The following is a 72,089-nucleotide window of genomic DNA, read 5'->3' as shown; positions in this document are numbered from 1 at the left end:
AGCAGGCTGCAGAAGACACCAGGCAAGCATATAGTCTTAGAGAAATTAGGTGTGATTCTTAGCTAAAAGGCAATCATAAGGAGACCACTGGGTGGGGTTTAGTAGCCTCCTGACACAAACTGCATCCTGCTTATCAACCAAGGATATCCCTCAGCAAGGCAATGACAGGCCAGGAAAACTCCAAGACCCTTCGCTGATGATTTATTAGCTTCCCTGGCCAGTGTGTCAGCAGGTCGCGCCATCAATGGGGTCTGACTCTGTGCTCAGCGAGATTGTCTCAGTCAGTTTGGCAGCTTGTATCTAGGGTGAGAAAAAAACATCAGCCAGGAAAGTGCACGAGTGTTGATATTGGGTGCAACTGGATTGGGCTCTGAGGAGAAGGGGAAGAGGCTATTCAGTCCCTTGAATGTGTCCTGCCATTCAATCGGAGCATTATCTGTATTGTACCGCGCCTCCATTTGCCTGCCTTTGCCCCATAACCGTTGTTAGACTGGCATTGAGAATCGGCTGAATGTTATAGAAACCCAATGTTCATTTCTACTGATTTCAATGAAATGGAAAACCAAGTGGATTCTCCAATGTGCGGTCAATCTACCTACGCCGGCTTCAGATCACGGTGTAACCCCATAGCTCTTTTAAACGTGTGAAAAGATATCCAGTTTTCGGGGGCATCTTTTAATCATGATTTCCAGCAAATGCTGATTTTCCAAGTTTCATTATGTTGTGGGCCAGCATGAGTGTTATCGATAAAGGCATAAAAAGACTTCTGTCACTTTAACTTGTAAGCGCCACCAGGTAAACTATGGATGGGGGAGAGGCGGGAGGGGGGGGGATTGTCCTCTGAGGGGAGATTGAGGAGACTGAGCCTCTAGCCTGTATTCTCTAGAGTTTAGAAGAACGAGTGGTGACCTCACAAAATTCTTACAGGGCTCAACAGCGTAGATGCAGGAAGGATGTTTCCCCTGGTTGCGGGGGTCTAGAACCAGAGGGCACAGTCTTAGAGTAAGAGGAAGGCCATTTAGGACCTGGATAAGGAGGGTTTTTTTCAGTCAGAGGGTGGTGAATCTTTGGAATTTTGTACCCCAGAGGGCTGTGGAGGCTCAGTCATTGAGTATGTTCAAGACAGAGGTCACTAGATTTCTAGATACCAATGACAGCAAGGGATATGGGGATAGTGCAGGAAGATGGTATTGAGATAGAAGATCAGCCATGATCTAGTTAAGTGGTGGAGCAGGCTCAAGGGGCCAAGTGGCCTACTCCTGCTCTTATGTTATTATATACATGTTGATCCTGCTTTGCTTCAAATTTTTAAACGATAATTCATTCTCAGGTCTTGCTGGCAAGGCTGGTATATATTGCCCATCCCTAGATGCCCCAAGGTGGGGCTGGTTCTCAAGATTCTCAATCTCAAGATGTTCCATAGCGCTTCACAGCCAACAAAGAACTGTTGAAGCACAATCACTATTGTAATGTCAGAAACGCCGCAGCCAATTTGAGCACAGCAAGCTCCACCAAACAGCAATGCGATCAGGACCAGATAATCTATTTAATCAAGGCACCAGGGATACCGTCCTTTGAAATAGTACCAGAGGATCTTTTACATTTACCTGAGAGCGGGGCCTCGAGTTAACATCTCACTCCACACCTCTGACAATGCAGCACTCCCTCAGAACAGCACCAGAGTATCAGTGTAGGGTTTTGTGCACAAGGGCTGGAGCGGGACTTGAACCAGCAGTCTTCCGCCTAAGAGGCAAAAGCACTGCCACGGCTGACACTAGAAAATCCTGTAAGCATACGTGAAGGAAAGCACCTAAGTTTTGTTTTTAAAACCAGTGTGATTGTTCAGTTTCGAGTGGGAAGTAAAAATGCCAGGTTGTGCACAAAGGGCTGGATGTGGGTTTGTGCCTTTATTGATCGAGCTTTCCAATTCCCTCAGGCTGGATCAGAGCATTTGATCGAAGTCATCAATCTAGCAGAACTGCTGGAAATCATTTACAACAAAAGAGAGTCAGAGCCGGACAGATGAGGCTTGGGGGCCTGGGCTTCCCTTAACAAATTTACTTAAGCTGCAAATAATAAGGCTGGAGGTGGTGCATTGCATTTATTGATTGAAGAGCGGGCTGGATTCTCATCAATCGCCCATCACCAAAGCAATAAATCACCCGTCCTCTGAACTGTTCGAGAGCAAGAGACAATCACTGCCAGGAATTATTCCCAGTTTGAGTGTAATTAAGATCCCCCCGCTAACTTTAAGCATTTGGGAAATGATGTAAATCACATCAATGCGGCTCCCAATGTTCCCAAGTAAATCAAAGTGAGAAAGAGAGAAACAACATTTCTGGGTTAATTGTTCATCGTTAGACAAACAGAGTTAATGTTAACAGTAACGTCCACCTAAAGTGAGAGTGAACTTCAAACCGTTTCTCCTGATTTCCACTGATCTGAGTACTTTCTAAATTAAAATATTAGTATGTGTCGTTATGGATAATATACATCTTTGGTCCAAAGTTATCTTTAAAAACCAGCACTGATGTCTTGGGGAGGTTTATTGGGAAACCCTTTCTCATTTTGGTTCAGCCTTAATGGCGGGGGGAGGGGGCGGTATTTTCATCCAAGAAACAGGCGGAATGTAAAATCAGGCATCAGTGGTTTGGCTTGTTGTCCTTTACTTGTGCTACCTTCTGGCTGGATGAGGTTTTCTCTTACTCTGAGTAACTTGGAGATAGTCAGTATTTAGTTTTCCTTGAAACTATTTATTTACAGCTATCTACATCCAAGACCTCATGGGAAGTACAATATTCTCTGGACAACAAGGCCTGAATGTTTAGCTCGGTGGGCCCGGGATTGGCTGGGAAACGGATCACCGACTGCAATTGGCCCCCGACCACGATTTCATGCTGGCTGGCCAATTAACCACCAGCCAGCATGAAGCGCGCGCTGAAAATCTCAGCACTGCTGGGGTGGGGGCGGGAGAAGAGTGGGCGATGACGTCAACATGGGTGCGGGCAAGCGCGGAGAGAAAGCTCCCTGAAGGCAGAGAGCTGCAGACATGAAAATGTTCTGATGAAGTTTTAAAAAGCAGAAAAAAAGTTTCCGAACATCACAGTCAGACACCTGAAAAGGTAGATGATAAAAATGCTGCCGCAGGTTTTTATTTTAATTTTATTTCATAACGGAAACCCCATCCTGCCTTTGGATGAGGTTTCATGAAAAATGTAAAGGCCGCCTGGCCGATTTGCCCGTCCGCCAACAGTGCGTACCAACTACAAGATACACTGCAGAAACTCACCTAGGTTCCATAGGCAGTTCCTTCCAAACCCACGACCACTACCATCTAGAAGGACAAGGGCAGCAGACACACGAGATACATTACCACCTGGAAGTTCCTCTCCAAGCCACCCACCATCCTGACTTGGAAATATATTGCTGTTCCTTCACTGTTGCTGGGTCAAAATCCTGGAATCCCCTCCCCGATCGCACTGTGGGTGTTCAAGAAGGCAGCACACCGCCACCTTCTCAAGTGTAATTAGGGATGGTCAGTAGAGGACACCCTGGACCAGGAGGGATCCTCACAGGAGGATACGGATGATGTTTGCGAGAAGGATCCACAGCCCAGCCTGCTGCACCAACTGAAGGGCCAAAGGATTTCAGCGTCAGGGAGACTCAATGAGACATTGCCCATGAGCTGAATCATCTACCCAACCGGGGATTCGGATTGTGGCACACTACAACCTTCTCTGTTTGGCCCAGAATGCCAAGGCCATCAGCAATTGGCAGCTTGGCGATGGAGCATCTTAAGGCTGAGGACAACAAGCAGCATTAGGCTCTTTGAGCTGGACAAGTCCATCTGGCCACAAATTCCCTCAGTGCATTGAAATACTCATATTCAGTGATTTACATTTAATAAGTTTGAGTTTAACACTTGTAAAAACTTACACCTGTGAGGCCCAACTACATCAGTACCCTCATTCGTTGCCACTTGTGGGGGAGGTAGACTGCTGACCCTTGCTTCCCCATGGCCTGGGATGACCTTGCCGGCCATCCTCTAGCTGCCTCAGGCTATCATTGTGGCAACTTGAGGCGGTGGTGTCACTGGGAGAGAGAGATTGATGAGCCACTGCCCAATGAGAGGAGCCTCCAGATGTGAAAGGCAGCTGCCCCTTCCAAGGGAGGAAGCGCACTTGTACCTCTCTACTAACCTGAGATGGACGAGGGTCTGATGGAGATCTCAGGTGCCTCGTTCCCCTCTTGCCTTGCCACTGCTCCCCTGGGTTCAGAGACAAGGTGATGATATCCAGGTCTGTGCACATTCCCAGCATCTACTGACTGGCCTGCTGGATCTGGCACTCCATGAGAGTTGCCAATCTCTCTCTTGTGGAGGACATTGCGGTGTTTATGGCCTGAATGGTCTCCTCCACTGTCTGAACCAGGGTGTGGATACCCTCTGGAAGCTCCGTCAGATCTTCACATACCTCATGCTGTACTTCAAGCATCTGCCATATTACTGATGACCTCTGAATACCATCATTGGACTGGGACTCAGCCTGGACCTGGCCTCCCACAGTCCCCCGACTGTCAGTGGCCTCGGCTGTCACAGTCTCCGACAGCTAGTCAGGTACGTGTGTGGTGTTCATATCAGGATGTTTTTTTAAGTCATATTACAGGGTATCGCTAGGCAAGCATTTATTGCCCATCCCTAATTACACTTGAGAAGGTGGCGGTGTGCTGTCTTCTTGAACATCCACAGTGCGGTTAGGGAGGGGATTCCAGGATTTTGACCCAGCAACAGTGAAAGAACAGCAATATATTTCCAAGTCAGGATGGTGGGTGGCTTGGAGAGGAACTTCCAGGTGGTAATGTATCCCGTGTATCTGCTGCCATTGTCCTTCGAGATGGCAGTGGTCGTGGGTTTGGAAGGAACTGCCTATGGAACCTAGGTGAGTTTCTGCAGTGTATCTTGTAGTTGGTACGCACTGCTGCCACTGTTCGTCAGTGGTGGAGGGAGTGAATGTTTGTGGAAGGGGGTGCCAATCACGCTGCTGCTTTGTCCTGGATGGTGTCAAGCTTCTTGAGTGTTATGGGAGCTGCACTCATCCAAGCAAGTGGAGAGTATTCCACCAGACTCCTGACTTGTGCCTTGTAGATGGTGGACAGACTTTGGGGAGTCAGGAGGTGAGTTACTCACTGCAGGATTCCTAGCCTCTGACCTACTCTTGTAGCCACAGTATTTACATGGCTAGTCCATTTCAATTTCTGGTCAATGGTAACCCCCAGGATGTTGATCGTGGGGGATTCAGTGATGGTAATGCCATTGAATGTCAAGGGGCGATGTTTAGAGTGGATTTGACGGAAAAAAAATTTCGCCCAGAGGGTGATTGGAATCTGAACACACTGCCTGACGGGGTGGTAGAGGCAGGAACCCTCACAACATTTAAGAAGTATTCAGATGAGCATTTGAAATGCCATAGCGATCAGGGCTATGGGCAAAGTGCTGGAAAATGGGATTAGAATAGATAGGTGCTTGGTGGCCGGCACAGACACAGAGGGCCAAAGGGCCTGTTTCTATGCTGTATAACTCTATGACTCTTTGACCAGATTCTCTCTTGTAGGAGATGGTCATTGCTTGGCACTTGTGTGGTGTGAATGTTAGTTGCCACTTGGCAGCCCAAGCCTGGATATTGTCCATGTCTTGCTGAATTTTGACGTGGACTGCTTCAGTATCTGAGGAGTCAAAAATGGTGCTGAACATTGTGCAATCATCAGTGACCCTGTTCCGATTGACAAGGTGAGAGCATCTGAAATTGTTGGTGGTGCAGGGCGATGATGGGAGAGCTTGAGGTCTGCTCCACTTCCTCAGAGGAAGTGCTCGGGACCAGCCATGATGCCTAATCCTTAGCCTCTCCCAGGTGCCACAGCTTCCCACCCCTGCAGCCAGCACAACTAAAAGGGTAGATACTCAGTGACTGGGGCATCTGCCGAAGAGAGTGATGATGAACCCAGTGAGCAATCTGTGGTTTGCAGTTGAGGAGTTAACACTGGTCACACAGCCATCAGGGTCTGCTCAAGGTGAGATTTAGATGCCTGGACTGATCAGGTCTCCCCCTCCCCCGCCAGGAGCTGGTAGCTGCTGGGGCGGGTGACTGACTTATTGGAGAAAACAGAAAGGTTCGTACAGGGCGGCACTGTAAACGCAGGCTCCCATGTTGATCATCCACATCCCCATCCATCTGTATGAGCCCACAATGAGCGAGACGTTTGTCACTCACCCTGATAGAGTGGGGAAGGTCATTGACCTTCTTGAGGTACTGCAGCTAGATTCTTCAGATGATTCCATGACTGCCAATCTCGTCTGCCATTCCATCCTCCTTCTATCCCTGTTAGGGGTGGTGGGGGGCAGTCGGAAACTTCCACCTTGCCCGAGCAACCTGGAGGAGAACATGTCGTCGCAGAACCGTGGGGCCACCCAGATCTCACCTCTGCCATTGGCAACAAGCGGGTTGCCATGGCCTCCAGAGTTGCGCAAGGTGGGTAGGGGACTGGGGCATGTCTGGTGAGGATCCCCAGGTGGACTGGGGTGGCTCAGGCTGTGGTGTTCTGTGGCTGGAGAGGATGGCAGGAGGGTCTGGCAGTGTCTAAGAGGATGTGCATACTGCAATCACATACATCCTAGCTTTTTTTTCTTAATCAGTCGTAATCAGGTTCCTTGGAGCTGGAACCTGACCCTCCAACTGCTGCAGGCATTGGGAGTGTCGGCGGCCACTTTAACTGGCTGCTGCCAGCTCCTTCCAGGTTACGGCCCACCCCCAACCACAGCCAGACCCAGGGGCCCCAATCTGACCAGCTGCTAATTGGCACTTTAGGAAGGATATGATGGCATTAGAGAGGGTCCAGAAAAGATTCACGAGAATGGTTCCAGGGATGAGGAACATTAGTTACGTAGATAGATTGGAGAAGTTGGGACTGTTCTCCTTGGAAAGGAGATTTGATAAAGGTGTTCAAAATCATGAGGAATCTGGACACAGTAGGTAGGGAGAAACTGTTCCCATTGGCGGAAAGGTTGGGAACCAGAGGATACTGATTTAAGGTGATTGGCAAAAGAAGCTATGGTGACATGAGGAAAATTTTGTATACGCTGCCAATGGTTAGGATCAGGAATGCATTGCCTGGGAGTGAGGTGGAGGCAGGTTCAACTGTGGCTTTCAAAAGGGAATTGGATAAGAACCTGAAGAGAAAGAAAATCAGGGCTACAGGGAAAGGGCGGTGGAGTGGGACTGAGTTGCTCTTGCAGAGAGCCAGCACAGACACAATGGGCTGAATGGCCTGCTTTGGTGCTGTAACCATGATACGTTAATTGGTTTGCTGAACTGCACTCAGAATATTACAGGCCTGGGCTTAATGGATTGTTGGGGTTGGGAATAGAGGACAGTCAGGCAGGGGAGGGCGTTGGGGGTGGGGAACCAGGCAGCAACAATGCACCCCCCAATCCCCCCACCTGTTAAATGGTACACTCCTTCATGATCCTTCCTCCTGGATGATTTGAAGGACTGTGGAGGAAAGAGCAGGGGGCAGTGGGACTAATTGGATAGCTCTTTCAAAGGGGCTAGTACAGCATGATGGGCAGAATGGTCTCCTCCTCTGCCATATCATTCCCTGATCCTTCCTGTCAGGCTCATTAAGAGGACAATCAGTCCCACCATTTGTTGCCTTTCAGCACACAGTGAGACATGTTGAATTGCAGAAGCCCCACCATAGCACTGAACTAAAAGCAGGCCTGGGTTGTTTTCCTTCTTTTCCCTTTCCAACGGAATACAAGATCCTCATTGGAAATAAAAAGACTGGAACACAGGAACACTCAGCAGGTCAGGCCTGTGGAGAAAGAAACAGAGTTAATGTTTCAGGCCGATGACCTTTCATCAGCTCCTTGTCAGAAGCCATTTCAGTGGAAATCTGGTTTTTATCATTCACCCAGCATTGCTTGGCCACTTTTCCAACAGTTTATTCACCCATTTGATTTGACGAGTAAACAATAAGCATTACAACAACAACTTGCATTTATATAGCTCCTTTAAGCAAAAAGGCGCTTCTCGCGAACAGTTATCAAACTGAGCTACCTAAAGAGATATTGGGACAGATGACCAAAAGCTTGGTCAACAAGGAAGGTTTTAAGGAGAATATTCAAGAAGGAAAGAGTATGAACTTATTAAATGTTCATTCACTAATATCATCAATGGGAATTCACAGGGTTTTTAAAAAATTCTTTCATCATGATGGTGGGCATCACTCATCCTTAATTGCTCCTGAACAAAGTGGCTTCCTAGGCCATTTCAGAGGGTTGTTAAAAGTCAACCACATTGCTGTGGGTCCAGAGTCACATGCAGGCCAGACCAGGTAAGGATGGCAGATTTCCTTCCCTAAAGGACATTATTGAACCAGATGGGTTTTTATGACAATCAATGATAATTTCTTGGCACCATTACTAAGACTTTATATTTCAGATTTATTAAACATAATTTAAATTCCACTACAGACCATGGTGGGACTTGAAGCCATGTCCCCAAAGCATCAACCTTAGTCTCTGGATTACTAGTCCAGTGACATAACCACTACACCACCATCACCCCTTACAGGAGATGGGTATGCTGTGTTGCACTGCACACAGCCATAGAGGGAGTCATCCATCCCAAAAGACAGTTAAAGAGAGCGCTGAGGGAAAATCCAGGGCCTGTCGGCTGCAAAATAGATGCCCAAGAGATAGGCCTTTGGGTGCATATGGGGCACTTAATGGGATGGAGCAAGGTTGTGTGAAACAGTACTTGCAGGTAGGTTGGGCAAACAGGACAAGAGGTCACAGATGAAGAGCAAGTTTAGACAGACCAGGAAGTATTCCTTCCAGTGGGAGATGGTGGCATATTCGATTGTTGTAAAAACCCATCTGGTTCACCAATGTGCTTTAGGAAAGGAAATCTCCCATCCTTACCTGGTCTGCCCTACATGTGGCAATGTGGCTGACTCTTAACTGCGCTCTGAAATGGATTAGCAAGCCACTTAGTTCAAGGGCAATTAGGGACGGGCAATAAATGCTGGCCTTGCCAGTGATGCCAAACCCCATCCCATGAAAGACTCAAAAGAAAATATTACACAGAGCGTGGTCAATAGCTGGAACATAATGCAGGTCAGGGCACTGGACTGCTATACCAAACAACTGGACCGTGTCGAGGGAAGAGAGGATGATTGGGATTCTGACGATTCTGAAGAGGTGAATTGCGCCGTGCAGTTATCCTCAGTTTTCCGTTTCTTACCAGATGATGTGAGTTGAGAAAATGTACGTCTGACTCCGTCCTATAACAGGGTCAGATTTCACTCTTGCATGAAGATAAGGGCTTCGGATGACATGTTGGGCCTGTTGTAAATTAGGCTACAAAGCCTCTGTTTATTTTAACAGAGGGAACAGCGCCGCTGAATTTGTGATGAGACAAGACACTGAAGAGGAAAATCTGGATTATATCGCTCACTTGAAGTATTAATTCATTCCTGATGCTTTAAACATCAAGGGTATTGAAAGAGATCGCATATCTGCTATTCTTAGATTGATGACTTTACCTCAGGTTTGAGTGTTAATGATGAGGATTTAAATTTCTCCTTGTAGAAGCCCATATGTGCACAGCATGCTCACAGATCAAGATTGACATCACTGCCCTTTAACAGCACGGTTTTTGAAATCCCTCCCGGCAGTCTATGTGATTTCCTTCTCCATCATTAAGGACCTCTGAGGCTACTTTTGTGTTGAGAAAATTGGGTCATATGTTGTATTCAACAGCTTATTGGTGAAGCACAGGGACCTTTACCATTGGAAGAATGATTTCTTCAGATTTGCAGTTTTGGACAGGATATTTTCCAGCCAGAGATGACGTTAACATTAATAGTTAACTAGAGATGTCACTACAAATATAGACAGCGAGTGTATAATCTGTACAAAAAAAACGTGCACTGCTGGTCACGCCCAGGAATTAATTTAAGGCACATGACTTACAGCATAACTTGAATATAAATTATTGAGAACAAAATTTTAAATATTTTTCCTGCTACTATGCCTGTGAAGATTATTGTACCATTTTCCATTCTCTACTATAAATCATACTTAAGCACCTTTGAAGATATAAGTCTGTTCATGGTCACATCAAATTGACTCCCATATTATACTACTGGAGCCAGCAACTTGTGATCATGACACCAGTCCTTTATGTTAATCACAGGATCACAGAATTGTTACAGCATAGGAGGTGGCCATTTGGCCCATCGTGTCTGCACTGACTCTCCGAATGAGAGAGCAATTCATCTATTGCCATTCCCCCGCAACCCTGCACATTCTTCCTTTTCAGATACAGCCAAATTCTCTTCTGAATTCTTTGATCGCACCTGCCTCCACCATGTTCTCAGGCAGTGTATTCCAAACCCTAACCACTTGCCGCATGAAATTTTTTTCTCATGTCATTTCGCTTCTTTTGCCAATTACTTTAAATCTGTGCCCTCTCGTTCTCCATCCTTTCACCAGTGGGAACAGTTTCTCCCTGTCTACTCTGTCCAGACCCCTGATGATTTTGAATACATCTATCAAATCTCCTCTCCGCCTTCTCTTCTCCAAGGAAAACAATCTCAACTTCTCCAATCTATCTTCTTAGCTGAAGTTCCTCATCCCTGGAACCATTCGCATGAATCTTCTCTACATTCTCTCCAATGCCTTCATATCTTACCTGAAGTGTGACGTCCAGAACTGGGCGCAATAGTCCAGCTGTGGCCGAATTAGTGTCTTAACAAGCTCAACATAACCTCTTTATGGGCTGCTGCTGCATACTCTTCAACTCCTTGCCCTCACCCACCTTCCAGACATGCCTTGACGTGCCCTGTTGCAGCCTGACAGCAGAGGTCCCCAGTGCAGGGCTCTCTACCCGGGGGACCTCCCCCTTACAATCGGGGACCTGGGGTGGAGGATGTTGCACACAGCAGTCCCATACAACCGTAGGTTGGTCGGTTCATGGACTCCCAAGACACCTGCGTTTGTTGCAGCCTTGTGGAGTTAGTGGACCACACATAAAGGTTGTAGTCATTTGCACCCCCTTTTTACTTACTTTAAAAACTCATTACTTGTTGGTTGCACTTCAGCCCCACGCTCCTGATATTTGGGCATCCGCTGTGGAGGGTGGGGGGGCAGGGAGGGGGGAGGACTTTCTCGTAAGCATGCTCCTGGGCCTGGCCAAGCTGCCATTAACAGGTCCTGGCAGCAAGCGGTCGAGGGGGTCGCCCAGCCCAAATGTTTGTCCCTCTTTCACGACTACGTTCGCGGCCGGATGTCCCTGGGAAGGGAGCACGCGGTGCCCACCGGCACACTGGAGGTCTTCCATGATCTGTGGGCAGCGCGGGGGCTGGGGTGCATTGCTGACCCCCTAAATCACATTTTCATTTCATGTTTGTATGTTTCATTTGTGATTTTGTCTTTTTTATCACAGCTTCCCTCTAAAAGGGTGTCCCTTTATTGTTAATTTGTCCCTCAGTTAATTTGTTTTATTTGTTCTTTTGTTATTAATTTTTGTTATAATTCAAGAGTGTAACCTCCTTGCTCTTGTACTCTATGCCCCTATTAATGAAGCCTATCATACTGTATGCTTTATTAACTGCTATCTCAAGCTGTCCTGCCACCTTCAATGACTTATGCGCAAATACACCCAGATCCCTCTGATCCTGCATCCCCTTTAGAAGTGTATCCTTTGTTTTATATTGTCCCTCTGTGTTCTTCCTATCAAAATGAATTACTTCACATTTCCCGCATTGAACTTCATCTGCCACTTGTTTGCCCATTTCAGCAACTTGTCAATGTTGTTTTGAAGTTCAACACTACCCTCCTCACAGTTTACCATGCTTCCAAGTTTCATATCATCCACAAATTTTGAAATTGTGCCCTGTGCACAAGGTCTAGGTCAGTAATATATATCAGGAAGAGCAAGTGTCTCACCACTGGCCCCTGGGGAACTCCACTACAAACCTTCCTCCAGCCTGAAAAATATCCATTAACCACGTCAGCTGGTGGAATTTAAATTCAATTAATAAAATCTGGAATTGAAAGCTAGTCTCAGTAATGGCGACCATGAAACTATCACTGATTGTTGTAAAAACCCATCTGGTTCACTAATGTCTTTTAGGGAAAAAAATCTGCCATCCTTACCCAATCTGGCCTATATGTGACTCCAGACCCACAGCAATGTGGTTGACTCTTAACTGCCCTCTGAAATGGCCTAGCAAGTCACTTAGTTCAAAGGCAATTGGGGATGGGTGACAAATGCTGGCCTTGCCAGCGATGCCCACTTTCCACGAAAGAATAAAGGAAAAAAGAGAGCAGATTATTCCTTTAGCAGTAAACAGACTATGGGATGGAATTCTTTTTAACATTTCATTTGAGAAATTAAGGGCTGAAGAACATTGTGACACATTTTTGGAACTCCTAAAGTTAACTTTGAAGAAGTTAGAGCAATTTGAAAGATTGCACCATGTGCATATCATCATCTGGGACACAATGAGTCAGCACGGCACATAGATGACAAAAATAGCACTGAAGGCATATTTGGCGACAATGGGGGATTTCAACCATAGGGACTCTTGTCAATATGAACTAAGGCTGCACATTTGGTTGAAAGTGAATAAAATAGGAGATGATGATAAACAGGGCTAATTTTTACACCCCCACCCTGCCCCAGCTGCTGGGCGTGTTTATGGCAGGGGTGCGTGTAAAATATATCAGGTGGCTAACCCGCTGCCTGCAGGCCCACCCACCTCCAAGCCATTCCCCATCATATGGTGGGTTGGTAACGCATCTGCCAGCCCACCAGGCCTTAAGCCTACTGAGATGTTTAACAGCCCAATTAAGTGGCAATTAAGGCCCTAATTCTGCCTTTGCTACTATAAGATGGTTGGCGATGGAAAAGGGATGTAAGTGGGCAGGCCGATCTTTCATCAACTCTGGTGAAAAAGTGGCAAGGAGGGTAACCTCATTTGGGTGTGCTCTGTGTGCATCAGGGCCGCTCTCCCCCTCCACCAACATGGTACCCTTCCCTTTGTTCCTCCCCACCCTGACCTTCAAAATCTGACACCCACACCCCTCCCTAGGATGCCCGATCCCTCACTGCCCAAAACTCTCGGACTTATCTGAGTCCAGTATCCATCCTGTCTTCTTCATGGAACTACTTACAGTCTCAGCAGCACCCACTACCAATTTCTGGTGCCGCCGGGACTGCAAACTGTTGGAAAATCAGATTAGCTAGCAGCTCTCAAGGGTAGGACTTCCTTCCACTGAGGGGCAGAAGTCTACACAGCTTATTAAGGCTGCCCGCAGCACATTATTACTCCAGGGCAGCCTTTGAGAAAGTCAGGGGGTAGCGATCAATACACCCTGCAAAATTCACCCTAGTAAATGTTTTCCTCATCATGATGGGACCAGATGCTTTTGAGGCACTGCCTAACCAATGTTACCCACAAGACCCCAGTACTATGGACCATTCTGAAATTAATGAGATTTTGGGTTCATATTATGGCACAACTAAGAATGAGATTTCACTAAGAGTTTCATTCTCACAAAGGAAGCAGTTGCCAAGGGAGACTGTTGCAGATTACATTCTCGAATTAAAGAAACTCTCTCATCACTGTGGGTATGGTACGAAGTTGGGTATCGACTTTGAAGACACGCTCGTAGGAGGCCTAAAGAACAATAAAATCCAGGCATTTATGTTTTGGTAGTGGTTACAGTGACAACAAAACTGTAACTCAACCTGTTAAATTTCAGGTATTGTTGATATTGGTTTAGTCATATTTCATTCTGGGAAATTATGTATGTGTACCATATTAGATAAGTTTTTTTTTTAAGTGGGGAGGGAATGTAATATATTGTAATAGCTGAGCATTTTGTTATATTACCCTCTGTGTTTGCATGGTTCAATAACGGTTGCCTGCAGTTGAGCATGTGTTAACCATACTCAATGCAATACACAACACAAATTATTCCTTTAACAGAAGACTATTCTATTTACATAATAACACAAGAAATAAGAGCAGGAATAGACTTTTGGTCTATGTCAAGCCTGCTCCACCATTCAATACAATTATGGCTGATCCTGGGCTTCAACTGCACTTTCCTGCCCACTCCTTATATTCCTTGCTTCCTAGAGAGACCAAAAAGCTGACTATCTCAGCCTTAAGTATATTCAAGGATGGAGCAACCACAATACTCTGGGTAGAGAATTCCAAAGATTCACAACACTCTGAGTGAAGGCATTTCTCCTCATCTCAGTCTTAAATGATCAACCCCTTATCCTGACACTGTGCACCCTTGTTCTAGACTCCCCAGCCAACGGAAATAATGTCTCAGTATCCACCCTGTGAAGCCCCTTCATAATATTGAATGTTTCAATGATAACCCCCTTCATCCCAGGAATCAACCTAGTAAGCCTTTGCTGTATTGCCCCTTATGCAAGTATATCTTTCCTTAAATATGGACAGCAAAATTGTAGTTTTCTACCAGAGCCCTATACAACTGTAGCAAGAATTCTTTATCCTTGTACTCCATTCCCTTTGTAATAAAGGCCAACATGGCATTTGCTTTCCTAATTGCTTGTTGTACCTGCATGCTATCTTTTTCTGTTCCTTGTACACACACTCAAGTCTCTCTGAACAGCAACATTTTCAAGTTTCACGTTTTTAAAATATTCTGCTTAACTATTCTTAGGACCAAAGTGAATAATCTCATACTTCCCTATATTATACTCTATCTGCCACCTTGTTGTCCACTCACTTAACCTGTCCATATCTCTTTGCATCCTGTGTCCTCCTCACAGATTACATTCTCACCTAGCTTTGTATTGTCAGAAAACTTAAGATACATTTCTTTCTGTCTCCTGGTCTAAGTCATTAATATAGATTGTAAATAGCTGAGGCCCCAGCACTGATCCCTGCTAGTCAGTCTGCCAACTTGAAAATACCCATTTTATCCCTATTTTCTGCTTCCTGTCTGTTAACCAATTCTCTATCCATGCTAATATATCACCCCCAACTCCATGAGCCCTTATCTTATGTATTAACATTTTGTATAGCAACTCATTGAATGCCTTTTGGAAATCGAAGCATGCTACATCTACTGATTCCCCTTTATCGTCCCTATCAGTTATGTCCTCAAAAAACTCTAATAAATTTGTCAAACAGGGTTTCCCTTTCCTAAAACCATTTTTACTTGTTCCAATCATACTATGGTTTTTAAGTGCATCGTTAACACTTCCTTAATAATAGATTCCAGCATTTTTCCGATGACTGATGTCAGGCAAACTGAACTGTAGTTCCCTGTCTTCTCTCCCCGTACTTTCTTGAATAGCGGTGTTACATTTGCAGAAGTGCAGATTATTCCTTTGATAGGAAGTAATTTTTTCTTTTAACAGGAGTGTAGATTATTCTTAAAATGTTCTTACACAAAGAAGAATTTTAAATTTAAACTCACTTCTGTACAATCCATGCATTTCAGTCACAGCATGTTCATGAATTTGCAAGTGGGCAAGGTTTTCAAATTTTTATGTGACCTTTCCTTATGTATAAAAACTCATTAAAAAATATATTAAAAATAGAGCAGGTCTCAGTGAGGATAAATATTTGAAAAACATTCAAAAGTTTTCAATAAAACATCAAGAGAATGTTTTTTTCCTGTGGCACCTGAAAACCTCAAAGTGAAGGTACGCTTTGAACAACGCTAACTGGAGTATACTCCCAGTTGGAGTTGGAGTACTCTCCGTTGGAGTACACTCTCCGTTGGCGCACACTCTCCGTTGGCGCACACTCTCCATTGGCGCACACTCTCCGCTGGCGCACACTCTCCGTTGGAGTACACTCTCCGTTGGCGCACACTCTCCGTTGGAGTGTCAGGGACGAGTTAGTTTGAGGGGTGCAGCCTCATTCAGAATTCCATAGACTGCCACAAAGAAAATTCCGCAACTTGGACATATTGTAGTTGTGTAATGTACAAGTTTCACCTTCCTTTAAGCCACGTAATTAGTTTACAGATTATGTTGTGCCTCTGGGTGCAAAATATCCAGACCTAAATCTATAAAGGCTTGTATTTTGTATCTTTAACAGGAGTTAACATTCCCTTTGTGCTCACTTCTATATGGTGGCATACAGAGTCCCTCATCTACTTCAAGGAATACAGAAGGACAACAAGCAATGCAGAGACAGGTTTACAATGAAGTGTGTAAATGCACAGAATGTGCTGAACAAGGTTGGTGAGCTACAAGCACAAATACCATGTTAGAAAGGCTGGCTATGCTTAGATTGGATAAGTCCGGATGGCTTGCATCCTAAATGCTAAACGAAGTGAGGGTGTAAACAGTGGAAGGGTTTACAATAATCTCCCAATCTTCCTTAGATACAGACGACTGGAGTGTGACACCCCTATTCAAGAAAGGGTGTTAGGATAGTCCTAGCAACTAAAGGCCGGTTAGTTTAAGATTAATGTTGGGTAAGGTTTTAGAAACAATAATCAGGGGGAAAATCAACAGGCATGTGGAGAGGTTTGAGTAAATTAAGGAGAGATTTGTAAAAGATGGATTTTGCTTAACAATCTAATTGAATTTTTTGATGAAGTAACAGAGAAGGTTGATGAAGGGAATGCAGTGGATGTTGTCCAGATGGATTTTAAGAAAAAAACAAAAAGCTAAAAGCTACTGCAGATGCTGGAAATCCAAAACAAAAACAGAATTACCTGGAAAAACTCAGCAAGTCTGGCAGCATCGGCGGAGAAGAAATCAGTTAACGTTTCGAGCCTTCATGGCCCTTCGGCAGAACTGCAGCATAGTTTCAACAAGGGAGAAATATAAATTGGTTTAAGGTGGGTGGGGGGGGGGGAAGAGACACATTGAGGGTGTGGTGTGAGCAGATAATCAAAAGATGTCACAGACAAAAGGGTCAAAGAGGTGTTGAAGGTGGTGGTCTTTGTCTGAGAAAAGTGCTAATTAAGAATGGAAAACAGGATATTCAAAGTACAGCTCTAGTGGGGGTGGGGTGGAAAGACTAAAGGTTTTAGTTTTAGATTTAAAAATAATGGAAATAGGTGGGGAAAGAAGAATCTATATAAATTATTGAAAAAAAAGCAGGTGGGGGGGGGGGAAAAGAAACGGGGTGGGGAAAAGATTTTAAGAAAGCCTGATTGGCACTTAATTCAGTTGGACCTTCCTGAAAGTAGGTGACACAGGGCTCTTGCCAGCTCTCCAGACACTCGTCGCCCACATTAAATTCCGCCCAATGATAATGATAAAACTTGGAGATGTGGCAAACAGTGAGGATGATACCAATTGACAGCAACAGGATATAGATAGGCTAGAAGAGTTGGCAAACAAATGGCAGGTTGAATTTAATAGAGAAAAGTGTTGCAGAAAGGTAGGGAGAGGCAAAAATAAACTTAATGGCACAGTTCCAAAGAATGTGGAGGGACTCAGGGACCTGGGGGTTCATGTGCATCGATCTTTGAAGGTAGCAGGATATATTGCGAGAGTGATTAGACAAGCATAAGGGATCTTGGGCTTTTTAAATAGAGAGTAGAAAAGTAGTGAAGTTATGCTAACCTTTATAAAGCCCTAGTTAGGCCGCAACTAGAGTATTGTTTCCAGTTCAGGTCACCCACTTTAGGAAGGATGTGAGGGTCCTTGAGAGGGTGCTGAGGAGATTTACATTCTGGTTCCAGGGATGGGGGATTTTAGTTACAAGGTGAGGTTGGAGAAGCTGGGGTTGTTCTCCTTGGAGCAGAGGAGATTGAGAGGAGCTTTGGTAGAGGTGTACAGGATTATGACAGGTTTAGATACAGTTGATAAAGAAAAACTTCCCATTAGCAGATGGTACAAGGACTAGGGAACTCAGATTTAAGATTTTGGGCAAGAAATGCAGGGGGAATGTGAGGAAGAACTGTTTTATGCAGCGAGTGGACTTGGGACTCGCTGCCTACAAGGGTGGTGAAAGTGGAGATGATGAATGATTTTAAAAGAAGATGGTTGGGTGCTTGAGGGAAATAAATGACAGGGCCACAGGGATAAAGTGGGGGATGAAACTAATTGGATAGCTCTACAGGCACCCGGCGTGGATTCAACATCTGTTATGGCTGCAAGGGCTGGATTTTCATGGTCCCAATGGGACAAAATGGAGGTGGGAATGGGAAACAAAAAAGAGGCCATTGAGCATTTTTTAAATGAAATGAAGACACTAAAATCTCCACAGAAATTGAGACAATTAATTTGAATTCATTTACACATATATAGGTATGGGACTGGAGTTTAATTTTAAAGATTGAAATGGTATCAATTGAGCCAGGGGAATGAGTATCATATTTAGTATTCTGAAAAGGAAAATGAATTAAATTGAGGCAAGTTGATTAACTTTCAATTATGAGAAAGGCTTTGAACTTCAATTTAAAAAAACGATGTGAATTTAAATTAAGGAAAAGCACATAAGTGAAACAATGTATTTGAATTGCCTAAGAGATTGGGAAGAATTTAATTTCACAGAATCGCAGAATGGTACATTAGCTATGCGTCCCAACAGCACATACCTTCAGCTGTTTGCAACTCAATCACCGTTTGCTTGCAAACCTCAAAACATAGTGTTCAACATTAAACATTGTTTAGCAAATGTTGTCCAATCCTAATTGTGCTAAGAATTACGCCGAAAACCAATTTAAGATTATCAGTCGGGCTCACAGTGTGGCTCACTTACACATGCTAGAAGCCACGTATATTCACACACAGGGTCCTGTCCTTTGCGGATAGAAGGAGCATGTCCACATATTGCACCTTTTTCAGCTAAACAACGACTTGGAGGACAGCCATTCCCTGGTTCAGAGTTGACCTGCCTGGTTTGAAATTGAACAATAGCTTGGCATTTAACTGCTGCATTCTCCATCGCAATGCTTCTACCAATCAGCATCCATTTGCCAAACCAATCAGCACTCTCTTCTCATGTGGTATAAATTGTTGTTCCCTTTACTGTTGGTAATCTTGCGATCTGTCCTGATGAGTGTAAGACAAAAAGCTTAGACCTTTATGTCTCTTTTTTCCAGCAATAATTATAGAATTGATACAGCACAGGAGGAGGCCATTTGGCCCATTGTGTCCGTGCAGGCTCTCTGAAGGCACAATTCACCAAGTGCCATTCCCTCGCTTTCTCCCCATAACTCTGCACATTCTTCCTTTTCAGATAATAATCCAATTCCCTCTTAAATGTCTTGATTGAACCTCCACCAGGCACACTCTCAGGCAGTGCACTCGAGACCCTACTTTCTTCTTATATTCCTACTTTCAAGGCTTTGAAATCGAATCAAGAAAAGGGGATGAGGGGATTTTTAAAAAGGAAAGCTGCTGGACTACACAAGAAAAAAATCATTTGAACTGGAAAAAAAGATGTTTCAATAAATTCTGCACAAATCAAGTTTCCCTGATTGTAAAACTCCACATCGCTGGCAATCATGGGAACACCATCACCTGCAAATGGCCTTCCCAGTCACACACCATCCTGACTTGGAACTATATTTTCACTGCCACTGGGTCAACATCCTGGAACTTTCTTCCTAACAACACTGTGCGTGTACCTACAATACATGGACTGCAGTGGTTCAAGAAGGCAGCTCATCACCATTTTTGCAAGGGCAATAGTGTCCTCAGCCCAACCATCTTCAGCTGCTTCATCAATGATCTTCCTTCCATCATAAAGTCAGAAGTGGGGATGTTCACTGATGATTGCACAATGTTCAGCACCATTCGCGACTCCTCAGATACTGAAGCAATCTATGTCCAAATACAGCAAGACCTGGACAATATCCAGGCTTGGGCTGACAAGTGGCAAGTAACATTCGCGCCACACAAGTGTCAGGCAATGACCATCTCCAACAAGAGAGAATCCAACCACCACCGTTTGATGTTCAATGGCATTACCATCACTGAATCCCCCACAATCAACATACTGGGGGTTACCATTGACCAGAAACTGAACTGGACTAGCCATATAAAATACTGTGGCTACAAGAGCAGGTCAGAGGCTAGGAATAGTGCGATGAGTAACCCACCTCGTGACTCCCCAAAGCCTGTCCACCATCTACAAGGCACAGGTCAGGAGTGTGATGGAATACTCCCCACTTGCCTGGATGAGTGCAGCTCCAACAACACTCAAAAAGCTTGACACCATCCAGGACAAAGCAGCCCGCTTGATTGGCACCACATCCACAAACATTCACTCCCTCCACCACTGACACACAGTACACACAGCTGCTACTATCTACAAGATGCACTGCAGGAATTCACTAAGGCTCCTTCGACAGCACCTTCCAAACCCACGACCACTACCATCTAGAAGGACAAGGGCAGCAATAAATGGGAACACCACCACCTGGAAGTTCCCCTCCAAGCCACTCACCATCCTGACTTAGAAATATATTGCCGTTCCTTCAATGTCGCTGGGTCAAAATCCTGGAACTCCCTTCCTAACAGCACTGTGGGTGTACCCACACCACATGGACTGCAGCTGTTCAAGAAGGCAGTTCACCATCACCTTCTCAAGGGCAACTAGGGATGGGCAATAAATGCTGGCCCAGCCAGCGATGCTCACATCTCACGAAATAATTTTTTTTAAATCTGGGAAATAGAGAAAAGCTTCAACTTTTCTGCCAAGCATGACTCTCTCTTCACAGTTGATTGTCTGATATACTGATTGTCACGCTGACAAGCTGATTGCAAGTTCCTGTACATGGGCTCCTGTTCATCACCTATTTTATATTGCTGAGCTTTTGATCTGTCCTGGAGTTCAACGGGATTCTGGCTGTGTTTAATCATCCTTTCATTCTGCTGGTTACTGCCTCTTTCAGCTCTTTTCTGCCATCTGGTGGTTTAATTGCAAACATAAAAGGCTGATCATTCTGCACGCATTGTGAATAAGATGTGCATAATTATATAAATGTAATTCTATGTTCATGCAGTTCCATAGTTTGTATATTTGTATCAAGCCTTTTTGTGCTGTAAATCACTCATGTATAGTCTGAATCTCAATTTTAAAATTCTCATCCCTGTGTTCAAATCCCTCCATGACCAATCCTCCCTCTCTATCACTGTAACCTTTCCTGCAACCCTCCAGGAATGTTGTGTTTCTTCAATTTTGGCCTCTTAAAATGTGCATTCCTATTTTTAATTGCTCCACCATTGATGGCCGTGTCTTTAGCTGCTGAGGCCCTAAGCTCTGGAATTTCCTGTGCATGCCGCTTCTCCTCTCCACCTCACTTTCTCCCCCTTTTAAGATGCTTCTTAAAACATACCTCGTTGTCTCAGCTTCTGATCAATCTGTCCTAATATCTCCTTCTGTGGCTCAGTGTCAAATTTCATTTGATAACACTCCTGTAAAACAACTCAGTATATTTGCCTGGATGGGTGCAGCTCCAACAGCACTCAAGAAGCTCAATACCATCCAGGACAAAGCAGCCCACTTGATTGGTATGCAATCCACAAACATTCACTCCCTGCATCACCGACGCACATTGGCAGCAGAGTGTACCATCTACAAGATGCACTGCAGCTACTCACCAAGGCTCCTTCGACAACACCATCCAAACCAGTGACCTCTACCATTTAGAAGAACAAGGGTAGCAGATGCATAGGAACACCGCCATCTGCAAGTTCCCCTCCAAGAGACACATCATCCCTACTTGGAAATATATCGCCGTTCCTTCGCTGTCAGTGGGTCAAAATCCTGGAACTCCTTTCCTAACAGAACTGTGGATGTATCTACACCACATGGACTGCAGCGATTCAAGAAGGCAGCTCACCACCACCTTCTCAAGGGAAATTATGGATGGGCAACAAAAGCTGGCTTTGCCAACAATGCCCACGTCTTGTGAAAGAATAAATAAATGGTGCTATATAGATGTAAGCTGTGTTGGTGTTGTTTCTTTTTTAATTCTTTTCAGAGAGGATGTGAAATCCCTGGTTCTACCAGTTAACACATTAACAATGGGCTAAATCTATCATGGAGTGGCAATCACTGTCGGTTTGCCACTCCGTTCCTACTTACTTACCTTAGACTGGAGCTGCACATTTTTCACCTGGACCTCTGACCTGGGTCTCCTGAGAAATGTGCAGTGCAGCTGCTCCAGGGGTCCTTTCTGTGTCAGGGAAGTGAAGCTATGCCACCTTCTTAAGGGTCAGGAGGGTAGTCGGAGGTTTGGGGGTTAGTTGGGCAGTGGGGGGTAGTCAGGTGGGTGAAGGGTGTAGTCAGCGGGGTCAGAAGGGTAGTCAAGGGTGTGGGGCAGTAGGTATCGGGGCTAAGGGTGTAGTTGGGGGGGTGTCAGGAGCATAGTCGGGGGTAGGTATGGGGCAAGGGGGTAGTTGGGGGTGTCGGAGGTTAATCAGAAGGGTGTGTTGTGGGGTGAGGAGCATGGGCTCAGGAGGGGATGGGTTAATGGTCGGAGGTTGGGAGGGTGAGGGTAGTCAGGCATTAGGTGGGGGGAGGAGGATGTGGAGTTTTGTTGGGGGTTGGAGTTTAACGTGGATAAGTGTGAGGTTATCCATTTTGTTCGGAAGAATAAAAAGGCGACATTATTTAAATGGAGAGAAACTTCAGAATGCTTCAGTGCAGAGGGATCTGGGTGTCCTTGTGCATGAATCGCTGAAAGCTAGTATGTAAGTACAGCAGGTAATAAGGAAAGCAAATGGAATTTTGGCATTTAGGGAAGTGTTGTTGCAATTGTACAAGGCATTGGTGAGACCACACTCGGAGTACTGTGCACAGTTTTGGTCCCCTTACTTGAGGAAGGATGTAGTTGTATTGGAGGCGGTTCAGAGGAGGTTCACTAGATTGATTCCAAAGATGCAGGGCTCGTCTTATGAGGAGAGATTGAACAGTTTAGGCTAGAGTTTAGAAGGGTGAGAGGAGATCTAATTGAGGTATATAAGGTGCTAAAGGGGATAGACAAAGTAGACGTGGAGCAGGTGTTTCCCCTTGTGTGGCATTCTAGAACGAGAGGCCATAGTTTTAGGCTAAGGGGTGGCCGATTTAAATCAGAGATGAGGAGGAATTACTTTTCTCAAAGGGTGGTGAATCTGTGGAATTCACTACCTCAGAGTGCAGTGGATGCCGGGACGCTGAATAAATTTGAGGAGATAGACAGATTTTTAGTTAGTAACGGGGTTGAAAGGTTATGGGGAGAGGGCGGGAAATTGGGAGTTGAGGCCGAAATGAGATCAGCCACGATCGTATTGAATAGCGGGGCAGGCTCGAGGGGCTGAATGGCCTACTCCTGCTCCTAGTTCTTAGTTGGCGTGGCTATGGGGAGGAGAGGTAGTTGGGGCATTGGGTGACTAGTCGGAGGGGTCAGGCGGGGGGGGGGGGGGTGGGGGATATTAGGCCGTTGGTCAGGGGTCCAGTGTTGTCGTTACCCAGGAGTTAGAAGTGGTTTTAATCCTTCTAACTATTCCGGTAAGAGAGTCGGAACCATCAATTTAAATCGGGAGTGTGGGATGGTTCCAGATGCGGGGTAATTGCCCATCGGAAGTTTAAACTTCCCTCGCAGTTCCTAACCCCCCCCCCCCGCCCTCGCCGCTTTCCAGAAGATTCCGGGCCATTCAGATCATCCCAGCCGCCCGGAAGGCGCGTCTGCGCACGCGCAGTCCTGGACCGGAAGCCTCTGCCTCTGGGCGGTGTCGTCATTTCCTCCGTGTTGTCCGGCGACCGAGGCCTACTGAGCGTTAGCGGAGCCTGGAACTGTTCCTTCATCCATGCCACCCGGGGCTTCAGCAGCAGCAACAACAACAACAAGAGCAGGTTAGTCCCCGCTCCGAGGCGAGGCATAGCCAAATCCGTGGGCCCGTCCTGGCTCCCAGGGAGTCGAGTCCTCCCGCAAACGAGCAGTGCATACTCACTCAGTAACTGTGGGATCTTGCTGTGTGCATTGGGGGGGGGCGGGGGGGGGGGATGCTGTAGCTTTTGCCTCAGAGACCAGGGGCTGTTTCAATCCCAAATCCTTCTCTCTTTGCAGAGTAAAGTCATCGGCCCACGGTGGGGGCTGGCCAGAAGCCAGAAGCCAGGAGGATGACCACACAGGTAGAGCAATGAGTTCATCTTGGTGAAAGAAGCAAAGTGTCTTGCGTTCCACTGATTTGTACACTAACCTTTACCTTTCTGTTTCCAGTACAGTATCCTATTCAAGCAAGAGCATGGTGAGTAACTCTTAATATTCATATGAATGGACAAAAATACCCAGAGTTTTGAAGAAAATATATTTAACGTTTCAACACTATAACCATAACCTCTGTGCTAAAGGGGAGCCGAATGCTAAAAAATCAAATTCTGCACTAAACATACACTAAAAATGAAAAAAAAAACTTGCATTTATATCGCATCTTTCATGATTTATTTCCATACAATTCACACATATAATTTGCACACCATACAAATGATCGCGATCACAGCATTTAGGATAATTCAAATGCAGCAGTAGATATGGATTGTTTTTATCTGTTGGTAAGGGAGGGGAGGTTATAAACATTAGCTTGAAAGTTTAATGTTTCGAATCCAACATGACCAAACTCTCTCTCTGCAGATGCTGCTACACCTGAGTTTTTCCAGTACTTGTTGTTTTTATTTCAGACCTCCAGCATCTGTAGTATTTTGCTTATGTTTTAGCTTGAAGGTTGACTCCCCTCAAGGGTGAGAAACAGAGAGAGAGAGAGATGCAAGTCAGTCGAACCTTCACGTTATATACTGGGATACTTACTGTTAATTACCATAGATGAATTTACACATTCACAGAGAGAGAGTCCTGATTCAAACAGGAGAGCAAGAAGGGAGATTACCTTAGAGCATTTAAAAAAAATGTGAATGATATAAGAGACCAATAGTTAGATATTTACTAGTATATTGTCATTGAGAATATCTATCAAGGAGAATTTTTTCCACTTTAGACATGAACAAGAGTTTTGTTGAACAGGTTTGTATGTCCAGGGGTTTGAATTCCACACATCTGGGTTAGCATGTTTTATGGAATTATGCACAAAAGCAGTTTGTGGATTGATCAGATGTATATAAGAGGAATTTTTGATCTTGTGATATTCCAAAGTGCTTTGGAGCCAATGAAGTCCTTTGGAAGTTACTGTAGGAAAGGTTACAGTCAATTTGCATATAAGCTCCCACAAACAGAAATGTGGTGAGTATGTCATCAGTTTTAGTCATGTTGATTGAAGGATAATTACTGGCCAGGACATTGGGCTTTCCAATCAGAACACCCCTACCACCAACACACACACACACACACGCACCCCCCCCCCCTATAAGGTCATGCCTGTTGTACACAAAATCTCAATGTTAGCTTGCACAGGGACTGTATCTCAATCTGGCTGGATGTTCTGCTGTCCCTGGTGCACACCCTCCTACTCAATGTTTATTGATGACTTGCTTTTTGCTTTTGCTGATTCACACATCGCTGCTAACTCCTCAGCTTTTCATCGTCACATATCAGGCTTCTGAACTTCTCAGATGCTGCTTCTTTGGTTCAGAACTGCTTCCAGTTGGGAAGCAGCCATTTCTCATCGTCCAGGTCCAGGGAGGTTTGAACCGTTCTGCCTAGCCTTCGTGAACACAGAAACTCAAATAATCCACAGGTTAGATTGAAAGGTCTTGTGGCATAGTTTTGGACTATTGAACTGTGTTACACACTGCTGCTTTCGATACATATTAGGTTGGTTACAACAACAGTCGCTTGACAGTACAGCACTTGAATATTACTGAAAAGAGAGACCTATTGTCAAAGCTTTTTGCCTTGCACTCATCAGGACAAACACAAGAATCCCAAATTTCAGAGGATCACAACAATTTTATACTACTGGAGAAAAGTGTGCTGATTGGTTGGCAAATTGACTCTGATTGGCTAAGGTGTTGCCATGGAGAAAGCAATAGGGAACTATAGGCTCTCCCAACTCCCAGGTAATTCAAAAAATTGTGGCAGCACAAACTAATTTCTTAAAAGGTGTGCTTTTTGACCTTAATTGTTTCAAATAATCCATCAGTAAGACCTGACCGATATTAAGTTCTTATCAGCTATGTCATTGTTTTTCCAATTTTTTTTAAAGAATACTGGCACCTGGAGGAATCATCTGTCAAATATCCCAAAAAAAAGTAGATTCTGTTTTTTTTTAGAAAATGGATGTTTCCTGACTCTGCAATTCTAATAGGATTTTGTGATACTTTCAGCCATTTACTCCAACTAATAGATCAGAAAGATAAAGATTCACATTAACATGCAATAATGAGCCTCTGGTTCTTATTTCTTGAAAGCTCATGAAGACTCCATTTGGTCTGTGGCTTGGGGAAAGAGTGAGAAGGACGGCTCGGAGACTATAGTGACTGGATCACTGGATGACCTCGTTAAAGTCTGGAAATGGTGGGTGTAGAATATTTCAGCCCGTGGAACTTAAAATTTTGTTTTGGTTGCTGCAAATGCAAACTTCAGCATTCTTGGAGCAAATAGCATTGTGGTTTATTTTAAAAGAATACTGGCAGTATGGGTGTGACAAAAGTAGAATTTCTTTGTCTGGCTTGGTGCCTTTTCCTTTGATCTAGACCTGGGAACAACTGGCTGCAGCTCAGAACCTTCTACCAAACCTATGTCAGCACAGTGTTACAAACATTCATCGTTGCTGAACAGAGGAGTAAATAATTCAAATCAGAGTATTGCTGTGTGACTGGTTCAGTTTGTACATGACTGATGACTTTTTATTTTTGAATTCTCAGATATTCAAGGTTCTAGGTATCCCAGTAACTTTTATGGTTTCTGTTCCGGGGTGGTCAGTTTGAAATCCTTAGAAGGGAGAGGAATCAATTTAACATTTCCATGACAAACTTTAGAATATTATTATCTGTCATGTTGTGATATTTTGTATTGTCTAATAGGGGAGTTGGATAATAGGCTTTCTTCTGTAATTAGAAGTCAGTTTGCTTAGTTGCTTGTTTAATAAATTTGCTTGGTGCTTAAAACAAGGACTTGTGATGTTTTACCACCCCTAGGAGGTCTTAGATACTTCCAATAGTTGAAGTAAATTAACAAATGATTTTGTTTTTTCATTTCTTGGATATTTTCCTGAAAGCGAACCTAGAATTTAAGGCAAGGATAGACATTAGGATTCTTCCAAAAAAGTGAGAATTGAAATAATCTACTAAGTACAAAGATTAGATAAGATCCAAAAGTGTGTACAGCACAAATAGTTATTCTAATCTATTAATCTTACTATAAAACTTAAATATTTAGCCACTTCACAAACAGGCTGTCTAACACCAGTTTCTGTCATTTTTTTCTTAAAAATAGCCATTTGCAAAGTGCACAAATTTTAAGAAACTACAGTGTCGACAATCGTTCCCCAAATAAAACCATGGACAGAATTTTATGGACTCCCGTAGGTGGGTTTGCAGGCGGGAGGGCACTTGTAAAATTCTGTGGGTGACTTTCTTGCCACCTACCTCCCTGCCCCCAACCTTACCGTGATTTTATGGGTGGCGGGCGAGGCTTAGGGCTTGTCCCAATTGAGGGCCTTAGGGTTTATACGATACAAATTATATAGAATGCAAATATATACTATTCACTTTTTATGTTCTGTAGCAAACCTTTACATGCCTTCAGTTGATTTAAACAGTATTTTCTACGTCTATTTTAACCATGTGGAGATATCTTAAGCCACAGATGATAAAGCAATTTCCCCCTCCAACTCACTCAGCAATGCTACTTGAGCTCCGCTGGTAATATATACAAACGTTAGGCCTGTACATAACCTGATCTGTACACAATCTAATTGAATGGTGGAGCAAGCTTGAGGGGCTGAATGGCCTACCCTGGTTGCTAGCATATTTCAATTTGCAAAATTCTGTGACTAAACAGTCCCAACTCTGGATGACCTGAAGCTCTGAGTACTTGATGATTAGACCTTGTGATCTTGATGAGACATCTGCCAAGTAATACACTGCGTGTTACATGAAATAAAGCTGCTATTCTCCTAAAAGAACCTATAATCAGACTGACTAAGAATAACACCAAAACAGACTTTCTAGTAGACCTCTAGAGATATACAAGCAGCTGGTAACCTCCAGAGGAAGAAACAGGAGGAGAGCATTAGTCCCTTGAGCCTGTTCAATGAGATCGTGGCTGATCACGATCAAACTCCCAATTATCGTCTTTGCCTCAAGTCCCTTAACAATTTTGTTTAACAAAAACCCATCAATCTAAGATTTAAGATTAAAAATTGATCCAGCATCAATTGTCATTTGCAGAAGAGAACTCAATTCCACCAACCTTTGTGTGTAGAAGTTATTTCCTAATTTCACTCCTGAAACGTACAAGCTTAAGTTTTAAACCTAGTTCTAGAGGCCCCAACCAGTAGAAACAAATTCTCTCCATATACCCTATCTGTTCCCCTCATTATCTTAAACTTTGATTAATTCACCCCACCAACAGAGATTATCCTCTAATTGACTTTGTGGTTTGCCTGTTTTCCTATTTACAAATTTGAGCTTGTGCTTAAAGAGATACTGGTCACCTTTAGCAGCTGAATAACGAATTGTGCAGTGTGGGTTATTGGGCTGCTGTATACTTTGACTAGCCCTAAGCAGTATACAGGAAAACTAATATTCTTTGGTTTTGCTTGAGTTTCATGGATTTCCTTTGCTACAGGGCGGATGAGAAGCTCGAACTCCAGTGGGCTCTAGAGGGACACCAGCTAGGAGTCGTGTCAGTTGACATTAATCACACAGGCACCACTGCAGCCTCCAGTTCTCTGGATGCGCATATCCGCCTTTGGGATTTAGAGTCAGGCAAACAGATTAAGTCTTTGGATGCTGGGCCAGGTAATACATTTACAACCTATCTCAATAAATTACTGCTATTTACTTGTGTAACTAACGATGTATTAGTTGAATCGTAATGATTGAAATCAGCAAAAATAGCCTACGTATGAAACAATCTAGTGGATTTACTTGTGTAACTAACGATGCATTAGTTGAATTCTAATGATTGAAATCAGCAAAAATAGCCTACGTATGAAACAATCTAGTGGATTTGGGTATTATTGTGGATATCGTCTACAGCCACTCTTGGAATTGATTTAATACTGAAACTTGTCGGTTTATCCTATATGTCTGTACTTGACAGCACCCTCTGTAGTCATTTCAAGTCAATCCATTAGAGGTCAGCACATATCCAGTGTAAGGTCTGGGTTCGGTATGCCACCAGTGATAATACCCTGAGCAGATTACTGGATGCTATCCTGCAGAGTACTTCTGGTTTAAAGAGAAGAGAAACTTCGATTTAAAACAAATTAGTTCAAAAGCTGTTTGATGTTCTTAAATCTCAAAATGTGTGAAATTTTTCAGTGGGTGGGGGGCATAAAATGGAGGAATCAAAAGTTGTGAACCAAATAGGAAACACAGCCGATGAAACCTGATCAGTAAATGTTTAAAATCTCAATTAACATCAAACAATAGTCGTAAGAACCTACAGATTCTGTGAGGAATCAGAAATCGGTTCAGTATTCCCTGCAATAATCTGCAGAGTAAATCCCTTGTTTAAATTTGGGAGTTTTTAGCTGTAAAATTGGAGCTAATTCGCGGTTTGCCATGTAATCTTCACCTTTATACCACTGTGCAACCTGATCATGATGGGCCGGGTTAAACTCCATTGAGCCCTCAGTGAAACTTGAGAGAAATGAATGACTGGTTCTTTGTAACACTGGAGTTCAAATGTGTGAGGAAGGGGTAAGATCCATGACTGCCTTTCTATTTTTCCATGTTTGCCTTTGACTTGCTTTCTATTTTTATTTTTGGTTTTTTTTCTGCCACAGTCTGAGTTTACTGCTGTCCTGTTGCCCCCCTCCTATCTTGCTGTGCATCTCCTTGTCCCTGCCCCCTCGAACTTGTTGAAACTCTGCAGTTAGGTCTGTGGGATCGCCAAACCAAAATGTAGATTTTTCAGCTTTCTTTGCAATGAGCTTATTTTCCTTCAGAGATTTTTAATGCTGTGTGTTAACCAACTAATACTGTAGTTTTAATGAAGTCTTTTATTCTCTTTCAGTTGATGCTTGGTCAGTGGCCTTCTCTCCAGATGGCAAGTTTTTAGCAACAGGGAGCCACTTGGGAAAAGTTAATATCTTTGGCGTTGAAAGTGGAAAGAAAGAATCTTCCTTGGATACAAGAGGAAAATTCATCCTCAGTATTGCATATGTAAGTCAAACTAGAGGAGTAATTTTATTCACAGTTTTATATGTGTGCTGAGGGAGAACCGAACCTCTGGTAAAGAATGTGTTTGTGTTAGATTTAGGCCAACTAGATGTTCTCTTTGATTCAGCTTCAGTGGTTTCTCCTGTAAGTGGACCAGACATCCACTACAATCAGCAGGAGTTTACCTCCCAATGTCTAGTCATGTGATGGCATGATCAGGAGCTATTAATATTAAAAATCTGGTGTTATATGAACTGGTTGGACTCCATGACCTCACACCACACTCATGCGCACACTGTGGTAATCACCAGCCATACAACCCTCTGAAATGTCTCTGCTCCTCCTATTTAGGTATTTTGTTTCATCCATGATTTTCAGAGCTGGTCATTAATGGCTGTGTCTTGCTGCCTAGGCCTTAAATTCTGAAATGCCTCTGACTGCTCTCTGCTCCTTAAAATCGACATCTTTTCACCTGTCCTAATATCTCCTGATGTGGCTTGAAGCCAAATTTTGTTTGATAATACTGCCAGGAAACGCAGTGGGACAGTTGACCATGTTAAAGGTGCTATATAAATGCAAGTTGTTGCTTGATTTAATCGCTCGCCTGTAACCGCGTGACTTTCTCTAGTATTCTGGGAAAGAGGCTGATTAACACTTTAATGGAACGAGACCAGATAAGCATCAAACTGCTTCACTTCACAGTCAGTAAATGAGCCTAAGGAGTAACAGTTGTACTAAATCTTGCCTGCCTTCCTTAACCTGGCCCAACCTGAATGACCAATAGCAAATAGGCATGAGAAATTAGTGAAGCCACACCCCATGAACGAATAAAAAACACAAGCTTTTATCTGCTGGCTGGACAGGAAGTTAGCTGTTTGACCTCTGACCCTATCCCTTTTGCAGGGGTTGTCAAATAAAACTATTAAATAAAATTTGCTCTTGCAGAGAGCCAGCAGAGACATGACAGGCCAAATGGCCTCTATCTGTGCTGTAACCGTTCTGTGATTTCTTAAGTACTGTGCACTGTATTAAAGCTTGATATCGGATGGGGTTGAATGGAATTAACTAGCTTCAGTGAATCATAAACTGTTTGATTTTTAACACTTACCTATGTTTTGTGCCTAGTATACGTTGCTCTGTACAGAATGTGAGAACAGATGTGTAAATTGTTATTTTGTCGGGGTAGGGGGTGGAACCTATGTTGATTCACTTCATAGGACACAAATCTTGTGTTCACTGCAGAGTCCTGATGGGAAGTACCTCGCTAGCGGTGCTATAGATGGTATTATCAACATTTTTGATATTGCAACTGGAAAACTGCTGCATACGCTGGAAGGTAAAATAGTAGAGTTGTGTAGAAACGTTAAATAGAAACCAATTCACTGGTGCAGTGTGTAATCGCTGCACCAGTGCAGCTTGTTGGAACATGATGGAATACCCTCCACTTGCTTGGATGAGTGCAGCTCCAACAATATTCAAGAAGCTCAACACCCTGGGCAAAGCAGCCCACTTGATTGACACCCAATTCAACATCTTTAAACATTCGCTCCCTCTACCACCAACACACAGTGGCAGCAGTGTGTACCATCTACAAGATGCACTGTAGCAACTTGCCAAGCCTCCTTCAACAGCATCTTTCAAACCTGCAACCACTACCACTTAGAAGGACAAGGGCAACATATGCATGGGAACACCACCATCTACAAGTTCCCCTCCAAGCCCCACACCATCCTGACTCTTATCGCCATTCCTTCACGGGCCGCTGGGTCAAAATTCTGGAATTCCCTTCCTAACAGCACTGCGGGTGTTCCTACACCACGTGGTGGGCTGCAATAGTTCAAGAAGGCAGCTCATCACCACCTTGTCATGGTTAATTAGAGAAGGGCAGCATATGTTGGCCTTGTCAGCGACACCCACATTGGTCAGTTAGGTTGCGCCCACCATTTTTAAATAAAAAGAGCGAGAATTTAAAGGGGCCTCTCAGCTGTTAATATTCAGTTGGAGCTTCACAGCAACTTTGCTGCCTCGGACTCTCAAGCCCACAATCTTGTCTCACGACCCCACTGGGGGTCATGACCCATAGTTGGAAAGCCCTGAAATAAACTATCCTGACAATGACAACATCTACCCTGTCAAGCCCCCTCAGAATCTTGTACATTTCAATAAGATCACCCCCTCTCCCATTCTTCTAAACTCTAATGAATAAAGGCCTAACCTGTTTAGCCGTTCTTGATAAGTCAACCTCTTCATCCCAGGAATCAGCCTAGTGAATCTCCAATGCCAGTATATTCTTTCTTAAATAGTCTCCAGTGTTCCTGTGCCCTGCTGGATCTCCTTTCCTAACCTCCTCTTTGGTGCATTTCACCATTCACCTGGAGGATTTTGATTCAACCACAGCCCAGGCAGATAGCCCTCAATCTTTCATACAAACATACGAATAAGAAGCAGGAGTAGGCCATTCAGCCCCTTGAGCCTGCTCTGCTATTCAATCAGATCATGGCTGATCTGACAGTAACCTCAAATCTGCATCCCACCCACCCCTAATAACCTATCGCCCCCATCCTGACCAAGAATCTATCTAGTCTTGCCTTAAAAATATTCAAAGACGCTGCTTCCACCGCATTTTCAGGAAGAGAGTCTTTCAAAGACTCACGACCCTCTGAGAAAAAATTTCACGTCATCTCTGTTTTAAATGGGCGACCCCTTATTTTTAACAGTGAACCCTAGTTCTAGACTCTCCCACAAGAGAAAATATCCTCTCCACATCCACCCTGTCAAGATCCCTCAGGATCTTATATGTTCCAATCAAGTCACCTCTAACTCTTCTAAACTCCAGCGTATACAAGCCTAGTCTGTCCAACCTTTCCTCATAAGACAACCCGCCCATCCCAGGTATTAGTCTGGCAAACCTTCTCTCAACTGCTTCCAACACATTTACATCCTTTCTTAAATAAGGAGATCAATCTGTACACAGTACTCCAGATGTGGTCTCATTAGTGCACTGTATAACTGAAGCATAACCTCCCTACTTTTGCATTCAATTCCCCTTGCAATAAATGACATTCTATTAGCTCTCCTAATTACTTGCTGGACCTGCATACTATCTTTTTACGATTCATGCACTAAGACACCCAGATCCCTCTGATTCTCAGAACCTCTAAAGCATCCTATCTTATGTGACTGCTTTTCCTTGTTGTAGAATATTTGGAAATTAAATTATCTTCAAGTCCTCCGAATCTTTATTTTTTAAATCATTCAATTCTTTGACTTTCAGGTCACGCCAAGCCAATTCGATCTCTGACTTTCTCTCCAGACTCTCAACTTCTAATTACAGCCTCTGATGATGGTTACATCAAGATTTATGATGTGTAAGAGATGTTATTACAATTGTTTCATTTACTTGTTATAGATGAGGCTCCGGCAGCTCCGGTCCATTGCAGTTAATATAATTCATCTGATTCTCCCTATAGCCAACATGCCAGTCTTGCAGGTACCCTAAGCGGACACGGATCCTGGGTACTGAGTGTGGCTTTCTGCCCAGATGACACGCATTTTGTATCCAGGTAATTATGGATTGACTGTGGAATAAATGTTCTTAATTTTGAAATTCTATTTGAAACTCCCTGAGGCCTGAAATTATTTGGCTGGATACAAGCATACAAAGACTTAAGACCGAAATTCCCTTTCTGCTATTTCAATGGGGGCATCAACCAGTTTAAAATGAATGGGTCAGAGGAATTTCAGACTAGCTTTATTTGTACCCTATTATCCAATACTGTAGTTTCACGGCTCAAGTGTCCTACTGAATTCTAGAAATGTAATTTATAATGCTATTCAGCTGACCTAGAGTATAGTAAAGCTAACAAATCAGCTACATGACTGCAGTACAGCTTTTATTCTATAAACCTTGGTCTGATCCATGAGAGCAGTATTTGTTCATTTCTTTCCTTTTTGCCAACAGTTTCTGTGTGCTGTGGGGCAAGTTACCTGCCTAACACCAAGGGCAGCGAGGTGGCTTGCTTTCGAAACCTTTGCTAAATCCCGAATAAAACCAGTCTTTAGACAATGTGTGAAAACGACTGGGAGAAGGGTTGTGGTGGGTTGGTGGAGGGTGGGGGTGCAGGGCCAGGGTGAGACTCCAGCCATGAGAGGGAGAACTTGATCTGAAGTCAGGTCTTCTTCACACTAATATGACTAAGATCAGGAGTGGTGGAATGTGGGGGGGTGGGGGTGGTGGGGAAGTGTTTGTATGTGCGCACACTTGCCATTTCACAATGCCTAGGCTGTGCTCTATTTTTAACAGTTCTGCAGATGATTTTAGACTGCGTTCTGACCAAAGTAATTTCAATTGAAAGGTAAATGTGCGAAAATGCAATGCTGCCCATTGTATTTATTTTTGTTCACTTTATAATCGGGGTGCTGACTTATAGAATCTTACAGCACTGGAGGCCATTCGACCCGACATGCCTGTCCTGGCTCTTTAAAAGAACTAAGCAATAATTCTGACTCTGCGGTTCCCATAGCCCTGCAGATGATTCTACTTCTTTTGAGTTAAAGAAAAGTATTGTTTGTAACCAGCTGCTTCTATTTCTGCATCAGCTCTTCTGACAAAAGTGTAAAGGTTTGGGGTGCTGGCTCAAGAAGTTGTGTGCATACATTCTTCGATCATTTGGATCAGGTAAACTATCATTTCAATCTGCCAGTGAACAGTTTCAGCCACATTGAGTACTAAATGTTGTAGTTCTGTCAGCTTGCTATTTTATAATGCCTCACTAAATAGATCTTTTAAGTAAAAGCATTTTGCATTTCCAAACAGGTCTGGGGTGCCAAGTACAACGGGAATGGATCCAAGATAGTCTCTGTTGCAGATGATCGTGAAATCCATATTTATGACTGTCCCATCTGAAGTTTTCTCACACTATTCCTAATATAAACCTGCTTCCAAAGTTCTTCATTCACAAGTACAGACTGGTGCCTCTGGGAATGTGTAAAAGCCAATAACCTGCTTTTTATGATGACTGAAATCTGCAGTATATTGTGAAACCAAAGGAGCTATCATGAAGTCTTGTTTGGATTAGATAAACAATTCCAGGTTTCATTTTAATTTGGTGTATTTGGCTTTTCCCATCTAAGGAACTTATATTGTATTTGAGCTTATGTTGTACCCCTTGTGTAAGGTGTATTTTTGGTTCTATTTTTAATAACTAAAATAAACCTGGTTTTATAAATGTGGTTGTTACCTGATTTGATGCAAATGCGGTGGTGCACTGATAGAAACATTAGCTGATGAGCTGCTTTAGACTGTTACAAGGATGAATTTGTCAATGCCACTGTGTTCTTGGGCTGAAACTTTGATTATTTGCAGAAAACTAATTGTTGGCACTGCCATTTGAATCCAACCTAAAGACCATCGTGATAATCTGTAATGTTAGTTCCCCACATTGAAGATTTTACCCACTCCTTTCTTTAGCAGCTCTCCTCCCATCCATACGCTGCAGTGTCTTCTAATACAACTTTGTTTCTTCATCAAAGTCAGTAATATATATTGAAAAGCTAAGGTCCCCATACATACCACTGGGGAACACCGCTTGTCACATCTTGCCAATCAGGGAGAAAACCTTTTATCCTGTCTCTCTGCTGCCTAGCAAATTACCAATCCATGTCACAAGGTTACCTTCAATTCCATGCACTTTCATTTTTGTTAATCTCTTATGTGGAGCTTTATTCAATGCTCTCTGGTAGGCGACATAGAAATAGATATGGACAGGTTAGGTGAATGGGCCAAAATTTGGCAGATGGAGTTTAACGTGGATAAGTGTGAGGTTATCCGTTTTGGTCGGAAGAATAAAAAGGCGACTTATTTAAATGGAAAGAAACTTCAGAATGCTTCAGTGCAGAAGGATCTGGGTGTCCTTGTGCACGAATCGCTGAAAGCTAGTATGCAGGTACAGCAAGTAATAAGGAAGGCAAATGGAATTTTGGCATTTATTGCTAAAGAAATAAAGTATAAAAATAGGGAAGTGTTGCAATTGTACAAGGCATTGGTGAGACCACACTCGGAGTACTGTGCACAGTTTTGGTCCCCTTACTTGAGGAAGGATGTAGTTGCATTGGAGGTGGTTCAGAGGAGGTTCACTAGATTGATTCCAAAGATGCAGTGCTTGTCTTATGAGGAGAGATTGAGCAGTTTAGGCCTATACTCGCTAGAGTTTAGAAGGATGAGAGGAGATCTAATTGAGGTATATGAGATGCTAATAGGGATAGACAAAGTAGATGTGGAGCAGGTGTTTCCCCTTGTGGGGCATTCTAGAATGAGAGGTCATAGTGTTAGGCTAAGGGGTGTAGATTTAAATCAGAGATGAGGAGGAATTACTTTTCTCAAAGGATCGTGAGTCTGGAATTCACTACCTCAGAGTGCAGTGGATGCCGGGACGCTGAATAAATTTGAGGAGATAAACAGATTTTTAGTTAGTAACGGGTTGAAAGGTTATGGGGAGAGGGCAGGAAATTGGAGTTGAGGCTGAAATGAGATCAGCCATGATCGTATTGAATGGCAGGGCAGGCTCGAGGGGCTGAATTGCCTACTCTTGCTCCTAGTTCTTGTGTAATATCCCTTGTATAGATGCTCCCCTATCTAAAAAGATAGTTCCTTCAATAAAATCAACTAGATTAGTCAAACCTGACACATCTTTCATAAATTCATGCTGACTTCCATCAGTCAACTGATATCTGCCCAAGTGCTCACTCCCCCTGATAATTCCAGCAACTTCTGCATAATTAATGTTAAACTGACAGGTCTTTCATTACCACTTCATCCCTTCTATTTTCAAAATGAAGTGACATTTGCAATTTCCTAACCCAAAGGCACAATTCGTGAACCAGATAATTTTGAAAATTATGATTAATGCTGATCTCAACACCATGGAGTGGCAACCATCAGGTCCTGCGGATTTGACTATTTTAACTCCCATTTTCTCGATAACCATTTCTAAAAATATATTAAATCAACTAACCTTCCCCTCTCGACTCACTTTTATCATTCCTTGCACTGAAAACCTTAAAGTATTAACAAGTTTTCCATTTCCTTGAGCTTTTTAATCTCCCCTGCACCTGCTTTAATGGGTCATTTTTAAATTCATTCATGGGATATAGGTATCACTGGCAAGGCCAGAATTTATTGCCCATCCCTAGTTGCTGGCTGAACTGCTGCAGTTTGTGCTGAAGATGCACCCCCAGTACTATTGGAAGAGAGTTCCAGGATTTTGACCCAGCCGTAATGAAGGAACAACAATATATTTTGAAGTCTGTTTATATCAGAGTGTAACTTGGAGAGGAGCTTGGAAGTGGTGGAGTTCCCATGCACCTTCTAGATGGTAGAAGTGCTATCAAAGATGCCTTGGCAAATTGCTGCAGTGCATCTAGTAGATAGTATACAGTGCTTCAGTGGCGGAGGGAATGAATGTTAAAGGTAGTGGGTGGGCTGCCAGCCAAGCAGGCTGTATTATCCTGGACAGTGTTCAGCTTGAGTGCTGTTGGAGGTGCATGCAACAAGGCAAATGGAAAGTATTCCATCACACTCCTAACTTGTGCCTTGTAACTCTTGTAGAGTTAAAACAATTAACTAAATTAACAAAAACAAGGGATAAATCAAGCACAGCCCCTAAGTCAGGTCAGCTGAAAAATCAAGGAAAAACTTTAAAGGAACCTTACAAACATCAAACCAAAATGTGATTAAAGGGGTCAACAAACCACCCCGCGGTGCCCACCGGGACTTGTGCCTTGTAGATGGCTTTGGGGAGTCAGGCTGATAAGTAGCTTAGAAATTAGTCATTGTGGAGCAAAACTAGTTCCCTGAACTATCCTCCCTCATGGATTGTGACTCATTCTAGGTGATTTTGGTCTCAACTCATCTTGCCTTCTCTCTGAATTCTATACTGTCTCCGGTCCTATCTTTTCCCTGCATTTAACTCTACTACCATTATTCATAGCCACTTCTCAAACGTCATCTTATGTGGCCTCCCTATTCTCAATCACGATTGATTAGTTCTTGGTATCTGTCATCACCAACATCCTTTTAAGTCCATTCTAAACCCATTTCTGTCTTTGGGGAAAAATGCTTGGAGGAACTGTCAACTTGCAAACTGCTAATTTCCTCACCTTTTGCCTTCTGTTCATGACGATACTTCTGCAACTCCATTTACTCAGGCAGTGTCACACCTTCTCCTTGTTCCCAGTAAAATCTTTGTTTTTCCATCCTATGCATTGTTTCTGGTATGACATTTGTACTTCAAGTACAAGGAATGTAAACTTGTATATGTGTGGCCAACCATCACCAATTTTAGCTGGTTTACATCAAGCACTATTGAGCTTCATTCGCCTCTGCTTTTAAAAAAAACACCACTTTGATCAGGAAAAGCAAGATAACCCCTCTCCATCCCAGTGTCAGGAACACAGGGATATCTTTGTTAAGATTAAGACCATCCATTCAGCTTGTACATTTCCAGCCAAGCCTCACTCAAGGCACAATACCCTAACCCTTATCCTATATCTGTCTAATTTCCCTTGTATCTGTACTCATGTGGACAAGCTGGGCATAGAGAGAATAAGATGGGCTAATCCTACTAAACATATGATCATCTAACTTGCATTCCTTGTTGCTATGCTAGCTGCCACTTCCCTCAAATACTAATCCCCATCCTTTGCAAAACCATCTGCTCTTGCAAATTAGCACCCCACCTCCAAAGTCCATATTCATGCCAATCTTTCCTGCTACTCCAGAATCTCCTACAATCAGATTTGTATCTGTCACAGTGCTGAAACAGCATTAAAGTTGTAAATGACATCCTCCATTGACTTACGGTGGGTGTTTTTTTTCCCCTCATTCACTCTGCAGTTTGATAACGTTGATGACATAATTTCCCTCCAGCACCAAGGGAGGACTTATCTAATTGTAGCTGCAGCATCTCTAGAAATAGATTCCCTTCCCTGTACTGTTATCATTGCCTCTGGTGTACTCCAAGGATCTAACAATAGTCCCCACTTCATCAACACCATTTGACATGGGATTAGCTTCCATATCTGCAAGGTCAGTGTCCAACTCTTGTTTCTCCACTACCACCATTGTGCTACCAGACACCTGTGTTATCCAGTCTTGAATGAAATGTTTTTTTCCAAGTTAAATATTGAGCCATCAGCTTCAGCCCATACTATAAATTCCGTATCTTTGCCATTGATTCCACCTCCTTCCCCAGCCAGTCTCAGGTTGAATCGGACTGTTGGCATTCAATTCCAAGTTGATTTCCAATCCTACATCCTCACTGTTGGATTCCTATGACATGGAACAGAAACCCAACACACTATGTATTTTAAAACTTTATCCTTATTGCTATTTCATATTTTTAAACTGGACTTTCCTGCTGAACAAAGACAATTGAGATGGTTGATTTTCTGTCTGGGAAGTCCCCAGCAGTCTCCAGAACAAAAGAATTCTCCTCAGTTTTGAGAATGTTTCACCTTGTTATGCCTAAGGAGCTATTAATGGACAACCTGGGACTGTTCAGACCAGTTTCAAAGGGAGCTACAAGAAGGTAATTTGCATTTGATAAGTCAATCTTGCTAGCGGAGTTAGTGGGTCTACTATTGGCATTCCAAACACTAGATCCTCAATACAGATGATACCACTTTCAACCCATAATTGCTGAGATATTATCAGTCCTGAAAACAAAGCCAAATTCCAGACCCTAAACAAACATCCTTTGTTGCTAAGTCATTGTAGAGAAGGTCACATGACCCAAGACTTTGGCCTTTGGAACAGTTCAATATTACATTTCTGGCCTGCACAGTTTGCTGTTTTAGCATCTGACTGGCAAGCCACAAAGAAGCCAGCTCTGTCCAGACAGGACAACTGGTCCATCTAACCTGACTGATAGAAAATTTTGAACCATTGCCCACAGAACCAACTCAACCTGTGTGCCTACTTCATCTTGTGACAACACCGCCACTGGACAGCAAATCTTACAATACCGGTCTCCAGCCAGCCTAACTCAAAACGCCTAAGTGAAAGAGTTCCTCATTGGACTCGGACTTTGGAACTCACGTGAACCAATACTCTATTTTTTCTGTGAACCTTGCTGTGGAATACTATTAAAATTGGATCTCACGAAAACCAAGGGGTTTGAAAAAAAATCTGCTTATTCTTTAAAAACTAATTCAAAACACATTCTGTTTACAGACAGGTAGTAAGAGGAAAACCCTCCTGTCCTAACATCACCATCACAAAAACCACCTATCTATTTGTGTAACATCACTCATCCACTGTCCCTGCCTCAGTGCTTCCTGCTCTCATTTACGCCTTTATCACCTTTAGGCTTGACAGTTCCGATGGGGTCTCATCTTCCACCCTTTGAACTTGAGCTCATCCAAAACACTGCTGCCCATATCTTATCTTACACCAAGTTCTGCTCATCCATTACCCCTCTCCTTCCTGACCTACATCCTGGTTCACAGAACTTCCGATTTAAAATCTCATTCTATTGAACAAATCTCTTCACAGTCACACACTTCCTTAACTTTGAATCTCCTGACCTGAAAAGCTCTCCCCCACAAACTCTATTCCAACTCTGGCCACTTTGTGCAACCCCCACCCCCTTTGGTGACCATATTCAGCTATTGCAGACCTCACATTCTTGAATACTTCATCTTTCCTACCTTAAAGGCTCCTTTAAACCCACCTCTTCGATCCCTCGCAGTCTATCTTTAGCAGCTATTTTCTCACTGATTACACCTCTGTGAATCACCTTGGAATATTTTTTCTACATTAAACGTGCTAGATAAATGCAATTCAAAAATAGAAAATGCTAGAAAAACTCAACAGGTCTGGCAGCGTCTGTGGAGAGAGAACAGTTAACATTTCAAGTCCGTATGACTTTTTCATTGCTAAAGAGAAATAGAAATGTGATGGAATTTAAACTGTTTAAGGGGGGTGGAGCAGGCGAAACAAGATAGGTCAGCGATAGGTGGAGGCTAAGGGGACATTGACAAAGATGTCATGGACAAGGATTAAAAAAATGAATAAACAAATTAAATAAATTTTAAAAATGGAAAAAGGTTTAAAAAAGGGGTTTAGAGGAGAGAGTTCATGGTCTGAAGTTGTTGAACTCAACGTTAAGTCCAGAAGGCTGTAAAGTGCCTAATTGGAAGATGAGGTACTGTTCCTCCAGTTTGAGATGGGCTTCGGTGGAACATTGCAGCAGGCCAAGAATGACATGTGGGCATGAGAGCAGGATGGTTTAGCCATGCAATTTCAGTTCAAACCCTTGACGATCAGAGCATTAGTCTGATTTTATGCTGACAAATTTTATGCTCTTACAATTTAAATTGTGTCTGTCATAGATTTTTAATCATTTATGGCATTCTGAAATGCACTTGATGCCAAATACTGAAATGTGATTGACAGTTCTTACACAGGATTTTCTGCAGTGTTACACAGAAATCTGCGTGATTGCAAACGTTCTCACCTTGCATCAGCTGTATTCTGGTATTCATTAAATAGACAACTACATCACATACTGCATACTTTTTCCAGTCTGTGCACTTAACTATTCCAATGTTCTCTTGGCTGGCCTCTCTTCTTTCAAAATTCTGTTGCCCATATCCACACCAATTCCTGTTCACCCATCATCCATGTACTCACTGACCTACATTGGTTTCTGGGTCACCACCACCACATGCTACAAGCTCCCACAATGTGGGAATGATCAAGTAATGTGTTTCTGTGATGTTGATTGAGGGATAAATATTGGCCAAAACATTGGGAGAATTCCCTGCTCTCTTTTTAAATCATGCCACGAGATCTTTTACACCCACCTGAGTGTGTAAACAGGGCCTCACTTAAACATACACTTGCTTCTGACTGAACGGTCAGTTGATCTTCCACCTGTTTCCTATAATACTTATTACCATTGATGTACAATTATTACAGTACACAAATGTTGGTCAAGATTTCAGTGCCATCACTGAGGGCCATTTCTCTGCTTTTACAAAAAATACCTAGTACCAATGTGCTATGACAAAATATGCTTTTTTCTTTGAGGGGAAAATTTTATTAAAAATATCTGATACAGCACAAGCTTTCTTCATGTCAGCATGACAATGGAAACAGGATTTAAAAACATCACTGTGGAAATTGATGCTATTAAAAGAATTCTTCCGTTAACAACAACGCCCCTATTGATTTCTTGCACTGTAAACATCTCTCAGTGCTGGAACTAACTGGACTACATGTATAAGTTACAAGTATATCTGATCCTTGTTATTTCTCTACTTCTCCAATATTTCAGCAGAGTCTTCAAAAGCCTTAGGTTCATATACTGCAAACATTTGCTTTTTCCTTTGGGAACACATCTCTCCTCCAAATTCTTACCTCTTCAGCCATGCTTTGTTACTTCCCCTACTACTTGTAGTGTCTCTCTTCTGTGAAGCACAGTGGGATGACTGAAAAAGTTGCTACATAAGTGGCAAGCTTGCACAATGTTCAAAAGATACTGTAGTTCTGCTTTTTTTCAGCTACAAGAAATGTTGCTTTTTTTGGGTAAGACTGAATTATTTCAAATACACTCTCATATGCAGTAACAAGTGATTAGCTTTCATACTCCCAGTTTAATATTGGAAGACCAGAAAAACAAAACATTACTCACTTACAAGCAATACCAGAAATGACAAATTGAAGTACACTTAGACATTGATAGAATGGCCATGTGTTGATGTCCATATTCAATTTAGATATTGACATGTTATCATATGGACAGAAATACATTAAACACTGGGCAAATGACAAGGAAGACAAAGTACAGTGTTTCAGTACATATAAATTCTTAGGTAACAAAATAAAAACTGGAGTTGGTATTCTCCACCAAAGCAAAGGAAAAAAAGACTAGTACTACCTTGTGGTCATATGATGCATAAGAAATTAGTCTTTTTTGGGGATAACCAATGCAATGCTTTTTAATAAAATAGTTTTGAAGCATTACAGAATCTATTTTTCTAACACTAGCCACACATTGTTTAGGATGTTTGACATTGAACACCTCCTCTAGGCTTTTGATCTTCCTCATAAGCTTCCCCGCTATAACTTCTGTGTTGCTCTTCTGAGAGACATTCTGTTAACTCCACTGGTTCCATGTCGTCAGTGATCATTACCTCTTGACGTGGTGGAAGTAGATCCTCTAACTCAGCCAAGTTTTGTGGTGGAATCCAACCATATGGTGGAAACTTCACCTACAGATGATGCAAGAATAATGTAACTATACAAAATTATAAATCCTATCTTCAGTAACCATTACATTCTCTGATATTACTTACTGAGAATTGAATAATCAGCAGTCCTTTCTCAAATGGATCTCTGTAAATAGGCATACCTTCATTAAGAACACATTTAAGGCTGCCAACTTTTATGACTTCACCTAAAAAGATAAAAATTCAGGTTCAAATTAAAATAAACAGTAAAAACATCAGACCATTTGGTACAATACATTTTATTGATCCTTTAAAAGGTAAGAGAAAAGGGCACTAGATTGGGAAAAATTTATATAGCAAAATAAAAAGGGACCTAGAATGAAAGCAAAAATAGAACAGACTAGCAATGGGGCATATTCAACAAGAGTGGTAAATTATCACAGAAAAAAAATATATCGAAGGCTGAGGTTTCATTGGAGAATAAATCTGAAACTAAAAACGAACCATTAATTGAGCAGGGCACATTAAACAAAGCTAGGCCAAGCTAAAAGCTACTAAAGAGTAAGAGAAATTTAGCTTAGAAAGTCTTTGTCTAGGTCACTGGTAATAATAATTACAAACAGAGTCGGCAATCTTGCAAGAGTGGAAGAACAGCAAACATATTCAATAGTTTTATGTAAATTTCAAAAAGGTGATGAATTTTGGGATATTAGAACCACCAGCTGGATGAAGATTTCAGAGTTCATTATTCAGAGAGATAGCAAAGAATTTGTTCAAATTCTGGGTCAAATCATCAAGATCTAGGAACAAAAGGAACAGAATAGTCCATTCAGTCCCTTGCACCGGTTCTGCCATTCCATTAGGTCAAGATTGGATTTGTATCTTAACACCATCTTGGTTCCTTATTCCTTGCCTAGCAATAAATTCAATTGCTTACATACAAGGATCTATCAGGAGCAGAAACAGAGGCTAACTACAATGCTAAACATCCTTGGAAAGAGAAATTATGCCAGAGGACTAGAGGATAGCTAAGGTAGTATCTTTCTTTCATAAAGCCAGTAGAGATAAGTCATTATAGACCAGTTAGTCTTTGTTCTGATGTTGGTAAAGTACAAGGTAGAATTCCTGTACTCCTGATTACCTGTTGTCATTTTGATGGAGGCCTGGGAGAAACAACATAATCACCTGTAAAGGCTATTCCTGTTTAAGTTACAGCAGGATATTGGGAGCTTCAAGCCTTAGAGACTACATAATATAGGATGAAATTACTAAACACTTGGAGAAACAAGAATTAATTAAAGCCAACCAGCACAAATTTCTAAAAGGCAGGTCATACTTGACCAATCTAAAAAACATTATGAAGTTAAGAGGATAAAGGTAACGCAGACCATGTGATTCATATGGATTTTTATTAAGTTTTTGACGAAGGTAACATTATGGCAAAGATAATAGCTCCTGGGATTATAGGGAATATTGGTGGAAAGCAAGTAAAATCAAGTTTCTCAAACTTGAAAGAAGTGCTCTTCAAGGACCTATGTTAGGGTTGTTTTAAATTTACTACACAGGCTTTTAAAGAAAATTCGTTCTTGGGATGTGGGCATCACTGCTGGGCCAGCATTTATTGCGTATCCCCAGTTGTCCATGAGAAGAGGGTGGTGAGCTGCATTCTTGGACAGCTGCAGTCCATGTGGTGTAGGGTACACCCACAGTGTGTTAGGGAGGGAGTTACAGGATTTTAACCCAGCGACAGTGAAGGAACAACGATATAGTTCCAAGTCAGGAAGGTGTGTGGCTTGGAGGGGGAACTTGGTGGTGGTGTTCCTATGCTGCCCTTGTACTTCTAGGTGGTAGAGGTTGTGGGTTTGGATGGTGCTACTGAATTTGAATCAACAGATGTTAATGAAATTACCAGGGAATCAATTAATAATCTGAATTGAAACAGGAGTAAAAACTTCGATAACAAATTTTGACTGGGATTATGAAATACTGCAAAGATCACAGTTAGGATAGGTGGCCGATCCACCCGATGTTTAATGTAGGAGAATGTCACAATACCTTTTGGATGAAATAGGGAAATTATATAATCCTTAAATATTAACATTTTAAATGGCATAAAGGAGTACAGGGACATTGGAACACAGATACACACTAAAAATTAATGGCATAAACAGATAAAGCCACAAGGATACAAACAGAATTTTGGTATCTAGTAACAAAAGGAGTGTAATGTTGAACTTGTACAAGAGCTTTGTTAAGTAAAAAAGGAGTGTTTTGTATACAGTTCTGAATATCCAGACATTAAAACAATGAAAACAGTGCATGGGATGTTGCCAGGGTTGAGGGATTAGTCAGGCGATGTTATAAGTTAGTACTTCACACCCTCCAAACTAATTCTGAGAAAGTTAAGGGTAACTTGATGACAATCTTGAAAAATTATCAAAGGTTATGATTAGGTAAGTGATGGCAAGATTGATTTCTCTTGCACCAGTGGAAACAAAAAAAAAGTTTTGCACAGTAGGTAGTTAAAACTCAAATCTATTAAATAGTCTATTTTTGCACCTGATTATTTGAAGTGAATTTTAAAGTGCTATTGCAACCAAATATAAAATAATATAATTGTGCCAAACCAAACCTGAAAAACGTTAGTGGAGCTTTCAATAACATTAAGATGTCATGCTTTAGAACTTCTATATACTGCTAAAAAAGAAAACGATTTCTCTGATATTAACCTGGTTTTGAAGTAATCAGCAGTGTCCTTTTGTCGAGTGTTTCTATTGTTCTTTTGAAGCCACATAAAGCTTCCACTAGCAGGATTTCCATTTTCATTACTAAGTCATTTCCATGCCTTCGGAATGTGTCATGATCCTTTTGATCCAGTACAATGATAACATCACCAGGTTCTAATCCAGGTTCCTGATCACCCTCTCCACGGAATGTTATCTTCTGCCCATCTTGCATACCTGAAGTAAACTCAGTAATTAATTCCACCAGTCATCAATAAAATAATCATACAGAACAGCTCTAAGATCCAAACATCACAAGTACCCTTTATATCTTAACTTACCTTTGTCTACGTAAACTTCTAGTATTTTTCTCTCTTTTACAATTTTGCGTCCATTACAATTCTTGCATCGGTCTTTTGGATTAATCTGTTCACCCTGTCCGTGACATTCCGAGCACATTGTCTGAATCTGTTGTACCATTCCGGGTCCAATTTGTTGTACGTGGATTTCAATCCCTCTGCCTTTGCAGTTTGGACATTTCTCCACAGCTCCTTTCTTACCTCCACAACCTGATAATAAAAATATACAGGTAAGATGAAAAATAAATGAAATAAACCCTTTTTCCTCTTTTGTCATACAGAGAACTATATAATGAAACAGTGTACACTGGGGATAAAAAATTAGAAATATACATTGTACTTTCCACTTACTCTAGCTCATTTAATGAAGATTTATTTTATAAGATTTATTTCTTTTGATCACTCCATACCATGTCTTCCAATACTTCCTAAATTATCTTAGCCCCTAATTTATAATATTGATAAAGTAGAATGCTATCACATTTGCTAACTGCCATGCTGCTCCATTCAAATTAGTGTCTCCTGTTCCTTGACTATTTTGAATGCTCTGTGCAACATATAAATAACCAGTGCAGCCTATTAATACTCCAGCAGCCTTTCCCAGCTTTCTCTTATTTCTTTCCTTCACCATAATTTGTTTCTCCATATCTTTGTCTTCAACACTTCCCCTGAACTTGCTGGTAGATCACTGTCCTTCACTATATTTATCTTCATCTCTTTCATGAGTGCTACAAAAAAACATTCTGCTGCTATCCTCCCACCCATCTTATCAGGTGAAATCCCTCCCTCTCAACTGTTTGGAAGCTGTCCTGGTTAGATAAAGACCATCCCATCTCTAGAGCTTCCCCTGCCCCAGAACTCATTCCACCATTCCAGAAACAAACCTTTCTACTACACCATTGGTCCAGCTGTGTAGATGTATGCAAGGCCATTTTGAGTTGTCAGCGTTTTGTGGAATTGTGTCAGCTAATTTCAAGGTATTAGCCAATTTTTTCCCCCCACCCTCCCCAGAGTTAGATGCTATTTCAAGTTAGAGCTTCAGCCCAACTTCCTCTTACTTGTTTTGAATGAAATTTGTATACTCACCATCACATTTATCACAAATTACATTTTTCTTCAATGCCAGCTTCCTTGTTGCTCCATTGTAAAGATCTTCAAGTGAAACAGCCAACTGGTGAACAACATCCTTACCTAGATACAAATAGGCAATGCAGTCAGGACATGTGAAAATATACATCCAAACATTACCTTACAACTGAAATTCTTTTAGCATCAAATGTAAATTATGAGATTAATTTAATACTGAGAAAATTTAGTTAAATTATTTGGAGACCATACAACTAGATTGCTGTCTATACTGAGTTCAGGCTGCCGAGCAAGCACACTTGAAAGAATCCTGTTTGTGTTCAAATTGATTGCCTTGGTTCTTCTGTCTGACACCAGACAAAGCCATCGATCGACATCTTTATCAATTTTATAAAGTTAAACTTGATCTCTGAAAATGAAGCAAGCTTTTAAACTGATGTACCATTGAAGAATTAAAGTAGCCAAAAACCAAGGCATATATTAGACAAGATGCTTAAACCTGGTATCTTTGGCTGGCATCTGCTGGACTGCATAGTCCCACATTGATATTTCTGCAATGTCTCAGTCACTAGAGCACCCATTAGTACCACTTGCTGGTTGAATCATTCACCATTCTGACATACTATCACAAGATAAATCTTGAAGTCTCAATATTACATGTTTGGAAGACTCGCAATATCACTCTACAGTTGTGCACTGGACCATCACTCCGATAAACAATGCTAACACTCCATACCGTTTTGAGTCACCAAGACCGGTTTGACAAACAAAACTTGGAAAGCAAAATGCTCCTGGCCAAAAGACTAAGAACCTCCAACAGTTGATTAGCTGACAAGCACTCAATGCATAAAATAGATCATTTTTTTGACTTGTGTCATTGTGTACAACTTATGGTGCATGCAGAGTACACAAAAGACACATATTTCAAGAGTTAGGTCACAGGGACTCTAACTCATGATTCTTTCAAAGTGTTGTGTAACCAAAAACAACCTCTTCTATGCAACGGCCTTATCACAACAAAGCACAGATCTTGCAAATGTGGAAAGAGAAACTTGGTAGGTTATTGAATAGTGTTGAACATTATGGAAAATACCTTCGTGTTTTACTCTAGATTATTTCTTTCAGGTTCAATATCTCAAGACCACTGCATGGCAAAACCCTCACTCCCTGAGACCCACTCACTGTCTTAATCATTCATAATGAGCCCAATTATCCAACAGAAAACCTTCATTAGTGTATTTTGACCTACTGGAACATGATGGAATAACCACCGTGTAAAGTGTGTATTTGGTTATAAATTTCTAAACAGATTTATTGTCGTAAATGAATAAGTAAACAAAGAAATGGTGTACTTTAGACTTGCTTAATTTTAACTAATCCTCCTTAGATTCAATAGAAAAGTAACGAATGTACCAAACTAGAATGGATGAGCAGAGGTCCCTGATTATTAAACCTTTACATGATGCTTTATTGCTGATTGTCCATGGCACGCTCCTTGGTCTATATCTCAATCTGAGTTTCAAATGTATTAGCAAATTTGAAGAAGTTAAGTTGAGAATTTTTTTTTTTTTAAATTACCAAGGTAAAGAAAATATAAAAGCATGACTTCTAAGGTCTGTTCCACAATGTCTGCAGCAGGAATGCCCATTTGCTGCTTCAAATTCAGCCAGTCAGCTTTAATAAAAAAGGATGCGTTATCAGCTGACATTTCACCCCCCGCACTTATTGGCAGCACGAAGCTGTCAGATACAGCTTGAGTTCAGCTATCTGGAAAGGATATTCTCCAATGCCATTCTTAATGCTTAGAAATTACTTTGAAGTGAGATCAGCATACAGGAATCTACATGAATAGATGTGGATTCAGCACAGCATGCCCTTGAAGACAAAGCTGAATGTCTATACCTCAGTAGCGCTCTCAGCACTAGTACAGCCAGATATTTTACAAGCAGCAAGTAACTTGCTAATTTCAACAGATTTAGTTGACTGGGTTTTATTGTATGACAGTCAACAGACAAGCATTAGACAACTGCGTCTTGAAACATGACCAATATCTACTGGAAAGGCGCACTGCTTAATAGGCTGCAAAGTTAGCCCCACTCCATCTGTTGATGCTTTTTATTTCAAAAATTAAATGCCTGTTGAATCAAAAATAAGATCAGAAAACTACTTATCAGGTACAACTAATAGCTTAATTCCAACCTGTGCAAAGAGATTTCTCTGTCCTCAGCCTCCTACACTGTTCCAATGAAACTCAATGGTAACTCCAGGACTCATCTTTCAATTGGGCATTTTACAGCCTTCTGACTCTTGAATTCAACAAATTCCAATCATAACCTCTACTGCCATTTTTTTTTCCAGACAGTAGCTGCTGGTAATGGTTCTTTCCGCCCCCCACCCGCCCCCTCCCCCTCCTTTCTGCTCTAGACTCACTTTTGTTTCTTTTATTGTTCCATGACCACCAGCTTTTGCATTGTATCATCAACCCTTTTGTTATTTAACCACACCTACCTTCCATCCTATCATAGACCTTCCCTTTATTGTTCTTTCCTCCATCATCCATTTCCCTGACTCTGCACTTGCTTAAAGTCTTTTGCATCTGAAACTTTTCCAGTTCTGATGAAAGGTCATCATCTTGAAGTGTTAATTCTCCACAGATGCTGCCTGACCTGTGAGCATTTCCAGCATTTTCTGATTTTATTTCAGATTTCAGCATCTGCAATATTTTTGCAAGATGGGAGTTCCCCTAAGTATAGGGTGCAAAATTCAAAATTTGCATACAACAAAAAAAATAGACAGCATGCTAAACTGAAGTGACCTCTGGAGTCAAAGACGGAGTAGTAGATTGGGCAAATGGATGTCAGATGGAATTAATATGGAGAACTTTCATGAAAGGATAAGAAGCAAACATACACATGGTAAAAATTTGAGAAAGATTTAGGAGTTCTGATAAAAAACATCTTTAAATTTGAAGGACAAGTTGATGAAGCTGTGAACAAAAAAAGCATATAGCACATAGTTTTAATAAACATGGGTAGAGAACTAAATCAAAACAAGGTCTATTTGAATCGTTGGCCAGGATACAATTAGAACACTGTTGCCAGATTTGGGAGCTTTACCTCAGGATAAGACAAGGCCACAGAGAGGCTGCAGAAGAAATTCAACAAAGTGGGGCCAGGGATGAGAAACATTTGTTTGGACGAGAGTCCAGAGAAACTTGGACTCTATAACGTCTAGATGCACTACTAAATTCAGAAGCTATCCTTCCATAAATTAGAAATATCCAGAATATATTCACAATAGAAATGATATTTCCATGAACCACACATTACCCATGTCAAATGGCAGCACCTCAACTCTAACCTAGTCTATGAATATTTAGCTAGGCGAAAGAGCGGCCAGGTTGACCTTTTCTAGCTTTCCTTCTGGAAAATTGTCCTCCAGCCAGAAAATGGTATTTCTAGATTAACCAGAATATGTGGAAATTGCTGGAACAACTTGTATTTGAGTGTACGGTCATCCTATACGTAGGGAAAAATGAGCCAACACAAAATTGCTTACCAACTATTTTGTCTTTCTACGAGAATAATAGATTTTTCATTTGTGAAATTTCTCCTCCCAAACCTCTATTGAACTAGGGAAATGACTTTGTGTACCTCTTTTCTCCCTTTGCATTCTGCCACCACCACCAAAGAACATGTCGAAGATGTCCATGGGCGAGGAGAAACCACCACCCCCTACTCCTCCTTCCTTAATGGCTTGTTCACCACCTTGGTCATAGAGGTCTCGCTTCTTAGGGTCTGACAAAACCTCATAGGCCTGTGATATAAGCTTGAACTATTAAAAGGAAGAAAAAAAAGTAACTAGAAATGAATAAGAACATTTGAATTATCTACTGCAGGTGTAAACATTTCTAACATCAATAAATCAAGAATTTAACATAAAACTGAAAGATTTTGTTAGGGTCTTTTTCTCCTATGAGGAGCTTTCTCTTTGACATATGATTTGAAAACAAAATCTTTTGGAAAACTGTTGAACTGATTTGCCCAAGTAAATCCATAAATGAAAAAACCATCTTGTTTTAGAATAAAATGGTAATTATTTTAAACTGCTTCCATAAAAGGAACTCAGCAAAAACCAAAATAGTGAAATTCCCATTGTGTCACGACTCACTGGGGATAGTGCGCTGTAATATCAAGCCCCACTGTTCCCTGAGCCACGACAAAGGTGAAAAGTTTGACCAAACCGCCAGATTGCCCCAAAATTTAGGTTAACAGAATACAAGCACCAGGTTAACTTAATAAGTAAATAACTGTTTATTGAACAAACTGTCATTAACCAGTGGCAAAAGAAAGAAATATGAACTGCTAACTTCTAACACTATAACCTAAACTCTACCCCCTTCTTAAATCCCTACACACACACGACACATAAGTCACACAAAACATGGATTTTAAGAGTGGGATAAAACAGTTCAATAGCACCAATTCTGGATTACGGGATTCGATGTGTTGATTTTGATCGATGTCTTCCAAATTCCTTTCAGTTCCTGTTGATGATATGAGGTGGTCTTCCAGCACTTTCAGTATTTAGTTCACTCGTTGAACACTTGCCTTTCAATGTCGTCAACAGTGGTTTCCCCCTTTTTCTTTTCACAGGGGTTTCCTCAGAGAGGTTATAGAGATATGAGGAAAAGAGATTTGAGATGTTTTCTTTTTGCAGGCCAGGAGCTTTTTTTGCTGCACTGCCCTCAAAACCCTGGTCACCAGGTCAGGAGCCAATTAAAAAGCTGTTGTCAGGCAGCTCCCTTGGTCCAGGACTCCTTTCCGGCACCATCCTGTCTTTCATGGCACACTGTTCCAGGACTGCAACATTGTATATATATCTCATCCTGTCCCAGCAGACATGTCCTTCAACCTGCAGCCTTTGCAATTCTAATCCACAGTCCAACAGAAAATAAAAAGATATGTTCCTTACAATTGGAACACTCTTCCAACAAGGGCTAACTAGGACATCGCTCTAAATGAGTTCTTTAATGAAGTTATTAAATAAAAGTATTGCCCAGATTGTTGGGTATTCTTGGTCGTCTAGACAATGTCAAGTCTAAAAGTTAACTAGTGTCACTGAAAAGAAAAAATCATACAGTAGATGATATCAATGATGCTGTTTTGCAAAGCAAGAAAAAATATTTGGGGTTTTCCATGACTGCTCATTATAAACCTCAAATTTAATAACGAAGATTTGGTAACAGACCATTACTCACTAAATCTGTAACAAGAATCAAACAAACATTAAGGCAGCAAAAACCATGCAGATTTAAAAGCCAGAGCACAGCTTACAATAAAAACAAAGCTTCAAATTCATGGCCTGCCATTGATAATGGATACCACTGAGTCTTTAAAACATTTCTTAACAATAGCAGACATTGCCATGTGAAACATGAATAAGTTATAGACATCACTCCACTATTGTAACTGGGACATAACCCCCAAATATTAACAAACAAAACCATTCTAATATAAATATAGTTTAAGCTGTTGCTTTTACCCAATCCATGGACTTAAAAATCTTCCATCCACAAGTATCAAGGCATTTCCAGCATTCAGGCTTGCAATAAACTTTCTTTCAGAAGGGTCAGGTGTATTTTTTTACAATTCATTCACAGATTGTGGGTGTCACTGGCAAGACCAGTGTTTATTGGTCATCCCTAACTGACCTCAAGGAGGTCAGGGTAAGCTGCCTTCTTGAATCACTGCCATCCACAGTTCTGTTAGTAGGGAAGGAACAGTGATATATTTCCTAGTCAAGATGGTGCATGATTTGGAGGGGAACATGGAAGGTGGTAGTGTTTCCATGCACTTTCAGCTCTTGTCCTGGCAGAAGCATTTTCAAAACCTTAGCAAGTTGTAGAAGTGCACTGTGTATATAATATGCACTGCATATTATATATATAGTATTTAGTATGCACTAGGTTGTGGAGGGAGCAAATGTTTAAGGTGGTACATGGGGTTTCAGTCATGCAGACTCTTTTGCCCTGGATAGCATTGCGTTTTAAGTGTTGTTGCAGCTGCACTCACCCAGGCAAGTGAAAATATTCCACCATACACTTGGCTTGTGCCTTGTAGCTGGTGAAAAGCCTGAAGACTAGCATCCTCAGATATCACAATTGTTATGGTGTAGGAGGCCATTCGGTCCATTGTGTCTGCACCAGCTCTCTGAGCATTTTAGCTTAATGCCAATCTCCTGCCTTTGCCCCATAACCCTGCACATTGTTTCTATTTAAATAATCATCCAATGCCCTCTTCAATGCCTCATTTGAACCTGCCTCCATCACACTTCCAGACAGTGCATTCCAAAGCTTAAGTACTCACTGTGTGAAGAAGTTTTTTCTCACCTCACATTTGCTTCTTTTGCAAAACACAAACTGTGCCCTCTGGTTTGCAATCTGTTTGAGTGGGAACAGTTTCTCCCTATCTACTCTCTCCAGACCTCTCATGATTTTGAAAACTTCTATCAAGTCTCCTCTTAACCTTCTCCTCTCCAAGGAAAACAGTCCCAACTTCTCCAATCTTTCCTGATAACTGAAGTTTCTCATCCTTGGAACCATTCTCATAAACCTCTTCTGCACTCTCTCCAATGCATTCACATCCTTCCTAAAGAGTGATGCCCAGAACTGTACACAATACTCCAGCTGAGGTCTAACCAGTGTCTTATACAAGTTATTCATAACCTCCCTGCTCTTCTACTCTATGCCCCTATTAATGAAGCCTAGAATACTATATGCTTTAGAAACAGCTCTCTCTCCCTGTCCTGCCACTTTCAATGACTTATGTACATATACACCCAGGTCTCTCTGCGCCTGCACACCCTTTAGCATAGTATCTTTATTTTATAATGTCTCTCCATGTTCTTGTACCAAAGTGTATCACTTCACACTTCTCTGCATTGAACTTCATCTGCCACTTATCTTCCTTCATCATTTGTATTGTGACTCATCTTGGCAATTTCAACCTCGATCTCAATTCATCTTGCCCTCACTCCTCTGAGATCACCACTGTCCCATGTTACCTAATCCTTTCCTTCTATATAAACTATCCTACCATTACTCATAGGCATCTTGTCAAAGTTGCCATCTTACAGCCTCTACTCCCAAAGACAAAATTGCTGGAAATTATCAGCAAGTCTGGCAGTATCTGTGGAGAGAAGCAATTAACACTTAAGGTCAATGACCTTTCACAACAGATGCTGCTAGACCTGCAGCATTTTCTGCCTTTATTTCTGATTTCCAACATCTGCAGTATTTTGCACACTACTCCCATGGTCTCAATCATAAAAATGCCATATATAACTACTTCCTGGTATCCCTCATCACTCACATACTTCAACTTCCTCCTAAGCCCCTTTTCTTCCACTTTTGGGAAAAACTTTCCTTCAAGGAACTTGCAATTTAGATTATTTTGCAGAAAGATACACTTGTGTTATTGAGGTCCTTGGAATTTTAAAACAGAAGAGGTTGAGAACCCCTGTTGTAGATAACATGGGATCTGAAGCTCAATTCAATTAAATGGGACACTGAGGTTGCAATGACCAGGGAAGGGGGCTAGAGTACAGAGTTTGTGGCATGACTTTGAAGACCATGATTTCAGCCTGCCATGGAGGAAATTATGTCTCAAGTAAGACTGACGGTCAGTTTGACAACACAGGGGCAGTAGAGGGGGTCAATAGATGGGGTGGAGGTTGATCTAGGTGTCATGAGTTATATTTGGAAACTGGTCCCATGCCAAGGCACAGCACATAGCTGAGAGGGGGAAATAAATAGGGGAGCAAGGATTCCCTTTATAAATTCTAGCAGCAACAGTGCAGAGGCAGGAAGAGAAACCATCGCTGCAGATGTTCTAGTTATGATTGGAGAGCTGAGAGCTGAACCACACAAATGTAGGTCCCTTAGAGTCTGAAATGGGAGAATTTATAATAGAAAACAAGGAAGTGGCAGAGCAATTAAACAACTACTTTAGTTCTGTCTTCATGGAGGAAGACAAATAACTTCCCAGAAATACTAGGGAACCAAGGGTCTAGTGAGGAAGAATTGTAGGAAATTAGTATTACTGAAACGATAGTGCTGGAAAAATTAATGGAACTGAAAGCCGATAAATCCCCAGGGCCCAATAATCAACATCCCAGGATACTAAAGGTGGTGTCCATGGAAATAGTGCTTGCATTGGTTATCATCTTCCAAAATTCTGTAGATTCTGGAACAGTCCCAGCAGATTGGAGTTACATTTGTCACCCTCCACTATTTAAATAAGGTGGGAGGGGGAAAAACAGCGAATTACAGACCGGTTAGCCTAACCTCAGTAGTAGGGAAAATGCTAGGGTCTATTATAAAGGATGTGATAACAGGACACTTAGAAAATACCAACAGGATTAGACAAAGTCAACTTGGATTCATGAAAGGAAAATCATGTTTGACAAACCTACTGGAGTTTTTTTTGAGGGCGTAACTAGCAGAATAGGCAAGGGAGAACTAGTGGATGTGGTGTATTTGGATTTTCGGAAAGCTTTTGATAAAGTCCCACGTAAGAGGTGTGTGTGTAAAATTAAAGCACGTGGGGTTGGAGGTAATTATTGGCATGGATTGAAAATTGGTTAGCAGACAGGAAACAGAGTAGGAATAAATGGGTCTTTTTCAGAGTAGCAGGTGGTGACTAATGGGGTACCACAAGGATCAGTGCTTGGACCCCAACTATTCACATATATATCAATGATTTGGATGAAAGAACAAAATGTAATATTTCCAAATTTGCTGATGATACAAAACTAGGCGGGAATGAGAGTGGTGAGGAGGATGTTAAGAGGCTTCAAGGTGATTTAGACAAGTTGAGTGAGTGGGCAAACACATGGCAGATGCAGTATAATGTGGTTAAGTGTGAAGTTATCCACTTTGGTAGGAAAAACAGAACGGCAGAGTATTAATTAAATGGTGCTAGATCGGGAAACGTTAATGTACAAAGAGACCTGGGTGTCCTTGTACACCAATCATTGAAAGCAGGCATGCAGGTGCAGCAAGCAGTTAAGAAGGCAAATGGCATGTTGGCCTTTGTTGCGAGGGGACTTGAGTACAGGAGCAAGGATGTCTTACTGCAGCTGTACAGGGCCTTGGTGAGCTCACATTTGGAGTATTGGACTCCTTACCTAAGAAAGGATATACTTGCCATAGAGGGAGTGCATTGAAGGTTCAGCAGACTGATTCCCGGGATGGTAGGATTGTGGTGTGAGGAGAGGTTGGGCCGATTAGGCCTGTATTCACTGGAGTTTAGAAGAATGAGAGGAGATCTCATTGAAACAAAATACTGACAGGGATGGACAGACTTGATGCAGGGTTGATATTTTGTCTGGCTGGGGGTGGGGTCTAGACCAAGGGGGTCACAGTCTCAGGATACAGGATAGACCATTTAGTACTGAGATGAGGAGAAACTTCTTCACTCAGACGGTGGTGAACCTATGGAATTCTCTACCACAGAAGGCTGTGAAGGCCAAGTCACTGATTATGGACTCTAAAGGCATCAAGGGGTATGGGGAGAGCGCAGGAGTACGGCATTGAGATAGAGGATCAGCCATGATCATACTCAGTGGTGGAACAGGCTCAAAGGGCAGAATGACATACAAAACATTTTCGATGTTTCTGAGGGAAGGTACTAAAGAAGGATGGTGTGATAAATTGTGTCAAAGTTGCAAAGACTGAGAATCAATAACAATCACAGGTTTCATTTTTAACATTGGTGAGGGCCATTTTGGTTCTGCAGTTGGGGTGGAAATCTGATTGTAGAGTTTTAAACTGGTCCTGGCCACAAAAGCAGAACACGTTCAACCAATCACTGCTCCATCAGTCTACTCCCAACCAACAAAGTGACATAAGGAGTTGTCAACATCAAGTGCTATTAAATAGCACTTGCTCACCAATAAAATACTCGTCAATGCTTTGTTTGGGTTCTGTTAGGATCACTCAACTTCAGTTTTCAAACATTGGAACAAAAGCTGGATAATGAAGAGTGAGGTGCTAGTGACTGTCCCTGACATTAAGGCACCAGGGAAATAAATGTCTTAACAGAGCTCTGGTAAAACTGAAAGCTGGTTGTGATAGTTGAATCTAATCAAATCTCCCACAAGACATCACTACAGCTGTCAATTTTAGTTGTTACATCATAAGATTCGCAATGATTGCACAGATGTTCCATTCCATTCACAATTCCTCAGATAATGGAAGTAGCCCATGCCTGTATGCAACAAGAGCTGGCAGATAATCAGCAAGTAACACACCACCCAAGTGCCAGTTAATGACCAAACAAGGCATCCATTAACATCCTGGTGGGCAACAGTGACCAGAAACAATTGGACCACCAACCTTACACACCATAGCTACTTGAACAGCACAGAATTCTACTCCGACGACTCTCCATTAATGTCCAGCTGGGTGGGAACTACACTCACCTGGTTCCATCCTGACCTACCCAGGTGCAGCATCATCTTCAATGGTTTCTCTCCCTCCTCACGCTCTGTTACCTCTGGTGTCCCTCAAGGATCTATTCTAGGCCACCTCCTATTTCTCATCTACATGCTGTCCTCAGTGATATCATCCAAAAACACAAGTTTCCATATGAAATACTGGAAACATCCAGCTCTACCTCACCACCTCTCTCAACCCCTCCACTGTCTCTAAATCATCAGTCTACTTGTCCAACATCCAGTACTGGATGGGCAGTAATTTCCCCCAATTAAATTTTGAGAAAACTAAAGCCATTACAACCTCGGTTTTCCAGCCACTAACTCCATCCCTCTCCTGGGCAAGTGTCTGAGGCTGGACCAGGCTGTTTGCAACCTTGGTGACACATTTGACCCAGACACGAGCTTCCGATCTCATATTAGTGCCATTACTAAGACTGCCTATTTCCATCTCTGTAACATCACCCGACTTTATCCTCTGCCGCCGTTCATGTGCTACTGAAACCCTCATCATGCCATTGTTACTTCTAGACTTGACTATTCCAATGCATGCCTGGCTGGTCTCCCACATTCTACCCTTCATAAATTAAAGGTCATTCAAAACTCTGCTGCCTGTATCCTTACGTGCACTAAGTTCACAACCCTCCAACTTATTTAATTCTCCTTTGTCTTGTGTCCATAATATTTTTTATCAATCTCTCCTTAGCCCTCACTTATCGCTGACCTTCTATTCTACTTTACCTGCTGCAGTATAAATCCCATCACATTTCTACTTCTCTTAAGTCATACGGACTTGAAACATTAACTCTTCCTTTCTCCACAGATGCTGTCAGACCTGCTGAGTTTTTCCAGCAGTTTCTGTTTTTACTTCATTTAATTCTGGCCACTTGAGCATTCATGGTTTTAGCTGTTGCATGATAAATAGGCAGCAGTGCCTTCAGCTACTGAGACCCTGAGCTCCGGAATTCCCACCCTAAACTTCGCTCTCTCTGGTTTTAGGACGTTAAATCTACCTCTCTGACCAAGCTTTTCATTGCCCTTGGATCATTTCTTCAACTCCGCACCTGCAGAGCCTGTTAACTACATTGAAAGGCGCTATATAAAGGCATTAAGTAACTGAACTGAACAGTATATTAGCAGAATCCACAGTCAGTTCGCACACTCAGGTGAGAATGTCCAGTGTGAAGGTTTGGGTGATGGGACTAAAGGTTTGAGCGTTTTAAAAGGGGTTTGCCAGGGTTCCCCTTGTGGTTTTTCATTTCCCAGTGTTAACTGGCTGTCCATGGGCAGTAAGCTGTTGAAGGCAAAGTTCTGGAAGCTTCCCGTGCAACAAAGTGCACGTTCCTCCCTCTTACCCTTTCCCCCTCGTCCGGGTTTTTGTCGGGGTGGTACTTCAGGGCGAGTTTCCGATAGGCCTTCTTGATCTCCTCAGAGGGGGCGTTGGGTTTGACCCCCAGGATATCATAATACGCGGTCTCTTTCACCATTGCTGCCCTAGACATGAATTAAAATCATAAAAAAGTTAACTTTTTGTACAGCATGCTTTGTTGTTTTTTTTTTCCCCCCAACCAACAATTGTCCTACTCCCGGACAGAAATGAAATCGCTGGAAATACCAGTTACAGCAATAAACCTGGAGAGGTTAATATTGTTCACAGTCAGCAAGTCCTGTCACTGCCATTATGATGACAGCCCCGGGTTTAGTCACATAAAACACCCACCGTCAATGTTGGATCACAAGCCGATGTTTTAGTGATTCTGGTTGTTATGGTTTGAAGGGAGCTGCCGCCGAACACCCGATCAGAGAAGCCGCCGAGAGCCTCGAACCGCGCACGCGCGCACCGGCTCCGGGCATTTAAACGTGAGCGGCAGAAGATTCTAGATCGGACCCGCCCCCTTCGGATTCGCCCCGCCCCCCCCAATGATCACAGCCTCGCCGCTCCGGCCCTCAGCCGCGCCCCCTCCGGGCTTGCCCCCGCCCCCCTCCCATGCTCGGCCCCGCCCCCCTCCCATGCTCAGCCCGCCCCGTCTAACTGATTTCTTCCCCACCGATGCTGCCAGACCTGCTGAGTTTTTCCAGGTAATTCTGTTTTTGTTTTGGATTTCCAGCATCCGCAGTAGCTTTTAGATTTTTGTTTTTATCCGCCCCGTCCCATGTTGTGCCCCGCCCCCTTCGGGCTTGCCCCCGCCCCCTCCCGTGCTCAGTCCGCCATGTCCCCGCCCCCTCCCATGTTCAGCCCCGCCCCCTCCCATGCTCAGCCCCGACCCGTCCCATGTTATGCCCCGCCCCCCCTCCCGTCTTCAGCCCCGCCCCTCTCCGGCCCTGCGCTGGGTTCTCCACGGTTCACAGCCCCGCCCCTCCTCATTGGCGCTCGCGCGCCGGTTTCCGTGGAGATGAGCTCCTTCTACCGGCCGGGGGTTCTGGAAAGTTCCGCGGTGTGCCAGCGCTGTTCTGGAGCTTTCCCCCGTCGTCTGCCGCGGTAGGGAGAAAGTCAGTGGTGACTTTGATGGTGGAAATTTTATTTTCACCCAGAGGGTGGTTGGAGTCTGGAATAAAGCTCCCCGAAGGGCGGTGGAGTCAGGTTCGAGGTATTCAAAAGGGAATTGGATTGCAATCTGAAAATAAATAATGTGCAGGGTGTCGGGGATAAGGCCGGGGTGGGGGGGAGGGGGTGCTAGGTGGAATGCTCTTTCAGACAGCCAGCACAGACTCGATGGGTCGAATGGCCTCCACTGCAAAGACACGGTGTTGGAGGGGTTTGTGACCGTCAAAGTGTGAATTCCCGGACCGGCTCCCGCGTGCTGCTCACTTCGTGTCAACGCCAGCGCTTATTGCCGTTCCTTCACTGTCGCCGGAAACTTCCTCCTCAGCAGCGCTGTGGGCGCACCTGCACCCCAGGGGCTGCAGCGGGTCAAGAAGGCAGCTCACCACCACCTTCCCAAGGGTAATTTAGGGATGGGCCGTAAATCCTAGCCAGCGAAGCCCACCTCCCGTAAATGAATGAAAAATAAAACTAGGGAGGGTGAGGGATAGGCCATGTGGCAGCGGGAGAAAGGGGGTGGGGAGTAGAGGAAAGAGTGCCCGTTTCTCCCCCCCACCCACCCCTGAGTGACAGCTGGGGGGGAGGGACGGCACTGGGCCGATGCCCCCCCCCCCCCCACCCCGTGATTGATTTTGTGTGGTTGGGGGTGGTAGGGCTGGCCTGACTGTCCTCCTGAGATTGGTTGGTTGGTGGGTGGGGTGGTGAGGTCTAAGGTGACCACTCTCCCCCTCCCCCCCACCCCCCCCCACTGAGGGGATGGAGGTGGGTATTGACTGTCCCCCCAGGTGGTGGTTTGGGGGAGGGGGGGGGTAACTGATGACTGGAGGGGTGTGGTGACTGTGTGTCCCCCCACCCCTGGCCTGGTGACTGTCCCCCTGGGGTGGGCTCCTCTTTGGAGGGTAACTGCCTCTCTGGGGGAGTTGGGAGGTGTGACATGCCCCTCTCCCTGTTCACAGGGTCTATAGCCTCTACAGCTGCATCCGCGCCTGAGTGTCCCTGGAGACGGTGCACTGAAGTGTCCGCCAGTATGCTGGAGTCTTCACATGAGTGGGGGGACTGGAGTGCATGAATAACCTGGCCAACATGCTTATAATCTGGTACATTTTGTTTTTCCCTGGATCAAATCAAAATAGACCTTGTTTTAGAAACTGAATATTTTCCACACGGAAGGAGGCCATTTGGCCCATTGTGCTGATTGAAAAAGAGCCATCAGCCTTATCCCACTTCCCAGCTCATGGCCTGTAGCCCTGTAGGTTACGGCATTTCGACTGCATGTCCAAGTATTTTTTTTAAGTGTAATGAGGGTTTCTGCCTCTACTACCCTTTCAGACAGTGAGTTCCGGACCCCCAACACCCTCTGAGTGAAAAGATTTCTCATCAACTCTCCTCTAACCCTTCTACTAATTACAAATTTAAATCGATACTCCAGTTACTGACCTTTCTGCTATGGGTAATAGTTCTTTCCTATCCACTCTATCTAGACCCCTCATAGTTTTGTGCACCTAAATAAATCTCCCCTCAGCCTCCTTTGTTCCAAAGGAAACAACTCCAACTGATCCAATCTATCCTCATAGCTAAAATTCTCCATTCCTGACAACGTCCTTCTAAGTCTTCTCTGCACCCTCTCTGGTGCAATCACACCCTTCCTGTAATGTGGTACCAGAAGTGTACACAGTACTCTAACTGCAGTTCTAGCATAACCTTCCTGCTCTCATATTCTATGCCCCACTAATGAAGGAGAGTACTCCATTTACCTTCCTGACCTATTCCCTTTAGGAATCTGTCAATGCTCTTCTACACTCCTTCAGGGATGAGAAATCTGTTGTTTGGTGCCATTCCAATTTTTGGATCGTTGAATTGGGCCCTTTAATTTTTTTTTGACCTCCGCCTGGCCCAGGGAGCTGTTGCTCAGCATCTCTCTTTTAACCTGCTGCCAATTCTGATCTGGTTTTGAGTTGCTTTCTGTGATTGGGAGATGCAGAGACCATGCCCCCAGTAGCTGCAGCTCCCATGTGCAGCCTCCAGAATGCCTTCCTGCCCTGGGCCATCTTTCTGGTGCAGCCTCCAATGTGGGAGTCGCAGGCACAGGGCGGCTGCATCTTCTCACCCAATCTGAGACCCGTCTACCGAGGGAGCAACTTAACCCCGAACAACCATAACCTGCTGCTTGGCTTCAAAGCCTGTCTCTGGTAAGATTCCATCCGGCCGTGGTCTCGGCTACACCCCGTCCTCAGCAGTAGTCGCCACTTTGCGCTGCCTCTAGCTCAGTCTACCCAGGAGCCCAGCTCTACTTATCCATCCGGTGCTGCAAGGGGCTGTCCACCATGTCCTGCTGGGGTCTAAGCCCCTGGGGCCCAAGTTCTTGTCCGCCAGAGAGGCGGCTTCCCCCCTTCCCTGGCAGTGCGGATCCAAGTGGTGCTGGTTGAAGAAGAGCCACAGCTGCCCACTGACAGGAACAGCAGCAATTGTAAGTTGCTGAGTCCAGGAAGGTAGAAAAATCCAGGTTGGGGGCACGGCAGGGGAGGGTTGAGAGAATGATCGAGTTGGGGGGTTGGGAGGCAGTGAAGGTTTGAGTGAGTTGGGGGTGGGGAGGGAGGGAAGGTTTTGAGTGAGTTGGCGGTGGGGAGGGAGGGAAGGTTTTGAGTGAGTTGGCGGTGGGGAGGGAGGGAGGGAAGGTTTTGAGTGAGTTGGCGGTGGGGAGGGAGGGAGGGAAGGTTTTGAGTGAGTTGGGAGGTGGAGAGGGAGGGAAGGTTTGAGTGAGTTGGGAGGTGGAGAGGGAGGGAAGGTTTGAGTGAGTTGGGAGGTGGGGAGGGAAGGAAGGTTTGAGTGAGTTGGGAGTGGAGAGAGGGGGGATAAGGTTTGAGTGAGTTGGGTGGTGTGGAGGGAGGGATGTTTGAGTGAGTTGGGGGGTGGGGATGAAGGGAAGGTTTAAAATGGGGTCACATTGGGTCACACAGTTAGTGAAGCTCTGCACTGGTCCTTTGCTTCACTTTGTATGTACATAATCTAGCAAGGCCACGTTGTGTTGTTAGTATGAACTTCATTACATGCACAAACTGCATTGAATGCTTAAATGATGAAGTCACTGGTGATTTGAAACAAATGCATTAGTCAACAGTCTTGAAATAGAATAGATGGTAATAGAAGATAAACAAAGGGTAAACTAATGTTTCTACCCACTTACAGTCTAATAATTCCACCCATTTTGAAGTGGTCTGGAAATAGTTGTATTTCACTACAGATCATATAAAGTGCTATTATTACATGATTATTTGTCACAGAAACCTTTTTGTCTTCAGTCACGCTCACTCCTCCATATCCTTCCATTTGTTGTGTATTCCCTCTCCTTGCCATCCTCAAATGCATTACCTCACACTTCTCAGTGTTAAAATTCCATTTGTCACTTTTCTGCCCACCTGAGCAGTCCATTGATATATTCCTGTAGTCTACAGCTTTCTTCCTCACGTAACCACATGGCCAGTTTGTGTATCATCTGCAAACTTGTTAATCATGCCCCCTACATTTAAGCCTAAATCCTTGATCTATACATGAGAAGCAAGGGACCCATTACTGAGCCCTGCAGAGCTCCACTGGATACCTCCAGTCTTGAAAATGGCCATTGATCTTGTTGGCAATTTGTTGGATCCAGTGCCCTTGGTTTGTTGGGGCTAAAGGATCCGGGCTGCACGCTAGTTTTGGGGTGACTGAGTTGGTACAGAGCCAGAGAATATCCAGAGATTGTTGTTAGAATAAACACATGCTGTTTATTTACAAACTAAACTCAGCAGCTCACAACATAAAACTCTTGTCTTCACATATTAGTGACTAACTTGAGACTCTCTCATGTGCAGGTAGCTCACGCTACTCTGCTATTGGATATCATACAAATAAACTACAACATGGGGCAATCCCTGTAGTGAACTTTCCATGGTTCTTTGGAATATGGTGCAAGCAGAAGGTACACAGAATGGTAAACGGGTGTATTGGTACAATCCCTTATGTGTATTTATGGTGACAAATTTCGGGATGCTTTCTCTAATTCCAATTGCTGGTAGGTGTGACTCATATCTAACTTCATGTAGGCCTTTCCACCTGCCAGTTTAGTGTATAAATCTTCAATTTAGGTATTGGGTGTCTATCCAATTTTGCCACTTTATTAACTGTTAATTTATAGTCCCCATATATTCTAATGCTTCGGTCAGGTTTGAGAACAGGTACAATTGGAGCTGCCCACTCTGAAAATTGTACTGATCATATCAGTCCCAGTTATTCTAATCTGTGCAGTTCGGCATCTACCTTATCCTGCATTACATAAGGTACTGGTCTTGCCTTCATGGATCTTGGTGTTGCCTCTGGATCTACATGAATTTTTGCTTGTGGCCCTTCAATTTTTCCAAGTTGTTCCTTGAAAACTGAGGCATATTTTTATGGTAGCTCTGATAATCCATTAGTTCTCAATCGGAAGATTTCAGCCTATTCTAATTTAATTTCTTTCAACTAGTTTCGTCCGAGGATATTAGGTCACTCGCCTGCTACTACTAGCAAGGGTAATCTCACTGTTTGACCTCCATAGTGTACTGTGACTTTACATCCGCTCTTGACTTGTATGTCTTCTCCTGTGTAAGTTTTTAATTTGGCATCAGTTTCTTCTAAATTCAGCTTACGTTCTCCATGATTCACGTATTTAAATGTATGCTCACCAATCACCGTAGTGGCTGCACCAGTATCCACCTCCATTCTGATTGGCTCCTCATTCATTCTCATGGTTACATAGGCTCCGGTCTTCCTACCTTTAAATTATACAGCGACTAGATATCAGCATTTATTACTTCAGGCTTTTGAACACTGTTTATCTCATTGAGTTTTTGCTTTTGTCTGAAAGTCTGCTTGATTGTATCTTTACAATGGCTCATAAGGTGTCCATTTCAATGGCAGAAGAAACATTCATTACAGGGCTATCTGCTTCCACTTCTGTCACTATTATACCATGTTTTTGCTGTTAAGTTTTCCCTTGTAATTTTTCTGCTAGCGGTGGCTGCTTCCCGCTTCAGAACAAAGCTCTGCACTTTCGCGTTCTTTTTGGTTGAAGCTCCCCTCCCAACATGGAGGACGGCACCATTTTATGCGCTTCGAATGGCTTCTGAGTCTCACACTGTACCTTTCATTGCAAGAGCAATTTCCAATGCCTTCTGAAAATCTAGATTTGTTTCAGCCGTTAATCTCTTCTGAAGCACATTTTGTTTATACTGCACACCAAATGATCTCTAAGCATATTATTAAAAGAAGTACCAAACTTGCAATATTCAGTTAATTGCTTCAGACTTGCCACATAACAAGTGGCTGACTCCCCTGCATCTCTATTTCTTGAGTTAAATTTAAACCGTTGCATTGTCACCAACGGCTTGGGCTGGTAATGATTCTCCATGAGGTTCACTAAATCATCAAAACTTTGAGTCTGTGGCACTGGGTGCCAACAGATCCCTAATTAGTCTGTATATCTTACTCCCACGCGTGGACAGAAGGATCGCACACCTCTTTGCTGCCGCCACCTCAATGTCGTTCACCTGGAAGAAGAACGCGAGGTTCTCAACATAGAGAGACCAGTCATCTGAGGTTGGATCAAAAGAATCCAATCTTCCAAATTGCGGCGTGCTCTGAGGGGATCACTTCGATGCTCAGAAGGAAATTTTCTTTTACTTACAATTACCATGCGAGGTACGGCTCGATTTCAGTTCTTCTGGATTCCTTTTTTTCACTTTTTACCTAATTTTTTTTCGTGCTTTTACTCTCATTGTCAGTTTGTTGGATCCAGTGTCCTTGGTTTGTAGGGCCTAAAGGATCCGGGTTGCATCCTTGTTTCGGGGTGACTCAGTTGGTACAGAGACAGAGAACATCCAGAGATCATTGTTAGAATAAACACATGCTGTTTATTTACAAACTAAACTCATCAGCTACACTTGTGTGCTCACAACATAAAACTGACTTCAGTCATCAGTGACTAACTCAAGACACTCTCAGCCTGCGCTATTCTGCTATTGGATATTAAGATCATGTGACCTTATATTACTTGTCTTAAAGGTATATTACATATCAGATTACTGCACCATTTAATTGACTTCTGATTTGTCCATGGGTGACTGATGTCACCAAAGAGAGGACAGTGATGCAAAATTTTGGCTTAAAGAAAAAGATGTAATTTCTTCGTCTGGTGAAATGGGCAGACACATGGCAGATGCAGTTGAATGCAGAAAAGTATGAAGTAATGTACTTGGGTGAAGGGGGGGAGCATGGGAAACAATATGGGGAAGTGATATAATCTAAATGATTTTAACTCTTTGAGAGTGATGCAAGAGCAGTGGGACCTGGGAGGATTCTTTTGAAGGCACAAGTTGATAAGATGGTTAAGAAAGCATGTGGGGCACTCGGCTTTGTAAACAGGGGCATTGAAGACAAAGTCCACAAATCTTCATAGTTCTAGGGCTTGAAGACCAATTGTAAAACTCTTACTGCCCCAGCTGGGAGAAGCTAACCCAAAAAAAACCACATTGAACCAGGAGCTTTCCTTGTGTGTTTGGTTCAGTTTCATGCTCCTTACAAGCATTTTGACATTTCAAGGTAATTGATGATTATTAAAGAGCTGTTGATCCAAGATGCTGCACCACTCCAGGATCCAGAACAGACTGTACTTCACATCTGATAGCCTGTACAGGCATTTCTCCAAACATCCAAGCAGTGGCCAACTATGTTAAAATGGAAACTAGTGACAGCTGCTATGTTGCATACTTTCCAAATTATGTGACTCTGAAATAGACCTGTGTTCATTTGAAACTGAGTTTTTAGGATGCACAGAACCGTTCACACTGTGTCCAGTGCCAGCCACGCTGACTGACGGGGGGAAAGTGTGTAGAATGGTTGACCTGATTGTAAAACACCATAGTTTGATATTTGCAAAACGATAAACGATGCAGGGGTGGAATCAAATTTACCCAGTATCAGGGATGAGCAATTTCTGCAGTGAGGAGGCTGAGGGACGGCAAGGAAATTAAGGGGAGGTTGAGGAGGGCGAACAGGTCCGGAGGAGTACTCCTCAAGGCACAAGACTAGTGATGTTGTCAATGGTAAGCTACCTAAATTATCGACTCCCTTTAAAATGTAATGCATATTCATCTCAAAAACCATCAAGGTGGAAACAAAATGGCTTTCATTGTGTTGTTTCATAATTGTTGGTGGCAATGGAGCAATTGGAGCTGGGTGTATGGATCCTGCTACAGCTCTGGGTTCAACAGCAGTTACTCCAAGTTCAAACAAGTTAAATCTTGAACTGGTCCAAACTGATTTTTCCCCAGACTGGAATGGAGGATAATGGGTAATGTTTGAGCTGTTTCTTTGTTGAATATCTTTCCCCCACCCCCACTTTTAATCTGCACTTGGCCTTGATATCTCTCTGTTACATTGTCCATGATTTAATGAGCTGGTAAGATAGATCAGGGTGACCTTTTCATCAGTTCATCATCTGCCTCTTGCCTCTTGGGATCCTCCTTGACATTGACCCCCATTGACTGGAGCAGGAGCAGATTCTGCATGCTTTCCTAGAATTGGGACAATTCACTCTGCCTCTGGCCTTCTGAATACCTTTTGAGGATGAAGAACCTCTTGATGTTTACTTTGATCGCTTCCTGCCAGGACATTAAGGACTCAAAATGGGGCTTCATGGTTCACCAACCATTGTAATCACCTTTTGAGCTCCTCAATGTTTTCTGGGGTCAATAGTTTTGCCTTCTGCTTCCATGCCCCCTTACTGACCTTCTAGTCTTCTTGTAGGTGACAGATTGCCAGGAGGTAGGAGGCAGCGATCAGAGAAGAACACCAGCTTGATGTTGGTGGATCTGACCATGAACATTTGGGACACAGGAAGTCCATCCTGGAACAATTGATCAGTCTGGCATTGACTAGGTGTATCTGCAGAGTGCTCACATCTGCAGTGTTACTAAAGGCATCATGTAGCTTGGCATATTTTACCATTTTAATTGGGATTCTTGATGTGGCATCCAGTTTGCTTTTGGCCCTGTTGGATTGTCAAACTGCAATGATACATTTGAAGTCACCACTTAGAATGACTGGCATGGATATCACCAGCATCCACTAGAAGACCATTAGCCGTTTGCTGTTTCAAGCCAGGACGTACACGTTGATTAAACACAGCTGAGCGTTTTTGTGGATTACATCTGCTACAAGGGGTGACTGCTCTCCACCTCCTAACTTTGGAGATGGTGAAGTTGCCTCTCCACAGCAGATTGCCAGGCTGGAGGAACAGGAATTATTTTCTCCTGATCATGGGACCACTATCGTGACTATTGGCTGTAGGTGCTAAGGTGCAGTATTCTGCATTCCTGCAAAAACAGCAGGTCAGCTTTGACCTTGGCAAGGTACCCCCAGGTTGAAACACATCATGTAATAGACTTAACGCTGTGCACATTGTTATGATCCTTGGCCAGACCCCAGGTTGTGGGGTATATTGGTTAGGGACCAATAATGTTTTGTTTGAAGTAGACAAACAAGAGACTCAAGATGCTTACTAAGTGAATAAAGCCACAAGATTCCAAAGGTTTTGAACAAAGAAAAATGAACTTTACTATACAAGTTCAGAAAGATAAAACAATTTACAATATCTATCTTATACTCTAACATTCGGGGTAAGTATGATGTAAATTAACAGACTAACTATGGTTGAATACACCGCACCACAGATTAAATGCCAAATGTGACAAAAATGGATCCCAGGGATTCCTCTACAATCCACCCAGACGTTAGTCACACTGTGAGCTAACCAATCTCACTGAAACTTCGTCTTTCTAACGAGGGTTTCCAAACTTCACCTTCGAAAGTCTCATCTTGGAATTCTGTCCAACAGTCGCTCCCACTCAGATGGCTTCAACGACAGCCCACCTTGCAGGATTTCAATCTCGCCTTCTGAGATTATGTTCCCCTGGATTTTTGAGTACACTCAAGCATCATTTTATAAGCACGATTTCAGATCTTCGACCTGCCAAGCAGAACACTGCTCCAAAGGGGTATTTCGCCCTAACGGCCCACAGCATGGAGTCACAAACCTTCAGATGCCTTCTTGGATCTTCAGGACTTATTCTGAGCCCACTTCACAAAAAGTCTGCCCCCGCAGCTCTTACTTTAATTTGGAGCCTATTTCTCTTCTCCTTTTTCTCTGATGCCCCTTGTCCTTGGACGCTTGCTGGCTGATTTACTGACTAAACTGACTCCGCAAGAAGTGTTGTTTACTGACGCTTGAACTCATCTGCTGACCTATCACAACACTCCAAGAGGGTCCTGCCCTTTTTACTAGGCAGGAACAAATGTAATCCTGTACCTTAAATGCTACAATCTCCACAGACTATGGGCTGAATTTTGCCCTTGATGGGCGGGCCCGACCGACTTGGTGGTGGGCGGGCAGCCAATCACCGCCACTGAAACGGGCCGCGCCGCCATTTTGTGTGGGCGGGCCAATTAAGGCACGCCCAGCGGGTTTGCGACTCCCGTGTACAACAGGAAAATCAAATCGGCGGCGGGCGTGTTCAGACCGCCGGTTCCAATGGGGAACCGGCAGTCTGTATAAAGAGTGGCCAGGCAGCCTCCTTGAGGCAGCTCACCATGGCCACTCATAGAGAAGGACATGCTGGTTTGAGGGCAGAGGAGGAGGAGAAGGAGGGGGGGCAGGCTACAGGATTTGCCAGCGGGGGGCCACTGTGCCCCTCGGTTCTCAGATGCCTGCCTTGCTGTCCTCCTTCAAGAGGTGTCCAACCGTCGGGGTATTTTGTATCCAGAGGATGGGAGGAGGAGGGCCCCCCACGTCACCAGGCAGGTGTGGCAGGAGGTGGCGGCGGCTGTAAGCACCCATGATGATGTGCAGCGCACCGGAACACAGTGCTGCAAGCGCTTCAATGATTTGTTGCGCTCTGGAAGGGTGAATACCATGTCAGCCTTGGCCATTTGACCCAGCAGATAGCCTTAGCCTTTGAGCAGCCCCCCCCCCCCCCCCCCCCACCGCCCCCCCGTCTTAGTGTCGTTACTGCATTGGGCATTTGGCGCACGCTGGGTGGGCAGATAGTGACCATGCTTACATCAGCTTTAGCGGTTGAGGAGAAGATGAGTTCTCCCTGCAGCATATGTTGGTGTTTGTTGCATTTGAATAGCCTGGGGGCAACCTGCAGGGGAGGCAGCTAGACACATACTCAGAACTCCAACACATGTCTTATTGATGGTGATGAGATGGTGGAAGGGGAGCCTCAAGGTGTCGTGGCCAAGAGCCATCTGCTGGCCTCAGCGCCGCACTTAGTTGCGCCTCCTTGCCATGGGCGCTAAGACCCGTGTGTTATTCAAAGTGATGGACGCCGAATGTGTCCAAGGTGTCCGTTGGGGGAGAGGGTTGGGACCAGCCGTACTATCTTCTGGGGACTGATCACCGGTAGTGTGGACAGGAGCCGCTGGAAGCCTCAGATGCGCCACTGTGGTTGGAGTGCGGCGTGTGTGTGTAGAGTACATGAGTGATCAGCCCCAATAAATGCTCTTCTCTGTTCTGCAGGCAAAAACAGAGCACAATCTGAGGGAGCACCAGCGGACTGGGATTGGTGGTGGGCACGCCGTGCTGCAGCGCCTCACCACCTATGAGGAACAGGCCATGGAGCTGGGGAGGAGGCAGGCAGCCAGGGCGGCAGGTGTCAGCGAAGTTGGGGTGCAGCGGCCAGGTATTTGAGGGCCACAGTCCCATCCACTCTGTCTCCCCACCATCCAAAGCACTGATGGTTGCTGCAATCGTTAATGCTGCAACACTGCTCATTAACAGACTGATACAGTAAGATGTGTGGGTCATACACAAAGGTCCATCGGCCCCTTGAGGTTGCGTGTCTCTAGCACCTTCCAAAGTTGCCTTATCCCATTTGTGACCACTATCCCCCATGGCCTAACATGCCATGGCATCGCTGCTGCACATCCAAAGACGTTTTGCATCTTAGGAGGGTTTGTACCTCCACCACCCTTTCAGCCAGTGCGTCCCACATTACTCTGTCATGGCACTCAACTTAAATAAATGCCACCACGTTTGTCATCGCTGCGCCAAGGGGAAATGTTGCCTTATGTCCACCTGTTCTATGCCCCTCATAACGGTATGAAGGTCAATAATGTGACCTCTCAATCTCCTGTGCTCCATGGCAAATGTCGTAAGTGTATGCAATGTTTCCTCATCATTCCAACTCTCCAGGCCAGCATGCATCCAGGTCAGGTACCTCTGTACTCTCCCCACACCAATGCCAACCCTCCCATGAAGTGCAGGTCACAACT

At 43.3% G+C, this 72,089-nt stretch overlaps 3 protein-coding genes across 4 annotated transcripts in view; 1 reads left to right on the top strand and 2 right to left on the bottom strand.

Moving 5' to 3' along the window:
- The window catches only part of LOC144669971 (cellular retinoic acid-binding protein 1), a 15,594-nt gene extending 9,236 nt beyond the window's left edge, over positions 1-6,358 (bottom strand). The window contains exon 1 of the mRNA XM_078532266.1: positions 6,267-6,358. The gene's annotated coding sequence lies outside the window, so the exon portion shown is untranslated. The remainder of the gene's footprint in view (positions 1-6,266) is intronic.
- A 17,360-nt stretch (positions 6,359-23,718) lies between these two features.
- Positions 23,719-35,528, top strand: skic8 (SKI8 subunit of superkiller complex). Of its 2 annotated transcripts, XM_078532522.1 has the most exons (11): positions 23,719-23,868; positions 24,083-24,147; positions 24,236-24,263; positions 26,377-26,482; positions 28,760-28,932; positions 30,155-30,303; positions 31,543-31,636; positions 33,575-33,668; positions 33,771-33,863; positions 34,900-34,978; positions 35,117-35,528. In XM_078532522.1, exons 2-11 carry the CDS (start codon positions 24,136-24,138, stop codon positions 35,204-35,206), a joined length of 918 nt encoding a protein of 305 aa, XP_078388648.1. In that variant the 5' UTR covers positions 23,719-23,868; positions 24,083-24,135; the 3' UTR covers positions 35,207-35,528. The 2 variants fall into 2 exon arrangements, with proteins under 2 accessions (XP_078388648.1, XP_078388649.1); XM_078532523.1 differs by lacking the exon at positions 34,900-34,978 and having other exon boundaries at positions 23,750-23,868.
- A 7,409-nt stretch (positions 35,529-42,937) lies between these two features.
- Positions 42,938-60,117, bottom strand: LOC144670101 (dnaJ homolog subfamily A member 4-like). The gene is made up of 8 exons (XM_078532520.1): positions 59,919-60,117; positions 59,554-59,692; positions 51,355-51,535; positions 47,702-47,806; positions 46,598-46,825; positions 46,263-46,493; positions 43,660-43,760; positions 42,938-43,575 (listed from the first exon to the last, which is right to left on the bottom strand). Exons 2-8 carry the CDS (start codon positions 59,683-59,685, stop codon positions 43,363-43,365), a joined length of 1,191 nt encoding a protein of 396 aa, XP_078388646.1. The 5' UTR covers positions 59,686-59,692; positions 59,919-60,117; the 3' UTR covers positions 42,938-43,362.
- Positions 60,118-72,089: the final 11,972 nt, after the last annotated feature.

The sequence above is a fragment of the Cetorhinus maximus genome, chromosome 30, assembly GCF_964194155.1.
Source record: "Cetorhinus maximus chromosome 30, sCetMax3.hap1.1, whole genome shotgun sequence".
NCBI lineage: Eukaryota > Metazoa > Chordata > Chondrichthyes > Lamniformes > Cetorhinidae > Cetorhinus > Cetorhinus maximus.
Note: the sequence above shows the minus strand (reverse complement) of the source record. Positions and strands in the feature narration are given on the sequence as shown.

Coding starts and splice junctions, on each gene's coding strand:
- LOC144670101 (XM_078532520.1), bottom strand. CDS start 59,685: ATGGTGAAAGAGACCGCGTATTATGATATCCTGGGGGTCAAACCCAAC. Junction 51,536..59,553: donor ACCCGGACGAGGGGGAAAGG/GTAAGAGGGAGG, acceptor TCCTTTTAATAG/TTCAAGCTTATATCACAGGC. Junction 43,761..46,262: donor GCTGATTACTTCAAAACCAG/GTTAATATCAGA, acceptor TTATCTTTTTAG/GTGAAGTCATAAAAGTTGGC.
- skic8 (XM_078532522.1), top strand. Junction 31,637..33,574: donor ACTGCTGCATACGCTGGAAG/GTAAAATAGTAG, acceptor TTTGACTTTCAG/GTCACGCCAAGCCAATTCGA. Junction 33,864..34,899: donor GACACGCATTTTGTATCCAG/GTAATTATGGAT, acceptor TTTCTGCATCAG/CTCTTCTGACAAAAGTGTAA.